The following is a 72,089-nucleotide window of genomic DNA, read 5'->3' as shown; positions in this document are numbered from 1 at the left end:
ATTGGACAACCAATTCTGTGGAAATTACCTGTAGGGCTTTTGAAGTCGAGTTCTCTACCTCCTTCAGGCAACTTAACTATTTTAATTGGTTTACAGTCCCATCCATTAGCTAGGGAACAAGACGGTAAGTGATTGGATGATCTCAGAAATGTCTCTGGGCGGTCTCATACACAAAAATGGTGACTGTGATGGGAAATATCTGATGAGAGGTACAATGTAAGTCGGGTAACAATACAGACCATTCTTTAGGCACATAACATAAGCTATGTTTCCATATGCATAAAAAAGTTCCAGCTGTGATGCTGTGCGTGGGAAGGATAGATGGTCTGTGGGAAATCAACTTGAGAAGTAGGATGAGTCCATTTAGGAATGTAACTTAAGTTCGTCAGAACACTCAATTTATTGTCGATATTCCAATTTTTCTTTTTAATGTTTGTGCATCTACTTCCCAATGTTTTGTCTGGAAACACTCTTTTAACAATGTTAACACGGAAGGGTGGTGGGTCCCGCCCTTTGTGGGTGTGAGCACATTTTCTATGACTTTGGTCATCTTTTCAAAATGTTCTCTTTAAATCAACAATTCCACACTTACTCAGGTTCTTTAAGGAGTATTATTTATTTCATAATTACTTCTTTATTCTTCTTTAGTCAATTATGTGATTTATTTTCATTTCATAATAACTTCACAAATGCCACATATTCCCTATGCATTTCGGGTCATATGGGACCCTTCTTCGGGTGTCTGTAAAGGGAGAGAAAAGGAAGTTTAGGCTAGCCTTATATATAATGTATGTTCTAGCAATTCGAATCAAAGTTAAACACATGAAAAAAGTTTATTGGTTACACAATCTATGATGGTCAGTATATATATATTGCCACTTTCTTTGTGGAAAGCTGTATATTCGTAATGCCTATAACTGCTGCCTGTGTTGTGCTGAATTCCCTGATGGGTGGGTTACTGCTATGTTATGAATCCATATAACAGGGTGCTTTGCAAAAGGGTTTTTATCGGTTTTCTAATTGTGCCTATATACTTTGTGGTAAGCCTTATAAATTGAATCTAATGCCATACTTTAAAGAGCCACTATAAATCATATGCACTTACATTTGTGGACGGTGAAGAGAGTCTCAGTGCGTTCGAAATCGGGCGTCGTCGCAATATCCAGTAGGAATCGATAATGGATTCTAACGTGTTGAGCTATATGAGCTATCTCAAGCCATTGGTTGCCACATTATCACATGATCGCGGCTACGAGGAGTCGCGTAAATTTGCAGTTTTATGATGTTTAATGCTTACTATAATCAGCATGTGTGTGAAATCAGACGATAGTCTGTTTTTACAATATTAAGAGATTATATATTATAAATAATGTATTCCAAATGTAAAACTATAAGATGGCTATTATGGATGGTATGGTGGTATTACTAGATGTTACGATTATGTTACAAACATCGACTGTGCTCTAACAACTGCGTAGATCTATTAGATTAAATCCTGACCCTATGTGTCAGCCATGTTGGGTGATGCTAACTGTCTACCTATTATTTAATGTTGCAACCGGTTATGTATTTTGACGTACATCAGATAAAAGTGTGTGCATAATCTCATTGTGTGTGGAGTGTAGTTTCCTTGTGGCTTACAGATACAGCTATGTTATGGCTAAGTGCAGGAACATAAAACAGTCTTAGGTATATATTTACAAGTCACGTGTTTCAATATATTTACAAAAAGCATGATTGTTCTGTCATTTAGTCCATGTGTGTAAAGACTTCCCATTTTGCGTATCCAGTAGTATTCTGATCTCAGTCTTTTTTTCGGTTGATCCATATCTTTTTGTGGTTTAATAACTTCCAGTATCGTGAACCTTAGTTGTGTAATGTTATGTCCAGCTTCAATCCACTGAGTGGCCACTGTAGATTTAAGATTTTTTTTTGGGCGGATGTTACTTTTATGCTCTGTAATTTTTATTTCCGTTTGTCCTACGTAAAGTTTTCCGCATGAACATTTTATTCCATATGACGTTCTTGGTGTTAGGCAGGTAAAGACATTGCTCGATTCATAAGAGAAACATGTAAGGCAGTTGTTTCATTCATTCATGAAAAGCCCATAGACATGCAAGTCATCCCATTGTTTGTTTTTTTCAATTATACGGGATGTGGATCATGGTAACTCTGCCGCTGGAGTCAGCATGCACATTAGTACACTTCCATCCAACCAAACATGCTTATAGTATAGAGTGCTGGTGTCGGAAAGTAGGATCTGTTTGTTATGGTCACCCCCACTTTTGCTTGATGTAATGCCGTTTTTGACTAGTCTGACTGGGATCCTGCTAATAAGGACCTCAGTCTATCTGCTTTCTCCCTACACTGTTATGACATGTACTCAGGTACACCCCAGATTGGATACTGGGGTACCCTTGTCAGTCCCTAGTATATGGTACCCATGTACCCAGGGCATGGGTATCCTAGAAGTCCTCTATGGGCTGCAGCACGTATTATGCCACCCATGAGGGACCATTCAAAATAGAACCACAGGCCTGCCATTGCAGCCTATATAAGTTGGTGTTTTTACCACTTACGAAAGATATATGTTGGCTACATCTAAGGATCATCGCACTTAAAACCTATAAGGCATCCCTATAGAAGGCCTTAATCCAAAAGGCAGGGTGCTTGGTTCCAAGTGAGGGGGTGACTGTTGGACCTAGTGTTACCAAGTCACATAGGGTAGCCTGGCCTAGGGTAAGACAGTCAGTTCCTGGAAGCACAAGTGTAAAGTTTGCACACCACCCAGCAGTAACTCAATGCGCTTCCACACAAAAACAACACTACACCAAATTTGTGGAAAAATATGGACTGGTTTATAAAAATATTTTGATTCACGTTATCTTTTTCACACCATTATTTCTCCTTATGTTTCTTTTCACTTTTAAAGTTTGATATCACATTTCAAAGACATATTTCATTCCCTTTTGTCAATTACATAAAAGTTCAGCACTAAACTTTATCCACCAGTTTTCTAACAATACTACACCGTCAATGAAGAATAGCAGTGGATTAAGGAAATCAGCCTATACGGTTCCCTCAGTAAAACATAGGCATTTTAAATAGACAGATTTAAGGTGATGACAGAAGTTTCCACAGTTGATTCCTTTGGTTATGAAACCTCACACAACTCAATGACAACTGAAGACAGGCAAGCTAAACCCAACTCCTACCAGTGGCTAGCGCACATTATGTCTGCCTTAGCTTTAAAGATAACACAACACTTCTCCTTTTATTCAGGAAAACTTGCACAAAGGTGACCCTTTTTAGGTTTCGGCTACCGTCCCACTGCGTGAGCAGTGGGTGGGCGGAGCCGAAATCTTATGTCTCTACATATGGGGCTTTGGTCCCGCCTTGTCTTCCATTGGCTAGCTCCATAAATGGAGGCTAGCCATTGGAAGAGATTGGCTGTCAATCACGCTTTCCCCTGAAAACGCGATTCGGGGGCGTTTCTGTGTCTTTTTTTAAGTCTCGCCCTCTCCTCTTCCCATTGGCTGGAATTTTACCTTCCAGCCAATGGGAAGGGGAGAGCGCGAAAAACACGCCCCCGAATCTGCCGGCCGGGACACCCCCATGACGTCATTCCCCGGGCCGCGCTGTGATTGGCTGCCGGCCCGGGACTGACTAAAAGAGATTTGGGAATATTCGTGTATCGATTGGGAAATCCAAGACCAATTGTATTTTATTAAAACACACCGGGAAACAATCACAGAGTGCAGCTTGCTTTATCCCTGTTCTAATACAACTACATCTGCAGCCCCCCTCCTCTCCATAAACGTAACTTGCTCGGGCTCTCCAGAATTGTAGTGGATTCGTCAAAAACGTGTCTCAAAAGCAGCATGGGTGCGTCGAAAGATCTACACACTCAGACGAGGTTTGTTCATTTGAAATGTTATCCGCATTCCTGAGCAAGGGATGCGGGTGCTTTCACACTCTGCAAGCTCAAGTAATGGAAACTTAAGAGACTGACTTCTGTATGTTGCTGCAAATCTGGGGTAAAAACTGCACGGAAGTCAAAATGTAAACACCATTCAAAATAATAAGTAAATGATGCCTTCGACTCGAGTACCGATGAGGGAGCCCCTGCAAATAGCAATACAAATGCATGTCTGTTGTCGGATCGATACAAGTAGAATCGCTACTAGCTAGGCCCTTTCTTTCTGAACTTGAATGCGAAAAAAGGTGTAGCTAAAAGACCATTTAGTAATGCAGGAAACTTTGAAAGAATTAGTATCCGTCAATGCCCATTTGAGTGCCTAATGGGCACGTTTGGGCTGGCGCTCACCCTCTCAGCTGATAATACACGAACCCCTGTTCCTCGGCACAAAGCAGACGGAGAATCCGTCTGAAATGGGGAATCCGTCGGAAAGGTAAGATATCCAATCCATCTGTTTGAAGTAAGCGCATCGATAATGTACTAATACGCGCTTCAGCAAATAAAATAATGAGAAATTTCAAATGGCTGGTCAAGCCGATACACTGCTTACGAGTATGTACAACATCTGTCGCATCACCCAAACTGTTCCCGCTGAACTCGAAGCGGAGGTTCGAGGTGGTACTTTACAATGGCTTCTGTCCCATCTTCTCTTTCTTTTCGCTTTGTAACCTGCGTGGTTCCACACCACTTTTTGGGACTCCTATTTTGTTTCATGTTTACATGGCCTCGTACAGTTCTAAAAACGTCTTAGGGCTTTCAGTTCAAATATTGTGCCAATAATACGCAAAGTATCTTGCATTGCACTGAATCCAACAATGGCTTTCCGTAGGATAGGGCTCTTCAGTCTTGTTTGTTTTTCTCCCCTTTTTTAGCACATCTTGGGTCTAATTTGAAGGGAACGGGTGGGAGCAGCAAGGGTGTGGCCATTAAACAGAAAACTTATTTTTTCCCAAGAATCTGTAGCGCAGTAGACGTACCAGTGGAGCAGCGTGTTGTGTCTGCAAGGGGATTTCCAAATATAGTCTAGTCCAGCCCTCTCTTATCAGTGCCACCCCCGAGTGCAAGTCATCACACTCTAGTTTGAGATGAAAACCGCAGGACTCGAGGCGCCCATCTCGAGTCCTGTCACAGTATATAATCGTTTTGTGCGGTGCAATTTGTATTTTATTAATTTTGTTTAGCACGCCGCCTTTCAGTCATATAACCTCGTGGTTCACTCGTGCATTTTTGTTTCCATTTCCCCTTTTGCTCGGTTGCAGACTTGCAGTGCAGGCTTCTCATTTGCAGTGGTTTGCTAAAGCAGCCCAGACCGCGGTTTCCTCGCAGGGGCCCTAGTGCAAGGAAAGGAATTGGCCCCCTGGCTGCTGTATGACGTATAAAATACGGCAATCCTCGGATTGGAGAGGTCCTTCAGCACCCGGTGCCACTGAACCCGCTGCACTAGTGGAAGTTACGTTCCTCCGCCTGACACGGCCTGACATTTCCTGCTGCTGCTGGAGGGGGCTGGACAACCAGTTACCATGGCAACACCCTGACTCTATCCTGGCCTGACTGGGAGCCATGGTGGTTGCAGCTCCCTGGAGCTCTCTCACAACGTTGACAGAATCCAGTCCTACGGGTTAAAACTTTACCAGACCCAGCCCTGCAAGAGAGACTAGAAAATATTTTCGTTCAATGCAAATGAACAACTCTTCAGAAAAGGTATGTGGTTGCTGGGGGACCGATTTTCAATATCTTAACTCTGACGCATGGAAAATACCGACCGGAAAGAAAGCCGGGTTTGGGGGAGGGGGAGGGGGGTGGAGGGTGCGGTGGGTGTAGGGGTTTTCCTACCAAACACTCTTCTATTTTGTATCTTTTATAGCTTTTCAAGGTCATCAGGTCAGTTATTAGAAACACAGTATTCCAAAACTGCATTTTAATAATCTACCCCTATAGTTTTAAATGGGATCTCCTTTTTCAGTCAATAAAACGTTATTTGTTTTTTTACAACCATAAAGGTATACAATATCAGCATATCATTCAAATAAAAATAAGCATCTCCTTGCTTCGCAGTCACTTGTTTGAGTTGAGAGCAGGAGAGAGCTGTGTGCAGTTGAGACGCCCTATCTGCGCGGTACTCACTAATAACTCTGTCATTAAATCTGACAACAAATGTAAAGAGAGCAAAACTCCGTATATTGTCATCAATATAGTCTGAAAGTGGCACATTATTTAGGACTCGTCACTCGTGCCCTAAATTACGCAATGAGCCAGTCGTGACTTTTCAAACATTAACACTAAATTGCCCCAATTGAGGTTTTGTCAACAAAGCACTTGCACGAAGGCATGATTGGCAATAAAACCAACACTGACTCATTGTATTGTTATGAGCGGGCCCATTTACATATTGACTTTGGCAGGGGTTGCGCAATGGAGAGATAAGGTCTGTTTGGTCGTGACCACATGCCTCAGTTCACTGTTTCCTTTTATTGGACATATGGAGCATATGTTTTCTGAACAAACCCGAGGTTCCCCACATCCCTTCCTGAACAATAAACAGCGCTGCCAATACAATTATTACATCCCTTGCCAATCGGGCAAACAAAAGCAAAATAAGCAATTCAACAGTGTTCCAGATAGGCATCTTTGTGCCAGGGGTCATAGCACACAGTCTGCACGAGGCAGTAAAGGGTGGTCTATAGTGGTACTAGGACCCCTCTCCAGGTTGCGTTGGCCCATTTTCCGAGCTGTTTCACTGGTCTTCTCATTGACTTGGTCAGGGATTGACGTCCACGTTGGTGAATTAGGTGAGGCTCTCTAAGCATGTTGAATTTCAGTTCATTAATTGCTGTAAGCACTAGTTTTTGTTAGGTCTCGCATTTGCGAAAGATTAAGCTATTGACATTGTAAATGACAATGCCATTATTTATCTGTTTTAAAAAGCAACACAAAAATAAACAATTTGTCATTTGCAATGCCAATAGCTCTAACTTTGTCAAAGGCGAAACCGTTGCATTGTAAATGCTTGTTCTTATTCTGCACACTTATTCAGAACCATTGTGCTCCTTCCTTCACTTGATCGGTGGGAGACTCCCCCCGTAATTCCCTGAAGTAGGTTGCACCTCCGGGAGTCACTTCCCCAGCAGGGAAATTCATCACAGGCAGCAGTCCGAGGCTCGGGAAACCTGTCAGGGGCGTTACTCAGAAACTTCCCGCCTCCCCCTGGATTGAAGAACAAACCCCCGGCCTGAGTTGGTAATGGCTACGCCAGGGGTAGGGATCTCCGTCAGCCTTCCCTCCCCTTCTGGCTTAAGCCCCACTTACTTCCTTTTTCTCCGGTGAGGTCCCTTCAACTGAGGCGTTTCTCCGGTGAGCACTGTGAGCGCTCAGTCTGTATTCCCTGATAGAATCCGCCCCGCCTCACCAAGCCGGCACCTCCGGGTTTCTCCTCACTTTCTGTGAACCTACGGGGGAGAACGCCTCCACTTGACGACGCGTCCAGCTCCTCCTCCGTCCCGAAACGCAGCGCTGCACTTCCTGGATGTCGGCTTTGCGTACCACCTCTTGCGCATCTGACACGCCTCCGCAACCTCTGACTCGGACGCTGTCAGTCGGGGATTAAGCGCCGCAGCTTCCTCCTCACTCGCTCGCTGCAGAGAGACGTCTAGACCCGGGGAACACCCCGATAGGCAGTTCTCCACCTCACAAAGGGGTTCTTGATTCACGAGGGGAGAAGAATCCACTCCAGGCAGGCCACGGTGATACAGGTAACCTGACGACGACGGTGGCAGCGTAGTTGCCTTAACGTTCAATTCCACGGGGGAAAAGGGGTTTGATTTCCGGTAGGACGCTGACAGTTCCACAGGCCCCCTTTTCTCACTGGTCCTGGTTAATAGCTCAGCCTTCTTCAAAGGCCACAATCCCTCCTTTCCTGAGGGTTCTGAAGAGACGCTACTCCTGTTGGGTCCGGTCAGCCAGGGAGGGGTAGCGTCAGCAGGCAGGAAGCAGCCCCACAAGACTGTCAAGTCCTTCACACTGCGCCAACCTCCTCTTCTTTCAGCCTACACTCCAACTAACTTCTCTTCACGCTGCCTCACACACTGCACAAAATAGCTGCCCTAATCTTGGCCTTTTATAGGCTGACCAGCAAGGTCCAGAAATTTCTAGAAGATCCTATTCTGATCTATAGGCCCTTCTCCTGGGGCGGCAGTTATGGCAGTTGATGACCACCATTTTGTGAGTTTCACAAATCTAGTCAGAAGTGGCACCTAGGCCTCAGGGAAAAGGACTTCGAGGGTCAAAGAGCATCTAACCCCTTGTCAACATCGCAAAGAAAATTCAGTGGACATAAAATTTAAGGGATGTGAGGGGCAAAAAGGGGACAAAAATAAATAATAAATAGGAGGGACAACCCAAAGGGCAGACAGGTCTAACACGCGTCCCCCCCAGCTGAAAGTGGGGAGAGAGCTACCCAACCCCTTGGGAGTCCTCATCACTAAGGCGGAAATACCTAGAGAGACCGTCTGCATTGGCGTGGTCCACTCCAGGCCGATGTTCCATTCGGAAGTCCATTCCCTGTAGGGAGAAAGACCATCTCAACAACTTGGGATTTTCCCCCTTCATTTGCATCAGCCAACGAAGGGGTCGGTGGTCAGTCTGAACTAGGAAGTGCAAGCCAAACAGGTATGGCCGCAACTTCTTCAGAGCCCACACCACCGCAAAAGCTTCCCGCACAATTGCACTCCACTTCTGTTCCCCGGGAAGTAGTCTCCTGGATAGGAAGACTACAGGCTGATCCAGACCCTCTTAATTGAGTTGCGATAACACTGCCCCAATGCCATGTTCTGATGCGTCTGTCTGGACAATGAACTCCTTGGAGAAGTCTGGGGCCCTCAGGACCGGTGCTGCACACATTGCCTGCTTCAATTTCTCAAAGGCTTCCTGACAAGCCTCTGTCCAGACTACCCGTCGAGGTTGTTTCTTGGATGTGAGCTCTGTGAGGGGCGCTACAATAGTGCCATACCCCTTCACAAAGCGACGGTAGTAACCTGTGAGGCCCAGGAAAGCTCGGACCTCAGTCTGGGTCTTGGGGGGTTTCCAGGCCATGATTGCCTCAATCTTTGCCTGGAGGGGCTGCACTGTTCCCCTACCCACCAAGTGACCTAGGTACACAACTGACCCCTGCCCAATCTGACATTTGCTGGCCTTGATTGTCAAGCCAGCTTGTTTCAGGGCCTGGAGAACTGCTTGCAAGTGATGCAAATGGTCCTCCCAACTGCTGCTGAAGACAGCAATGTCATCCACGTAAGCAGCAGAGAAACCCTCCATTCCGGAGAGGACCTGGTTCACCAGCCGCTGAAAAGTGGCAGGGGCGTTCTTGAGCCCAAAGGGCATCACACAGAACTGGAAGTGTCCCTCAGGCGTGGAGAAAGCTGACCTTTCCCTTGCTCCATCTGTAAGGGAGATCTGCCAGTACCCTGAAGTGAGGTCAAAGGTACTCAAGTATTGGGCAGCTCCCAGCCAGTCAATCAATTCATCCGCCCTAGGGATCGGATGAGCATCAGTTTTGGTAACTGAGTTCAGTCCCCGGTAATCCACACAGAACCTCAGTTCTGGAGTGGTGCCTGGTGGAGCTGCTTTTGGCACTAGAACCACCGGGCTGGACCAGGGGCTACTGGAAGGTTCAATAACTCCTAGCTCCAGCATCTTGGTAACCTCACCGTGGATGCTGGCCTTCACCTTGTCTGACAGCCGGTAGGTCTTTGACTTCACTGGTGGGCTGTCTCCTGTGTCCACATCATGGGTACACAGGTGGGTTCTTCCCGGGACAAGGGGGAACAACGAGGAGTACTGCTCCAATACTTGGCGGCAGTCCTCTCGCTGCTCAGGAGTTAGGGATGGGGAGAGAATCACTCCCTCCACGACCCATACTTCTCTTGTGACGAGAAGAGATCAGGGAGGGGCTCGCTTTCTGCTTCCTCGGCACCATCAGTCACCATCATCAAGATGACCTCAGGCCTCTCATGGTGGGGTTTGAGGCAATTGGCATGCAGCACCCGTAAGGGCTGTCGAGGGGTCTTAAGATCCACCAGGTAGGTGGCCTTACCCTTCTTTTCCAACACCTCAAAGGGGCCTGCCCAACGATCTTGAAGGGCACTTAGCTCTCCTGGTTCCATCACCCACACTTTCTGGCCAGGCTCCAACTCCACCGGGTGAGCATTGTGGTCGTACCATTCTTTCATTACTGCCTGACTGGCTTCCAAGTTGTCAGAAGTTGTTTTCCACAACTTTGCCATTTAGCTCCGGAAGGCCAGCATGTAGCTCACCACATCCTGTGGAGGCGTTCTGGGAGACTTTTCCCATCCTTGCTTCACCAGGCTGAGAGGTCCACGCACAGGGTGTCCGTACAACAGCTCAAAGGGGCTGAAACCCACTCCCTTCTGTGGCACTTCTCGGTAGGAGAATAGCAAACAGGGCAGGAGGACGTCCCATTACCTCCGTAGGCTCTCAGGCAGACTTCTTATCATGCCTTTCAAGGTCTTATTGAACCTCTCTACCAGTCCATTGGACTGGGGGTGGTATGGAGTGGTGAACCGGTAGGTCACTCCACACGCCTTCCACATTACCCACATATATGCGGACATGAAGTTGGTCCCCCTGTCGGACACAACTTCCTTGGGGAAACCCACTCGGGTAAAGATCCCCATCAGGGCCCTAGCCACAACAGGTGCAGTGACAGTCCTCAGAGGAATTGTCTCTGGGTACCGCGTGGCGTGATCCACCAGAACCAGGATAAACCTGTGACCAGCTGTAGTTGGTGGATCCAATGGCCCCACAATGTCGATGCCCACCCTTTCAAAGGGGATGCTAACGACAGGTAGTGGTTCCAGGGGAGCTTTCAGCTTCACCCCTGTTTTCCCACTGGCTTGACAGGATACACACGTCCGACAGTACGTGTCAGATGCCACTTTCATCTGAGGCCAGTAAAAGTCGGGGACAAGCCGGGCAAAGGTCTTGTCCTGACCTAAGTGTCCTGTCAAGGGTATTTCATGAGCCAATTCTAACAGAAAGACTCGGTATCGTTGAGGGACTACCAAGGCCCGTGATGAACCGGGCAAAGGTACCTTGGGTTCACTGTAGAGGAGTCCATCCTCCCAGTAAATGTGGTAGTGCCCTGCAACGTTCCCTGCTGCCTGGGCTTCGGCCTGTCGCCTCAGTCCCTCAAGGGTAGGGCACTCCTTCTGGCCCTTACAAAACTCCTCCCTAGTAGGCCCTCCCTCCACCTGCCACTCAGCAGGGATGGGTAGGTCCTCCAGGGAGACTACTTCCCCCTCCACAGACTCCTGGCTCACCACCGCAGGTGGCCGATCTGTCACATGGGGCGTGGAAGCTGAAGCAGGCTTCTCCTGTCTTCGGGTCTGTCCCTTTTTGGCAGCGGGCTGGGCCATTGTTCCAGGCTCCAACCCAGGCGAACTCCCTCTCTGGGCAGTCGCAGACCTTGTGCTTACACAGGCCCAGTCAGGTGTACCCAGCATCTCCGAATGAGTCCGGTATTCCACCTCTCTCCAAGCATTGTGCTCCATGTCATTCCCCAGCAGACAATCGACTGGCACGGCAGGGCTTACGGCAACTCGAAGTGAACCTGCAACCCCTTCCCACTCAAAGGGAACCTCGGCCACAGGGTAGTGGCCCATTCTGCCGTCAGCCATCGCGGCAGGGTGGAGTACATTGGGAATCACCTGCTCTGGAGACACCAGTTGACTCCTCACCATAGTCATACTGGCTCCTGTATCTCTGAGCCTCCCCTCTCTGGCCATTGATGGTGATCCATTGCCCATACTTGGTAGTATTTGGGGGCACCTGGATCTTAGGAACCATCTCCCGATCTCCCAGGGACACTAAGGTGACACCCGCCCACTCACCCCCCTTATCTAAGGGCAACTCCTCCCCGAGCGCTACACTAGCTACTCCCGGGGCTTTTCCTCCGGTGGGAGGGGGTGGTCTCTTTGGGCATTTAACATCTCCCTTATAATATCCAACACCACCACACTCGAAGCAGTGGACAACCTTTGGCTGCTGGCTCTGGCCAGGATGAGGGTTTCTGGGTGGGTTAGCCTTAGGGGTGAAACCGGTTCCCTTTCCCTGAAAACTGTTTTGGGGACCTTTAGAGAACTCCCTCTTTTTATCTCCCCCCTCCTCTTCTGAGGGGCGCCCTGTCCGGCCCTTTGGGAATCCCCTCCAGTCCCCTTTGAGGACACCCGGGTACTTGCCCAGATGTCCGCCTCCTCTGCAAGCTTCCGGGGGTTGGTCAGCTTGCTGTCCACCAGGTGTTGGCACAGCTCGGGAAAACATTTCTCGAGTAGATGCTCTTTAAGAAAAAGGTCATATAACCCCTCATAGTCCTTCACCTCACTGCCCTCTACCCAGCCCTCCAATGCCTTCCTCGCATAGTCCAGGAAATCCACCCAGTTTTGGGTCCTTAATTTGTGGCTCCCCCTTTACTTTTGGCGATACTTCTCCGGGGTTAGCCCAAACTTTTTGATTAACGCTACCTTCATGGTGGGGTAGTGGGTCTGCTCCTCCTGTTCCAGGGCTAACAAGGTGTCCCGACCAGTAGGAGGCATGTACTTGTATAACCCACCCCCCCCAGTGTTTCTCCTGGATCCCATGGGCTCTTAATGAGACCTCATAGGCAGCCAGCCACTTGGCAATGTCATCCCCTTGGCTATAGCTGGCAACTATGTCTTTAGGTAAGTAGGGTCTGGATTCCCTGGTTGGTTCTCTGGTTTCGCTGCCACCATTCGGAGAGTTGGAGGGTCCTAATTGTAGGGCCTTGAGTTAGAGCTCTCTTAGTTTAAGCTCATGAGCCATCCTCTGTTCCTCCTTCTCCTGTTCTAACCTGGCTAACTCCCACTTCAGCTTCCTTTTTTCCCCTCCTGTCTGTTAGCTCAGCTTTGGTCAAGCTTCCTCCGGAGACACTACTGCCCCACCTTGAGTAGGTCATTGGTCCTGGAAGTAGATTTCCAATCTCAGGATGGAACAATCCCTCTACCCCTATGACTGTGTCCCAGTCCATCCCCTCTTTCTCCTTCCCCCCCCCTTCTCCATGTGATGCCACCCAAGCCCTCAAACTGGTCTGGAGTTCCCCCTTCTTAGCACCACGCTTAAAGAACACTCCCATCTTTTGACAAAAGTCCCTAAGCTGGGCTGCAGAATAAGTTTCCAGTTCTTCCAGAGCAAATTCCATTTAGCTGAAGAGCAATGTAGGGACAAGCACACAAAAAGAATAGATTCACAAGGGGCAATTTGAAGCTACCTCCACCCACCACAGGAATGAATTTAGAAAAAGCAAAAGTAGTAATTGGGAAGTCCGCCAGGAGAAATCTCCTGGTGTAGGTCAGTGGAATACACTCAGTTACTGCAGAGTAGTCGCAACCACAGTTCTCATCCCACCGCTAGACACCAAACATGTTGGACCTAGTGTTACCAAGTCACATAGGGCAGCCTGGCCTAGGGTAAGACAGTCAGTTCCTGGAAGCACAAGTGTAAAGTTTGCACACCACCCAGCAGTAACTCAATGCACTTCCACACAAAAACAACACTACACCAAATTTGTGGAAAAATATGGACTGGTTTATAAAAATATTTTGATTCACTTCATCTTTTTCACACCATTATTTCTCCTTATGTTTCTTTCCACTTTTAAAGTTTGATATCACATTTCAAAGACATATTTCATTCCCTTTTGTCAATTACATAAAAGTTCAGCACTAAACTTTATCCACCAGTTTTCTAACAATAATACACCGTCAATGAAGAATAGCAGTGGATTAAGGAAATCAGCCTACACGGTTCCCTCAGTAAAACATAGGGATTTTAAATAGACAGATTTAAGGTGATAACAGAAGTTTCCACAGTTGATTCCTTTGGTTATGAAACCTCACACAGCTCAATGACAACTGAAGACAGGCAAGCTAAACCCAACTCCTACCAGTGGCTAGCTCACATTGTATGCCTTAGCTTTAAAGATAACACAACACTTCTCCTTTTATTCAGGAAAACTTGCACAAAGGTGACCCTTTTTCTTATTCTGCACACTTATTCAGAACCATTGTGCTCCTTCCTTCACCTGATCGGTGGGAGACTCCCCCCGTAATTCCCTAAAGTAGGTTGCACCTCCGGGAGTTACTTCCCCAGCAGGGAAATTCGTCACAGGCAGCAGTCCGAGGCTCGAGAAACCTCTCATGGGCGTTACTCAGAAACTTCCCGCCTCCCCCTGGATTGAAGAACAAACCCCCGGCCGGAGTTGGTAATGGCTACGCCATGGGTAGGGATCTCCGTCAGCCTTCCCTCCCCTTCTGGCTTAAGCCCCGCTTACTTCCTTTTTCTCCGGTGAGGTCCCTTCAACTGAGGCGTTTCTCCGGTGAGCACTGTGAGCGCACCGTCTGTATTCCCTGATAGAATCCGCCCCGCCTCACCAAGCCGGCACCTCCGGGTTTCTCCTCACTTTCTGTGAACCTACGGGGGGAGAACGCCTCCGCTTGACGACGCGTCCAGCTCCTCTTCCGTCCCGAAACGCCGCGCTGCACTTCCTGGATGTCGGCTTCGCGCTCCACCTCTTGCGCGTCTGACACGCCTCCGCAACCTCTGACACGGACGCTGTCAGTCGGGGATTAAGCGCCACAGCTTCCTCCTCACTCGCTCGCTGCAGAGAGACGTCTAGACCCGGGGAACACCCCGATAGGCAGTTCTCCACCTCACGAAGGGGTTCTTGTTTCACAAGGGGAGAAGAATCCACTCCAGGCAGGCCACGGTGATACAGGTAACCTGATGACGACAGTGAAAGCGTAGTTGCCTTAACGTTCAATTCCACGGGGGAAAAGGGGTTTGATTTCCAGTAGGAAGCTGACAGTTCCACAGGCCCCCTTTTCCTCACTGGTCCTGGTTAATAGCTCAGCCTTCGACCAAGGCCGCAATCCCTCCTTTCCTGAGGGTTCTGAAGAGACGCTACTCCTGTTGGGTCCGGTCAGCCAGGGAGGGGTAGCGTCAGCAGGCAGGAAGCAGCCCCACAAGACTGTCAAGTCCTTCACACTGCGCCAATCTCCTCTTCTTTCAGCCTACACTCCAACTAACTTCTCTTCACGCTGCCTCACACACTGCACAAAATGGCTGCCCTAATCTTGGCCTTTTATAGGCTGACCACCAAGGGTCCAGCAAGGTCCAGAAATTTCTAGAAGATCCTATTCTGATCTATAGGCCCTTCTCCTGGGGCGGCAGTTATGGCAGTTGATGACCACCATTTTGTGAGTTTCACAAATCTAGTCAGAAGTGGCACCTAGGCCTCAGGGAAAAGGACTTTGAGGGTCAAAGAGCATCTAACCCCTTGTCAACATCGCAAAGAAAATTCAGTGGACATAAAATTTAAGGGATGTGAGGGGCAAAAAGGGGACAAAAATAAATAGGATGGACAACCCAAAGGGCAGACCGGTCTAACAGTGACCCTGCATGAGCAGGACACCCCTGCAGGCTATGGAGTCCATTCTCCTGGGTTGTCGGTGAATCAGCCATATACCATATAGAGGGGCACAGCATAATTACACAATGACCATCTCAAAAACAGCTGAAACAAATCCTACCATGTTTGGTACCAAGCATGTTGGAAACATACCCCCACACCATAAACTGTATAGGAGGTATGACTCCAAGCACTGGAAGAGCCCTCCGTTATGCTTCTCGGTGCTCCTGGTACCAGCCTTGATACAGACAGCACAAAATGGTTGCTGTCGACCAGAGACACATTTCTGCCCTCCTGCCGCCGAGCCAAGCTCGAGCAGAGAAAGGCAGAACAATAGGTATTCTGTTACAGGGAGGTGTGACCACCGCCCAGACAGGATTTCATGTATTGGGCTGAGTGGTGTGCCTACCAGCACCAGAAAGTCTACATGACGGGCACATTTGGTATCCCTGTGCACAGTCCAGTTCAAATCAGTCCTGGGTGCCGGTGGCTCCCGCTCTGGCATGAAACTAGAGAAAGGACATTGAAGTAACCTCCCCCTGGGAGGGTACCCTGATTCTTCCCAATCTGTTCCCTAGGGTACTTAAGGGCTTACATTTGCGTAGGTCCCTAGATTTGTCTTGGGATGATGTTCAGATCAGAAACTACTGCACTTCTGGGCACTCTGGACTTTGTTTGGGCCGGACTCAAGTTCCCTTTCAGTCTGCTGCATCATATGTGCCTTTGCACGATGCAGGAACCTTCCAAGGCCTGTGCAGCATCAAGGACTACTGAAGTAATCTCGCTTGGAGTGGAGGAGTCATCTCCTACATTCTCACACACCATAACATTGCTGACTTGACTGCTGATTCCAAGCTCCCGCAGACTCCGAATGGTTCAACATCACAGGTGGTAGTTTTCTATGTCTCTTGACATCTGAGCTGTCCTATCGCAGAGTTTGAGGCCAGTATCCATTGTGGGGGCTGCAACAACCGAACCCCTATGCACCACAAACGGTTGCAAGTGCAAAGGCTTGTTGGCATCTTTGCAACAAGTGTATCAGGCTTCAAGTAGCCCCAACATCTGGCAATTTCATCCACCAAGATCTTCAGTCACACCGCATAGTGTGCAGAGTGGCCTGCTGCTTTGTTAAGCTGCCCGAGGTCCTCCTGCGACACATGTGCCTTCGGCTTGTGGGTCCTGTGGAGGGTCATCTTAGACTTTCTTGGGCTCCCCCGATTGCTCTAGGTCTGCTCTAACTCCGCTGCTTGTGGTGAGTCTCCTGGACCTTGCGGGTCCCAACGGTGCACTTTCTGGACATGCATAGACTTGTTGGTGCTCTTCCAAGAATCCAACCCCTCACTAAACATCCTTCGTGGGACAGCTTGTATCTGACTCCTGGTCATCCTCAGCATTGCCTGATCCCCACAGCTGCAGCGTTAAGATCATTGTCATCTCTTCTGAAGCATCCAACATCAGTGGGCATGCATCTACCAAGCCTTCTGGTCATTCCTGAGTGACAAACTCTGTCCCCCCTGCTTTCAGGTACTCTTCATCTAGAATCCACGTTTGGATTCCCATGGGCACTTTCTCCTATTCCAGCAGCACTTTCAAGAAGTTATCCATTGGGTTAGACAGCGGTTTCCAACACCCCTACGCACCTGGGTTAGTTAACGTGGGTACCCTGGTATCCACAGGTGGGGTGGCTCTCGAACATTCTGTCTTCCACAGGGTTTCTTCAGGGTCCACTGGGAAGGGTCCTTAGTCTCTAAAATTAAGCCACATCTTACACGTAGAGTTGGACTGAGCCCGCGGTCGTGTTCTCACACACTGCACAAGTCCTCCATGGGGTCCCCATCTGCTCACCTTGGGTGGTTCATTCAGGTCCCAGCTCTTCTACATCCTCACGACCCTGTCTTGACCAGAGTCGTGGATCTTATACCACTTTAGTATACAGTTAGGCCCACCCCTGTGTATTTGGTGCCACATACTGTTTTGCTTTGCTATATTATTGTGTGCATTGTGTTCATCTCTGTGTAGAAGATATTGTAACATACTAGTATTTTTTTTTTGATAATCAAATTTATAGAAGTTTTTAACACAAATAAGTTCATTGATAGTAGGTCACACAGTCCAATTAGAAACCCCTGTCTCTCCAAAATGACAACACAGATCGTATCAGTCATTTCAGAATAAAGAACTAGCACCCCCGTAGCACATTGAGTTAACAAGTTAGGTCCAATCAAGTTGGTAACAAGCCAAACCATTTGCCCCATACCTTCCCAAACATCTCCGGGCATTCCCGAGCCTCAAAGAGGGCCTCCTCCTGCACCCTGCACCAGTCCACCCCACTCCTCCATTTCCGTAGTGTCGGTGCCACTGCCAGTGCTGTTCCCAGGTAGCGCTTATCGGCCCAGGAGCCGTCCAGGCCATCGAACACTCCCAGTAACAAGTGTCATGGGGAACCACCCAACCCAAAGCCAGCATAAGCTCCAAATCCACCCCTCTCCAGAATGGATCTAGGGCCGGACAGAGCCACACCATGTGATAGAAGTCGGCTGGGGTGTCAGCAGACCGGGTACAGGCCGGGAAGGATCTCACACCAGCTCGAAAGAGGCAGGCCGGCGTGAGATACACCATCTGGAATAAAAAAGCTGGACCAGGCATAGTTTTGAAGCAGTGGTTAGTGATTTGGAGCCATCAGGGGATACTGCCAGTCAGCTTCGTCCAAAGGGCCCCTCCAACCCTCCCATCGCTCTCCAAGGCGATCTAAGGATGTGGGGCAGTTATTATCAGGACTTGGTATAGTCGGGACACCCCCCCCTCTCCCCTGGTTACTCAACATGACTTGAGCCTCGAGAGGACTAAATTCCAGAAGAGAGGCGGTTGCTGGGAGGTGTATGGGGAGGGCGTTGCGAAGTTGCAAGTATTTATAGAACTGTGAGTGTAGGAGGGCATGTCTTTGCTGTAGGTCAGAGAAGGAACGTATGTGGTCCACTACCCACATATCTCCCAGCAGGGAAATCCCCACCAGGTCCCAACGGTGGAAACCCTCCAGGGATGAGGTCTCCCCCAACCAGGGGGCGTTTGTCTAGTCAGTTTCCGATCCCAGTGCACCATGCGAAGGGCAGAGCACCAGGCCATAAGGACCGATCTGGTGATTGAGGGCATTGAGTGTTGCGCCGGGGAACCGTATAGGAAGCCCTGTATCTGCGCAAAGTCTAGGACAGTGAGCTCCACCCGGTAGGCTGGGTCGGATCAGCCGCCCGCAAACCAATCGTGAATTACAATGAGTTTTATGGCTGTGTAGTCAAAGTAGAGGTTGGTGACTCCCATACCACCGCCAAAGGAGGGGGCCCGGCAATGGGACAGGGACAGTCGTGATCGCCCACTCCCCCACAAACCAGATAAGCGTGCTATCCAGTTCCTTGAACCAGCTACTCGAGAGGTGAATCAATGTGGTCTGCAAAATATATAGAAAGCGTGGAAGGATCATCATTTTGAAAAGGGCGCTCAGGCCTAATGGGTTAAGGGGAAGGAACTACCAGTTCCTAAGATCAGTTTTCATCCGGGTGACTAGGGGAGCAACGTTGAGGGCCCACTCTAGCTCAGGCAGGAGGGTCACCCATACACCCAGAAACTCGAATGACTGCCTCCGGAGGGGGACCACCACCTGCCAATCGAAGCATGCCCGTGAGGGGTGAAGGAGGACCAGTGTGGATTTATCCAGGTTGAGACGGAGACCCGAGACTTGCTCAAAAGCAGAAAGGGCCCTCAGACACCTAGGGCCGGAGTGCTCCGGGTCGGCCAAATAAAGCAGAACATCGTCTGCATATAGAGCTATTTTGTACACCTGGCTCTGATCCCACTTTCAGCCCTGGATGAGGGGTCCTGCCGTATTAGCACCGCCAGGGGCTCCAGCGCGAATAGGAGTGGTAAGAGGGAGCAGCCCTGGCGGGTGCCTCTCCGAAATGGTTCGGAGGACGCGCCATTGACGAGGACACACGGGCTCTTGTAAAGAACTTGGACCAGGCGGCGGAAGGAAAGGCCGAAACCCATCCTCTCCAGAACATCTCCCAAGTATCCCCAATCCACTGTATCAAAGGCCTTCTCGAAGTCAACAAGGAGAAGGGCCAGGTATGGGGAGAGCCGATGTCGATGAGTGCGAGGTGGAGACGGTGGATACAGTGACGGGTACCCCTGGCTGGCATGAACCCGCATTGGTCGGGGTGGACCAGGAGGGGCCGGAGTTGTTGGGCTATTGCAGTGGCAAAGATTTTTATTTTGGTGCTTATCAGGGAGATAGGGTGGTAATTGGAGCAATCCAGGGAAGGTGGTTGTGTCTTCGGGATGACCACGATGGTCGCCACATCAGATTCAGACGGGAAGGACCCGTCGTCAACCACCTGACGGTTGAGCTCTGTCAGATGGGGGACCATATCGTCATGTAACACGGAGTAATATTCCTGGGGAAATCCATCAGACCCTGGTGTCTTGCCGGAATGTAGCAGGGAGATGGCTCTGAATTTCTTCCAGAGTGAGAGGGCCGCCTAGGGCATCCGCCGTCTCTCTGGGGAGACACAGAAGGCGTATTTCGGAGTCCACCATCAAGTCAGCGAGGGAGGCAGGCGGTATAGAGACCCTCATAATACTGTGCGAAGGTTTGCGCAATGGCCGAAGATGTCATATGGCGTGTCCCATGGACCATTCGGATCTCAGGGATGATGCGAAGGGCTCTAGGGTAGGATACCAGATTGTGGAGCAGTTTCCCGTTCTTGTCGCCCCAGCCATAGATGCGGGCCACAGAGGAGCGCCAGAGGATTTTGACCGACTCCAGGGAAAGCCGCCGAATCTCGTCCCGGACCAGCGCGAGCCGTCTGGAGGAGTCGGCAGCGTCTTTATTTAGCCAGTTGAGCTTGTTCCAAGCGAACGGCTCTGGACTCCAGCTGCGCCAGTTGGGTGGTCTGGGCCGCGCACTTGGCATGCACGAGACCCATGGCGACTCCGCAGAGCACTACAAATCCGAGCGTAGTTGGTCAATAGAAGATTTAATGTCCTGACCAAGCTCATTGCGCAGCTCAGACTTGAAGTCCTAAAACATGGATAGGAGATCTGCTTTGGAAAGGGCCATGGCTGTCTTCTCAGTATTGCCTCTGAGAGCCAGCTGGTTATCAGTGGCAGTAAAAAAGTCTGATACCTTACCAGTTCCCTTGTTTGTGCCTTTCTTCGGAGGCATAAGGAAGTGGACCCACACCGCTCGTCCGCCTCTTAACTCGGAGGGGCACCCCCCTCTACATTCAACATAGGCTCAGGAGGAGGCCTGTAGTGCAGCAGGGAACAGCGATGCGCAGACTCACACTGATAAGCACAACGTCAGGACTAACCTTCACTGGAGTCTGTATGCGCCTCTCCACATCGTTTCAGCCTTTGTAGCCCTCCCCAGCCTTCCCTCGTTGCCTGGCAAAGTTTCAGACATCTCCAACGGGATCTATCAGCCCTTTCGCTGTCTGCAGGTCACGTTTCTCATCGCCCACTGCTGGTACTCTGTTGGGGCAGCTCCAGGCCCGTAGGAGTGAGCCGGAGCTCCATGAGGTCTGCTGCCATCTTGGGGTGTCCCACCGGCCGCCATCTTGAGGTCAGGCAGCCAGTTTGTCTGCCTCCAGAGCGTTTTAGAGAAAGTGCAGGCCTGTGCAGACGACAGGGACTCTCTCTAGTCCTCCGCTGCTTCCGGGGCACCAGCGCTCCCCTCAGCCACCACAGAGACTGCCGATCGATGCCCCTGGCTGTCTCGCCGGATTACATGCTGGCTGCCATCTTGAGCCTGGGACCACTCGCCGCTCCCGTATCTAGCAATCCAGAGCTCCCGGGGCCTCAATAGTTACTCAAAGTGCCACTCTTTTATGCCTCAGGACTTCCACCATCCGGGGATAGTCTGCGGTAGCTATTCCATGCAGTTTCGCCGCCAGGAGAGCTTGATAAGCGATGCGCGGACCTGGAGCCGAAGCAGGTCACGTCTGCCCGGCCACACCCCCAGTGTATATCTTTAATGCAATTGCATTACATGATATTACAATAAGCCTAAGACACATTTCCTATTTGACCCTATGGCAATCTGGAATTTGTGTGTGTATGTGTGTGTGGGGTGGGGGGGGGGGGGGGGAGAAGGGAAAGAGAAGAGTAATGGGACCAGGTAGAGTGCTTCACACATGGATATTTAAGTGAATACTTTAATTCCAACTCAAAATGTATGCAGTTCTCACTTGGCAGTCCTTTGCAAACATTAATTCGAAAACTGAAGGGTACATAGTACATTCAAGGACCCCAAATATGTAGGTATTGCTCCATTTCCCACACTCATGCAGACTAGGAAAGCAGGAAACTCTTCTGGATATCGCCCCTTAACGATCAACCATGTGACACTCACTTGCCAAGACTGACATCTTACCAAAAAGAGGAATAAACTAACAAACTACCATATTTATTTTTTTATTAAACTGAGAAAAAAGGAGTTTAGATCAGGATTCACATTCCTCCATTAGCATACTCAGAGTTGCTAAAAATACAGCAAACTCTCTGAAGGAAACCTTCTGGTCGCCATCCAAGTCCATCAACTTCATCACCTCTTTTGCCATTTCCTCGTCTTTCCCAGAGGCCTGTAGAACGAAGAGGGAACAAACAAGAGAAGGTTTTATAAAATGAAGTAAATCATGATCTGAACATTCTACTTTCTTGGTGGGAAGGAAATTTGGAGAAGATTCCCTCACAACACCTTCCCCCATCCCTCAATATTTGCATTATTCTATACATAGATGAGTCACTCAGTACATTTGTTAAACTTTCCATAAGACCATTCTGCAGAAAACCAGTGTTTCCTAGACATTACTTTTGACCAGATGGGCTAGACAAAAATAGACATCCAGTAGTACGGGTTGCTCAAACCCTATATCATGGCAAACTGTGGTAAGTGAGGCGCACACACAGCCTTCGATTGGAAGTTCTACGATTTTAACAAATCCCTTCCCAGGGCAGTCCAGTTTCTGGTTTCCTACAATGCAGTGAAGCCGAAAGCTCCACCCTTGGGGTTGCTGAATCAGTCACCTGCTGCCTTAAGGAAGAACAGTCTCAGCTGAAAGACCGGGGAAGAGAGGGACTGGATTTACAAGGTCATTCTCTAGAGAGAAAGAGCTGCAGAATTAACATGCAGATCAGAAAATTCTGTAGTACAGAAACGGTCTAGTGTTTGCTTGTTCTGCAACACCTCATACAGCATCCATGGTGTCCAATGGCCTTCATCCAGCAAGGGCCTCAGCCTCAAGCATGGGACGAGTGTTACATTCCATGCAACTACACCTACCTTGAACTGCCAGAGCTAACAGTCCGTCCTTCGGCCCTGAATTTGTTAACATGAGGTTTGAACCAAAAGTTAAATTCGGGTTAGAATGTCATTCCTCCCTTTATAGAGGGAGACTAAATATGGACCTCCCTTTATAGAGGGAGACTAAATATGGACCTCCCTTTATAGAGGGAGACTAAATATGGACCTAGGGAAGTGTGGTGTTCTGGATGTTGCACGTAATCCAAGAGCTAAAAAGAACCAGATGGGGTCAGACTTTGAAACCAACCCTAGGGAAATTTGCTCATGCTTATCAAGCCTTCTAATATTCCATCAGAGCAACCAGACAACCACTGCCCTCCTCCAGACATGAACTAGAAGAAAAAGAAAACACATATGTTGAGGGCAGGGTAATAAAGGAGACTGTTCTATTTTTGGTATTTCAGATAGAACAGTCTACTAGCAACAACTACAAAGGGCTAAACATTGGCTCAGCCATCAGTCATTAGAGGAAAGTTGGTCAAGTACTAGACAAGTTCCTATACCTCAGTCATGGTAGTTTGTGCGTTGGGCATCTTTACCGATCAGCAATCCTAGTAGGTGGGTTCTTGCAAATAACTCAAATTAACCCATATTTTCCCCTTAATTTGGGATACAAAAGTGCTTTCATCCATGTGGGCTGAAGGCCCAATCCTGCCCATTGTTTCCAGCAAGGCTACTGGAAAGGTGTCATTTGGGTGACCGAGCTTCCAGTATCTGTAGAATTTTAAATTTAATGAACGTAAAGACCCTTCCTGACTTTCTCCCAGAAGAAATTATTTTCGTGGTCACAAGCTCTCCTTGGCAAATACATTGTTAATCCTAAAATGTGGTTAAAGTACACACAACCCTAGACAAACATTCAAACTATACCAAAGTGTTTGTCTGAAACAAGTATGGTACACTGGATGGTGTCCAAATACCATGGCAGAAGAAGTGCTCTGGCTTCAAGGCTCAAGTGATAGCATTCTGGATTTTTATTCTAAACATCTTCTCACCCCAAGCTTCAGGCTTTCTATTAAGGGAAGAGAGCACGAGTGCTTTCCAAACACTCCTGAGGTCATCTTGAAGACTGCCATTTAAGCAGCTGTGCATCCCTTCTGTAAGAGCTAAACAATAAAATATCACATCTAGAGGAGACACTCATTCTGCACAGCTAGGATGCAAACCTTTACTGTAGTGAAGCAACTAGAGATACTATGCATTAAATGAAAAAAAAAAAAAGCCTGGAATATTGCCAAATGTTGGAAGTTCGTGGTGAAAGAGAGGACTTCAGTGCTAGTGTCTCTATAATGATTATCCTGTACTTGGTTCTAAATCCATCAGCCCTTAAAGCTTTAAGTTTACATAGACAATCCATCTCGATAGATTAGAAATTACTGAGATGATAACGAACTGGCATGACATGGTCAAGCCAGCACTCAGACACAACAATAGGAACTCCGAAAGCACCTGCTAAGGTGCAAAGTGCAAACAATATTGTGAAGGTCCAGGTATACATTGGGCTAATAGGCCCTACAATATGAGAATACACAACGACTAACTGGCAATATAGGCCCATATTGCACATCAAGCACTTCAGGTGACATTTACCAAGCACAAGGCTGAAGGTAGAGTTTTATCAATGTAACCCGAACCCTCCTCCCCAGCCCCCTTTCCCCAATGGCTGTTGTGAGAAGAAACCTGGTATATGCTGTCGGCTAATTAAAGTGGGCATCCTGTACCAGTCCAAACCACCCTTACGGTGATTTAAGAGTTCAAAAGATAACCTTAGAAAGCGATTCAAGTGGTAGCTGTGGAGAGCAGCCTTTTGGCTTAAATCATGAAGGAATGTTAAGCATCTTTTTTTACCAGAATCATCCTTATAGTATTGGTTAAATGAAAGGAGAACCACATAGTAGTTATAAAAATGTAAATATTAATGTAACTCTAGTACGATAAAGTATCTTCTACACGAAGATTATCACAAAGCACACAATACTGTAGCACAGAAACAATAGTAAATAGCACTAATACAGTGGGCTCCAAGGGGAGACCAAACCACATACTAAAATAGTACAAGAACCACAACTTGAGTCAAGACATTGTCTAGAGCAGTGTTTCCCAAACTGTGGTCCGCGGACCCCCAGGGGTCCCTGACACATTTCCAGGGGGTCCGCAGGCAGCAGTTTTAATAGCACTGCAAAGTATCATGTTTAATTAGCAGTTTTCAAAGAACAATAAAAGTGTCAAGAAGATAACTGCAGTGATTAATGTATCTGCTGGAGAGAGATGAGAGGTCTGTCCAGTGGCAGCTTTGACTTATGTAATGTAGCAGGTGCAACACTGCAGAAGACGGATGTGCCCGGTCCTAAGAAAGCACTAGAGACAGACTTCATTTCTTAGCGCCACTAGGGCTTCTGTGGTAAACAAGATGAAGTTTATTTCAACCAGAAATGTTTTTTTTAGGGCGTTGTCTTGAAATTGTGCTTCTGATCAGATGTTTTATTTTTGGATCAACGTCTCCCCCTTATTAGCCCTGCTCCTGGTGCCAAGGAGAGAGGATGTGGGGTAAGGGCCAGAGATGCCAACATAAGAGCTGGGGAAAAGGTTCGAGCCTCCGCGTTGGCTGAACATCCTGTGATTCTGGGCAAATCACTTAACCTCCCAGTGCCTACCAAAAATGAATGTGTCATTGTGTAACATAAGTGGCGCTCATGTAAAGTGCTCCGATACCTTTGGGTCGAGGTTGCCTTTAAAAAACTGCAAAAAGTAAACGTGCAATTGGTACAAATCTGGCCTCGCTTTAGGCCCTTCCACGTGACTACGAAGGTTCTCAGAAAATTACAGTAGGGCTCACTCTCACCCTGGCACAGGCAGCTCAAGCTGTAATACTCATGGGCGCTGTTTTGGAGTGGGGGCCAGCAGAAGTGGACAGATCTACAAAATGCACCTGCACGATCCCGAGGAAGCAGACATGCCTAATCTGATGGTGCTCCCCTGCTAGGACTTCTGGATGAAACAATTTGGAGGTAATGTCAGTTACATAATGTTGATATTTGATGATCCTTGATTTGTGTTTAACAAGTGTTTCTGAGCATTTGGTACAGATTTAGGTCAACTTCACGCCCGAACCGTCGCCGTTACTGTGAGAGTGTCCCGAGAGGATCCGCCACGGAGTACCGCGAAAATCACATTGGAGGAAGATGCCGGCCGGCCTCTGAACATCGAATAATACAGAAGAGACTCTCGGGAAACGCTGTACTGCAGAAAATGAGGCGGGATGTGTTGTCCTGTCCGTTTCTGAAAAACGACGAGGAAATCTCAGTCTAACGACACCTGTGGGAAGCGTATGATCCCCTCAGTCACGTTTTATAAGGAAAATATCTAGAGTACACATTGCTGCGGATTCAGGTCGTCTGTCCCCGTGCCGTGGAGAATTATTGACCACGTTTATTGAGTTGTTCTGTACCCCCTTTTTCTTGCTCCTCCCTGCATACATGCCCTGACGAAGGTGCCGCCGCAGAAAGGGCAGGGCACTGAAACGCGCGTCGGCGTTGTTGACCACCTGTTCTATTAATAATCTCTTTAGAACTACCTCAGAGTATTTTTTGTGCGATGGGTGTTGAGGCTCGTGTATTATGTGCACTGAATGAGTGGTTTGAATGTTTGCTATGGTTGTGAAGTTGGATGAATGATGAGAGGGTGCTTTAGGGGGTATATATGCTGAATTGTTTACTTTTGATTTCATGAATGAATTGTATATATATGCTGAGCAAGATGTTTTTATATGTGTTTGATACCAGCTACATATGTTAAAAAATGAAAATAAAATTATATATTTATATTCAAACTGTGGTGAGAATCTAAATGTGTTGACCGTGGTCCAGTGAGCTCAAAACTGTGCACTTTTTTATGAAGTTGGGGACTCTAGAAGAGCCCACAAATTGAAATATATAGGGCAGACTTTCCTCTCCAGTGTGGTCCTTATTTCCTCCCCTGCAAATCTGCCCTACATCCTCTTCAGGGGCCCCTATTTGTTTTGGCAACTTCACTCCCTCCTCTTACTGCCCCCTCCAAGCGATGTAGTGTTTATTAGCCCTGGGGCACCACTTGGTAAACACGTGTCTTGGGTTCAAATTGCAGCTGTTTTGTACACAAATCCCTGACCCCAGCAGAGCGCAAGAACAGGATGTACCCAGGGAGGAAAATCCTGTGACTTTTCCCAGACTTGTCGCAATACTGTTCTGTGCTTTTGCTATAACTTTAAAAGTAAAATCCCTGGTGACAGGATGGGGCGGCATTTTTCAATTCTCGGCTAGGGCGGCAAAACACCTAGAAATGGCCCTGGCCAGAGGGTTAATATGACTACTGCAAAAAATGTGTACCATGGATTTTAAAACTAAGTATTTTATATGCATAGGTCCGTGGATTGCTGCTATGTCAGAGAGATTCTTTTGTTACTGTGCTGTTCATAAGTGACAATCGTAATCTAGCACAGTGACGTATAAACTGTCATCAAACAGCTTCTTGCAAACGGCAAGGTAAAAGTTAGTGACTTATGCTTTTTCCCAGTCTTTCATTATCCTGATGCTGCTAAAAAGGTTTATTTGGGTTGAAATACATTTTTATAGTTAAAGGCAATGCTAACCACTGTGTTATGTTCTGAATCCTGAGTTTGTGCTTCACCAGACCAAGCACTATTTAAAAATGCCTACCAGTATGGATGGCCTGTGAACCCTACACCTTGTAGTGCCCTTTGCCTTATGTAACATTTTCTATACACTGATGTACACGTATGATTCACTGTCTCAATATGTGTGTGATGTAAAGTGCTCTGACATCCTACAATGGTATGAGAGATGCTGTAAGACAAATGAAATACATGTGACAGAGGGCCTGTGGAGAGATGAGAGGCACTGTTGGAGGGTGATAGTGAGGGAATCATTGAAGAACCCTCAGAAAGATGGTCGTATTCTGGTGCATATCCAGGTCTTCATTTACTATTCTTTAAAAAGCTTATACAATTAAATATATATTGATAAATGTGTTATAGACTGCACCATTGTTTCCTAAATATTTTTGGGGGAGTACCTCCCAAAGCCTCCTGTGTAGTGGTCAAACTCACTCCCTGTAACTTGGTGTGCACCGTATGGGGACTGGACTGAAATCATTTGCCAGGGCTGCTTTGGGTTTCCAGTCTGGCCCTGGCAGGAGCAGGAGCCTCGTACTGCAAAATAAAACCAACCATTGAAAAGTTAGTCACGGAGATGCTGCACCAACCTTCCCATTAACTTTTTCGTTTTCTTGCAAATTCTTTCAATATAAAATACAGCATAAGTGGCAGAGAGTGTCGCTAGCCTCCGTGGCTTAACAGCACACTCCGCCACTTTAGAAACGCAGGGCTGCACCATATTTTCAAGAATATGGTGCAGTCCTGCGTTTCTCCTGCGCTTGCGCTACACTTAACATTAGAAGATTGTTTATGTACAGGAAGGCCCCCCTTCCTGCACAAACAATCTTGAAATGTCGTTTTGTCACTTCTATGTGTGCTGCTTAATGCAGTACACATGGAAGTTACAAAATGTCATTTTTTTTAAAGATTGTTGATGTGCAGGAAGAGTCACCTTCCTGAACATAAACAAACCAAGGCGTTTTGTAAAAATGAGGAGAAATAAAGCATTTCTCCTCATTTTGCCAAGTTAAGACCAGGTGTTCCCTGGTCTTAATTTTGGTGCATCCTCTTATTTATGCTGCCCTTGTAAATAGGGGACAGCGTCAAAATCGATGGGTGTTGCAGAGAAAACGGCCACCGCAACACCCACTGCTCACCCCTTTCATGCTAAGCATTGGGTGAAAGGGGGTCTTATTTACAAGGCACCGTTAAGCCATGTTAAGTGGCTTAACGCTGCCTTGTAAATAAGGCGCGGCCCCTATCACCATGGGACTGTCGCAAAAAGTGATGTTCCAATGGTGATATAAATATGCCCCTAAAATCATTAGTAATTCGAGTATTTGTTTTGGGTGCACACATGTGTTAATTGTTTTTCAAATTACTGTTTTAAACTTTGAAATTTAAATCCTACAAATTGCTTGGGGGTCCCCAGCTTCCAGTGGTGACTCAGTGGGGGTCCTCAGGAGTTAAAAGTTTGGGAACCACTGGTCTAGAGGATGTAGAAATCGCTGGGACCCCAAGAAACCACCCAAGGTGAGCAAGTAGGGACCCCACTGAGGACAGGGTGCAGTGTGGGAACACAACCGTGTGCTCTACAATTCTATGGGAGAGTCGTGGTTGGAGTTTTATAGTTTAAGAACCCATCCCAGTGTACTTCAAAGAAACCCCGGGAAGTTGGGATGTTGGAGAGCCACCCCACCCGTGGATACAGAAGTACCCAAGTTACCAAGCCCAGGGTAGCTGGGTGCATAGGTTTGCAGTGGTGTCGGAAACCACTGTCAAAGCCAATGGAGGACTTCGAAGGAGAGCTGCTGCTGGAGTCCGTAGGAGCTCAGGATCAGCTGACTAATCCATCATGATGTGGTGCCAGTGGTTGCAGAGGAGTGACTCCTTCATTCCAAGGGAGATATCCTCAGTTGTCCTGAATGTCCACAGGTCCTGCACGGGCACTAACAATGCTTCAGACTGAGGGGGAGGGGGGGGGGGGGGGGGGAGGCCAGGCCTAAATTAAGTCCAGACTTTCAAAGTGCAGTGGTTGCTGGTACAGGATCTTTTCCACATAGAATCCAAGGTCCTACAGCCAGGTAAGCCCATTTGTACCCAGAGGAGAGGGTCTGGACAGTGGGGAGGTTACTCCCATGTCATTTGTCCAGTTTCATGCATGAGCAGGAGCCTACGGCTCCCAGAACTGGTTTGAACGGACTATGCACAGGGACACCAAATGTGCCCCTCATGCAGACTTTGTCGCTGGCAAGTGCACCAACCCAGGCCTTAGACACTAAATCCTGTCTGGGAGATGGTCATACCTCCCTGTGACAGAATGCCTATTGTTCTGCTGCTGAGCCATGCTCGAGCAGGGGAAGGCAGAAATGTGCCTCTGGTCAGCAGCAACCATTTTGGGCTGCCCGGGACTAGACGGCTGGTACCATGAACACCTGGGACCTCACAAAGCTCTTTGAGGGGTGGAATCATACCTCCTACACCAATTACCGGAGTGAGGATATGATTCCCCAATATTGGACACCAAGCACAATAGGGTTACATGCAGCCGTTTTAGAGTTTGTCATCACGCGGTTGCATAATGCTGTAAATTGCTGAGGCACTGACAACTGGGGAGAATACACACCGTAGGCTGCAGGAGTGTCCTGCTAATGCAGTGGCACCTTCATTTAGAACCAAGCACCCTGCCTTCAGGATTGTTAAGGCCTGCTATAGGGGTGACTTCTAGGTTTAAGTGCAGTGGCCCTTAGATATAGTAAACCTAAATCTTAAGTGAGACATGCACCAACTTACACAGGCTGCAATGACAGGCCTGTAGGTGCCCTTTTGCATGGCCTCTCATGGGTGGCAGAATACATGATTCACCCCATGGGAGGCATGTGTGGTAAACATGTCCTGGGTGCATGTGTACAATATACTAGGGACTGACAAGGGTACCCTAGTATCCAATCTGGAGGGTACCAAAGCATCTAACGTTAAGGGTTAGGGAGAAAGCAGATAAACTGGGGTCTCGATTAGCAGGATCACAGGCAGACTAGTCAAAAAAAGTATCACATTTAGCAAAAAGTGGGGGATAACCATAAGAAGCAGATCCTACTTACAGCTATATTGGGACATATTACTCTGTGCACATTTGTTTACATTAGAATTGACTGAGTGTCGCTGTAGAAAATGTGAAACATGGCATCTTTTGGCGTGCTTCCCCTGATTTTTTGCTTTGACCTATCGATTTTGAATGTTTTTGCTGGCTTAGTGTCTCTGCGCACTCTCACTGCAGATCAGTGTTAAAGTGCTCCTGTTGCAAATTGTGTTATGGATTGGTGTTCCCGTGATTGGCATATTTGATTTGCTTGTCAGTTCCTAGTAAAGTGCACTGAGTGTGCCTGGGACTGTAAATCAAATTCTACTAGTGGGCTGCAGCACTGATTGTGCCACCCACGAGTAGCCCTGAAAAGGTATCTTGGACCTGCCACTGCAGAGTCTGCGCGCAGTTTGAAACTGCCATGTCGACTTGGCAAGTGCACCCACTTGCCAGGCCCAACCCTTACATGCAAGTCACCCCTAAGGTAGGTCCAAGGTACCCCTGTGGGCAGGGGGAAGTGTATGTGAAAGGTAGGACATGCCCGGATGTGTGGGGCATGTCCGGATAGTGAAATACTGCCAATTTCGTTTTTCACTATTGAAATGCTATATGGCCCATAGGAAGGCATGGGAGTTAATTTACAACATCTTATAAATATAACTTCCCATTGGGACCAGATAGAAAAATAAAGTAATAAAGTTTCATATGCCTGAACTCCAAATCTAAAGATGAATCTTTTAGTAAAGGTGATTTTTCCATTCTGTGTTTAAAAACACAGCTTTTAGAAAGTAGGTATTTTCTTGCTTAGCCATCCTGTGTGCCTCTGCTAGGATGTGTATAGACTGCCTGGCTTTGGAACGACAGGGGTTGGGTAGGTGCTTTCTCTCAAATGGCCACAGGGGAGTCGTAGGAGAGTAGGGTCTGCTTTCCTATGGTCACCCCAATTTTTGCTTTTTGCTTCACTGGTTTTCGACTTCATGTGGCTGTGGGCCTGCTAATCAGACCCACAGCCTGCTGTTCTCTCTAAATTCACAGACATGTACTATAGGTACATAAGCAATTTGGTACTTGACACCTTATCAGTCCTTGTACAGTGCACTATAGGTGCCCAGGGCATAGATGCATCCAAGGGGCTGCGGCATATCTTTCGCCACCCCTGACTGGCCATTTAAAATCGACACAACTGGCTGATCACTCAGCTGGGGCAAGGTGGTGTACTCACCCCTTGCTTAGATATAGTATACCTATGTCTAAACCTATATCTGGACACATATGCACCTATAAGTCACTCCTATGGCAGGCCTTTACAATCCTGGAGGCAGAGTGCTTGGTTTTATGTGAGATGGTGCTCTAGCATGAGATGAGCCTATCTGCAGTGTTCGGAACCATTTCCTTACTGCTGTTCCAGTGATACTGCCATACCATATAGTGCATTATAATCCTCGTGGTTAATGCTAACTTTGGTTCGGCTTTATCAAAACATATCGTGTTTGGTGTCATACACTTTGGAATACTACCCCCTCGCCAGTTCTGGTGACGGGGTAGCATTCCACCCTTCTAGAGGGAGAAGACATGCTACTTTACTTAAAACGCGGTTAATCCTAACCAGAGCCTCAGCATCACAAAATGGATGCTGCTGCCCCGACACAGGTCTGGCCTCCTGCTGCTGACCGAAACTTGGCAGGGGAGGCCTGGACAAAGGGTTTCCTGTCACAGGGAGGTTCCACACCACCCCAGACAGGAGATAGTGGATTGGAGCAGGGAGGGTTGAAAGAAACTAGACACTGCCTGGGGCCCAGAAGGTGTCCCATGCAAAAACCAGTCAAGCCTGTTCTGGGGCACTCCAGCCCCAGCGCGAAACTGGACAAAGGGAAAGGGGTGTAACCATCCCCTTCCTGGGTCCCACCCATAGGAGGGACCTAGCAGGTAATCCAGCCCCTTGATTTGGAATAAAGGTAGGAGCTATGCTGATGCACATCAGATTATCCTGACTGAAACTTATGAAACGAAACTCTGGACCCTTCGACATCCCACTCGACGTGGAAGACTGAAGAATCTCCCTTGTGGTCAAGGAGTGACCACCCTGTGCAAACAGGCACCATCCAGCTCGTCACTGTTTGCTTTGTTGCAGTTCCCGCCGGAACTCAAGAGATCAAGACCCAGCGTTCCTGCCTTCCAACAGCCCGATCCATAGTCCCTGCAAAGCTGAGACCCGTGGAGGCGACCTGAAGCGTGGGGCCGGCCATCTTGGAAAAACATCGAAGTGCTGACCGTGCAGCATCCAAGGCTCCCTCGAAGCTGTGCATTGGAGTTTGAGATGCTCCAGCCCCGAGCAGCTTTTGCACTGAAGCTAACCCCTCCACACTCATCGAGTGCTGCGTGGGGCCCCTTTTCCATTTTCCTGCTTGACGCGTTGGTCCGGTCGCTTGCCCGTTGACTAGTGGCCCCAGTACCAAGGAATCTTTGAATTTGCTCTGCTAGTCTGGTTGCTCCAGACTGGCCCTCGCTCCCTTAAAAAGGAGCACCCGCTCTGACCACGCTGGTCCGAGTAAGAATTGATCTCCGAATCCTGCGTGGGTTGCATTTGCCAAGGCCTGTTAACTCCGATCCAGGAGCCAACACCGCGAGCATTTGTGGGACAGCTCGTGATTCACTCCAGGTTATCCTCGGTGCCCCAGAGTCTACGTAGCAGCGGAGACAAGCTTCACGACAACCACCTGATTGCGCCCAACATTGCCTGGTTCCTTCCTGGTCACTGGCTAGTGACCCAGACTCCGTCCCCTCTTTCAGGTACTCTACATCTTCGATCCACCCTTGGATCCGTCCGTACTCTTCTCTACTGGCCGCCTGCAGCATCTTCATCTCCAGGCACCCTAGATCTACACGACAAAACCAGACACGCTTTTGCACCTGTGCACCCGCTTCCTGTGGGTGAGGTAACTCTTGAACGCCGGTGCTCCTGTAGTGGTTTACAGCTCTAGTGTCCAAGTCTAAAGTTTTGTCCTTCTAGTCCAGTCGGAAGACTCTTAAAACTGTAACTCGATAACTTTTACGCACCATTGACTTTGCATTGGTGCATGCGTGTGCTTTTAGCGCTGCACCCGATTACCGCGGGCTACTCCAGTCCTAACTGCTGTTAGTCCAGTGTAGTCCCAGCGATTCCCAAGGCCCTAGGCCTTACCCCTGATCGATTAGTGATACTTTACCACTTTTTTTATATATGGTTTTGAGTGGCCACCGGCCTCATCCATAATTGTGCAACCATATGTTATACTGTGCTTTTGTTTAAACGCTTGTGCTTCTATACTCCTAAAGAGTACAGGGGATTATTCGGAGAATAAATAGATATATTTTTATAATATAGAACTTGTGTGGTGTCCTTTCATTTGATATTACAGGATTGCATATGGTAAAACAGCTGGCTTCCCATGTCCTCTTGAGTTAAGCTTTTAGGCTGCTTAGTCCATGCTACCTCTAGGATAGCTGGTCTTTAAGGTTGACTTACAACCATCACCATAAGGGATGGTTTGGACTGCTATAAGGTGCCCCCAGAATTGTGGGCATCATACATCAGGCCAACTTCTCACAGGGTTAATGCGTCCTGCCTTTCCTGAATCTGTCAGGGCTGGGCTGACTAGACCCGGGCTGCATTCAGAGTAGTAGGAGGAGTTCACTAGCACCTGAATAGGCCTGATCCGCATTTAGAGTGGTGGGAGGAGATTTCCCTTGCACCTGAATAGGCCCCGCCTGCCTCTGACAATGGAGTCTCCATCTCTTGCCAGGAAGCTGAACCAGAGAGGACAGTACTGGTTCTGGCTGGGCACAGACAACCTCTGCTGAGAGGACAAAGGATTTGGGGTATAAAAAGTGGGTCCCAAACCCCTGAATTGGAGAAGACTTTTGGACCAATAAGATATCAAAGAAGAGCTGGAGAAGCTGTGAGGAGGATCTACCACTCTGCTGTGTTGGCCTGCAGTGGCTGCTTCTGTCTTGGGCAGTGAAAAGACTGGACTGAACTTTCTGCAACTTCTTTCTTGGAGTATCTCCAAGGGCTTTAGGTAGAGCTTGCCCCCTGTTCAAGAAGTCTCAGGAACAGCAAAGACGTCAGTCCTTCTGCCATCAGCACTGGGGACTGTGTTCTCTGCTGCAACAGAAGAGCAACCCGACGGCGTCTACGACACTGCTCACGACTCCATGTCCTAACGGCACCGCGACCCTGGTCTCACTGACAAAGCCATCTGACACCGCCACCGAGCCGCTGCTTGCAATGTGACCTGTGGACGCTGCACCACCTCACTTCACGCCGCCTTGGTATCCAAGACGCCGCTCCACACTGAAATAAACACCACTGCTTGCACTGTGGTTAGAGGGCACAGCTCGTAAGTTACAGGACACCATCCTCATCCCACACTGCAGCCATTACCTACTGGCACCATCGACTCCAGTTAGTCAGCTGACGACAGCACTTCAGCTGTGACGGCACCTACACCATGACCTGCCAGCACTGTGAATAGCACAGTTTCACTTTGCACCAACGACGCCATCTGATGCTGCCAACAAGCTGCTGCTTGCACCATGATCTGAGGGTATCGCATGCCGTACCACTGCACTTTGCACTGCAGCAACCGACGCCTGCCAACCCTAGCTCTCCTGACTTCAACCATGAGGAGTTCAATCTGCAATGAGTGTGACTTCAATGGCCCGATGACTACGGAACCGACGCCGTGCTTTCGTAGCTCAACGAGAGGCCGCCGACGCCCTGCATTTCTAAAAGGTACTGTTTTGAGGGGCTTTCCGACACTGTAGTTGGCCTGCGATGCTGTGGTCCGCTAGAACGGTTTGGATTTGTTTGTTCATGATGCTGTGATAGCCCGGGAGTAGCTATCGACTTCAAGGTACTGTATTTCTATGTTATTTTGATAACTGAACATTTCCAAGTACTGTATTGTGGATTTCTATTGTTTTTGGTCTTGTCTTAAGTATATAAAAATATTGGTTATTTTTCTAAACTGGTGTGGTGTCTTTGTAGTGCTTGTAATGCTTCACACACTGCCTCCAAGTGAAGCCTGACTGCTCGTGCCATGCTACCAAGGGGGTGAGCAGGGGTTATTTTAGGAATGCACCTCCCTTAGCCGAACTAGGAAGAAGGGCCCCTATTTGGACAAATGTACCTACCTCTGCCAACTAGAGACCCATTTTTAACAGAAACATTTAAAGCTTGTTTTTAAAAAAAAAAAAAATCATGTTTGACCGACACCCCAGGCAAGTCAATGTTTTGGGCATGTGAGTTTTGTTTGGGGAAAATATTATAAATATATCCAACAAATTATTATAAATTAGATTTTGAAATGCAAAGAACATTCAATAAGTAATTTAAAATGTGTTTTAGTACAGTCACATAAGTTTAACAAGGCATAAAAGAAAAGTGCAATGTGGGACAGTACATTTTTGCTGACAGGGACTTTTTTGGTTAACAGTTTCACACACAAGGGAGCATTCATTGGTAAATGTTTGCATCAAGGATGGGCCTACATGGGGAGGCGTGTCCGGTATGGTAATGAATGCTCTAAAACAGCACTAAGATTGTGAAAGCATGATAATAACTGCATTTAACATATGTTTTGTGAAGTTAAATATCCTGAAAATGAATTCAGCACTGAATTATGGTAAGTCATTCTCAGCAAGACCTTTTCTGTAAATTACACTCTTTGAAACCACGGGCAAACATTCAATAGGTGTATATTCAGAGATAAATATAGGTGTTAGGTTGTACTCACAGATAGACCTGGGAACTCTTCCTTCAGAAGCTTGGACAGCTCCTCCTGGTTCAGCTCTCCATCCTTACCATCAGCTCCAGAGTATTTCTTGAATGTCTGGATCATAGCCCCACACAGCTCTTCCAGATGCATCTTGACTGTTTCGATCTGTAAAGCAAGTACACAAACCCTCAGTCTTGTTCCAAAATATTACCAGCTTTAAAATGACAGCCGCTCACTCTAGCTTCTTGGCTTTGCCTAAGAGTCTGTGTGTGCACTTATGTTGCATTTAAATTCATGTTTCATGGAAGACATTTTATTTTGTGTGTTCACAATAAGAATGTCTGCGGGTACGACTGGGTATCCTGGGGCACTGCAAGGTAATCATTTATTGTTTTTTAAAAGCCAATGCAAGAGAATATATTATGAAAAGTGTTGTAAATGCACCATTTTCCCACACATTTTCTTGGGGGACCCCCCCAGGTAGTGGTCAGGCTTACTCTATGCATGGTTTGGGCCAGTGTGTAACAAACTTAAGGGGGGGCTGCAAAGAGCACAGATGGGACCCTCCCACCTGTCCCTACTCTTTTGCTGAGGGGACCCCATGAAGCTTGCCCCCCCCCACCCACCACCCCCACCATGGGGGCCTGAATTATGCCACTGATTTAGACTGCTCTGACAAAATGGGTCAGGTCTGCTTTAGGTTTACAGTCCAACCCTATCCACCAGCAGCTTTTATGGGGGACTAGGACTTATGTTTATTATCCGACTATGACCCAGAGCAAGAGAAAAAAAGCATTGGCAAAGCAAATGGGTCTCGCCTCTGGGCTTTGCCAATGGTTTTAAGTACGCTACAGATCTACTTGAAGAAATGTATAAATCTGAGACTACTCACAAGCCACATTATTTTGAGAAGACCGGTGATCTGCAGTATCATGGAACACACAAACGGATGGCTAAAATCTCATTTATACAAACAGCAGAGATCGTTCTTCGTGACAGAAATGAGCTCACACATCTACACACGGGACAGATTGTTCAACTTCAGATGGGAGGAGACCTCAGCCTGGAGTGAGAGTAGAAAAAATAGCAGGTTTCAAAGGATCATAAAGAGTCGGGGGGGGGAGAGAAGCCGCACCACGGAGGAAAATTATGGTTCAAAAGTACAGCATATTTGAGAAAGGTGCACAAAGGGACTTGCTTTTGTCTACCTGCCACAGAGACTGACGTTGTGAACTCTGAAAACAATTTTTATTTTATTTAATGCATTTTTATATAGTGCGGACTTTATCCGAAGGTGTCAAAAAGCTGTACAATAAAACCAGTTATGTTACATGAGCAAAACGTTACAAACAAACAGGAGACTAGAAGAGGTAGGGTAGCACCATAGAAGGCAACTGCAAACTCACTCCAGCAAACTCAGTCAAATCATTAGAGATCTCTCTAGACCCAAGCACCAACATGAGTTCCCACAGCAAAAGGCGCCCTCTACAACCTAAAACTCCTTAACAAAAATCAAACCTTTCATACCCCCCATACCCAACCCCCCCCCATGACCTAAAAACTGCAACCCAATCTCTAGGTCTGTCCAGACTTGACTATGGTAATGCCACTAACCGGGACAGCAAGAACACAAATAGCCCCCATCAGAGCCACCCTAAACGCAGCAGCAAGAATGGCCTCAGGTACCAGGAATTAGGACCACATCACCCCTACATTACAGGCCCTAAAATGGCTACCCATCAAAGCATGCTGAGCTTTCAAAACAGCCCGCCTCACACAAAGCCTTGCACACAGGCTAACAGGAATACCTCTCTGCCAAACTCACAAAAGCTGGACAATCAAGAAACATAAGAAGCTCCAACTCACTCCTCTTAATCCCCCCAAAAAGACAAACAAAAAGCCCCTCTCCTGCTCTCTGGGAATGCCCCAAAAATCTGGAACTCTCTCCCTACCCACATCAGGACTAATCCCTCCTTCACGATCTTCAAGAGACAACTAAAAGAACTTCTGCTCAACCGCCATCTCGAGACATCTGGCCAATGACCTCGCTCTTCTTGGTCCCCAATTTCCTTGATACCCACTGTACTATATTGCCTAGGTGTAGGAAGGTGGCTACCTGACTATGGTTACCCCAGATTTTTTGCCTTGTGTTTAGCTGGTTTTCGACTTAGTTGGCCTGGTTCCCTGCTAATCAGGGCCCCAGACCATCTGCTCTCTCTGTAAAATGGATTCCATGTACCCTAGGTACATACCACAATTGGAAATGGACTCCTTGTCAGCCCCTGTATAATGCACTATAGGTGCCCAGGGCATAGGTGCCACCAAGGCCTACCAGGGGCTGCAGCATATCTTTTGCCACCCCTGGCTGGTTCTTAAATTGACACAACTGGCTGATCACTCAGCTGGGGCAAGGTGGTGTAATCACCTCTTGCTTAGGTATAGTATACCTATATCTAAACCTATATCTGGACACATATAAACTTGTGAGCCACTCCTATGGAAGGCCTCATCAATCCTGGAGGCAGAGTGCGTGGTTTAATGTGAGATGGAGCTCTAGCATGAGCTGAGCCTGTCTGCAGCTGTCGGGAACAACTCCCTAAGCTGTTTCAGGATAATGCCATACCATATACTATTAAGTGCATTATAATCCTCGCGGTTATATAGCAACTTTGGTTTGGCTTTATCAAAACATGTTGTGTAAGGTGTCATACGATTTGGAATACTATCCCCTCGCCAGTTCTGGCGACGGGGATAGCATTCCACCCCTCTAGAGGGAGAAGACATGTTACTTTACTGAAATGCGGTTAATTTTAAAAGAGCCTCACATCCACAAATTGGATGCTTCTGCCACAGATACAGGTCTGACCCCCTGCAGCTGACCGAAACTCAGCCAAGGGGGCCTGGACAAAGGGTTTCCTGTCGCAGGGCGGTGTTACACCCGCTCAGACAGGAGATAGTGGATTGTAGCAGGGAGGTTTGAAAGAAACCAGACACTGCATGGGGAGCACAAGGCTGCCCCTTGCATAATCCGGCCAAACCGGTGCTGGGGCACTCCAGCCCCCGTCCCAGCGCGGCCAAGATCAAAGGAAGGGGGTGTATCCACCCACTTCCTGGGTCCCACCCATAGGAGGGGACCTAGCAGGTAATCCAGCCCCCTAGATTCGAATAAGAGTGGGAGCAGTGCCAATGCACTTCAGATTATCCTGATGAAACATAGGAAATGAAACTCTGGACCCTTCGACATCCTACTCAACGTAGAAGACTGAAGAATCTCCCTTGTGGTCAAGGAGTGACCACCCTGTGCAAACAGGCACCATCCAGCCTTCGACGTCTGCTTTGTTGCAGTTCCCGCCGGAAATCGAGCGACAGAGATCGACAAGATTAAGCTTGCCTGCCTTCCAACAGCCCGATCCACAGTCCCTGCAGAGCTGAGACCCGTGGAGGCGACCGGAAGGGTGGGGCACGCCATCTTGGAAAGACCACAAGATGCTGACCGTGCAGCCCACGAGTGACCCTCGAAGCTGTACACCAAGGTTTGAGAAGCCCCAACCCTGAGCCCCTCTTGCACCGAAGTTCAGCCCTCCACACTCAACGAGTGCTGCGTGGGGCGCTGCTGCTTCTTTTGGCTCAATGCGTTGGTCCGGTCACTTGCCAGCCAGCTTGTGGCCCCTGTACCGACGAAACTTGAAATTCGACCTGCGGTTCTGGTTGCTCCAGATTTGCACCAGCTCCCCTGAAAAGGAGCCCCCACTCTGACCCTCCTGGTTCAGAGTGAGACGCAATCTCCCGGTTTCGCGTGGATTGCTTTTGCCAAGTGTTGTTTGCTCCAATCTTGAAGCCGACAGCACCAACAGCGAGAGCCTGCGTGGGACAGATCGTGACCCGCTCCTGGACGTCGTAGATGCCCCAGAGCCCACGTGACAGCGGAGAGAAGCTCCTCGACAACCACCTGATTGCGCCCGACATTGCCTGGTTCCATCCTGGTTCCACCCTGGTCACTGCTGAGTGACCCAGACTCTGTGCCCTCTGCTTTCAGGTACTTTTCAACTTGAGTCCACTCTTGGACTCCACCGGACACTTCTTTCACCTCGCCTGCAGCCCTTTCAGCTCCAAGCACCAAGAGCCTGCGTGACGAAACCCGACTCAACTTCGACCCTGTGCACCCACTTCCTGTGGGTGAGGTAACATTGCAACGCCGGTGTTCCCACACTGGTACACACCTCTAGGGTCTGTGTCTTAAGTTTTGTTCCTCTAGGTTCAGCGGAAGTGTCCTTAAACTCTAACTTTGTAACTTTTACGCACCATTGACTTTACATTGGTGCAAGCCGCACTTTACGTGCTGCACCCGAATCCCGCGGGCTTTTCCCGACTTCAGCATTGCTAGTCCCGACTGCTCCCAGCGATTCCCTAGGCCCTAGCCACTGATCGATTGGTATCTCTTATACCATTTTTTTAGTATATGGTTTGAGTGGCCCCTAGGCCTCATCCAAAATTGTGCAACTTTGTATGTTATACTGTGCTTTTGATTTAACGCTTGTGCCCCTTTGTTCATAAAGAATACTGGGAATTGTTTTTAGTGATAAATACATATATTTTTATAATATATACTTGTGTGGTGTCCTTTCATTTGATATTACAGGATTGTATGTGGTAAAACAGCTCGCTTAACACAACCTCTTAAGTTAAGCCTTTAGGCTGCTTAGTCCATGCTACCCCTAGGATAGCTTGTCTAATAAGGTTGACTTACAACCAGACACCATAAGGGTTGTTTGGACTGATACAAGGTGGTTCCAGAATTGGAAACATCATATATCAGGCCAACTTCTCACATTGGTGAGCAGCGGTGCGGATTTGAGCTTGCTGTTGTTTTACCATTGCAATCTTTTTATCAAATTGAAAGATCACATCAAGTAACTCTAGGTACATATAAATCAAAAGCTTAGCATATTAAGTTCTACTGAACTTAGTAGTTGTAGATTAAAGGGATTAGCACACCCTGACTACAACTCACTAGTAAGGTACAGTAGGGAAACACTTAGTGTAGGTAGGTGCATCACTTACACCACACTAGAGTCATGTCTGACACAGGAAAAGCCTCAGGGTCTGTTTCTGTGACAGTTGACCTTACCAAGGCAACTTCCAGATATGACAAGCTAACCCACAAAGACTTGGTTGCCTTGTGCATCTCAAGAGGGTTAAAAAGGGGCAGAAGTCCCACCAGTCCTTCCCTGATAGCCATTCTAGAACAGGATGACTTAGAAAAGGCGAATGCAGTTCCCTTAGAGTCAGGAGATGGAGTGAACCCCCCTGTAACTGATACCACTCCAGAGGAGGAAGAAGAAGAAGAGGAGGAAGAGGAGGAGGAAGGTTCAGACTTAGAAGAACCTGAAGATCAGGATCAGAGGGGTAGCCAGGTTGTAGTTGCCAGGCTTAGCCAGGCCAACTTAAACCTACTTGGGAATGGAGAGGGCCAGCACCTCCCCAGACCCTATAACATTCTCCCACGCAACAGAAGAGTGAGATCTCCAGCAGGAGACTCATTTCTAGTGCCTCAAGAGAATCTCAGAGAGGAATGACTCCCTCTCAGAAAAAAAGAGCATGAGGCAAGAATGAGGGCTGTCAAACTCCAGATAGAGAGGGAGGAGGTAGCCCTGGCTCAAGCTAGACTTGCCTTGGCAAGAGAACAGAAAATGTGTTGCTTAGATGCCACTGGTGGCAGCAATTTTCCTAGAGAAAAACCCAGGTCCTATGATAGTAGAAACCTGACAAAGATTGTGCCCCCCTACAAGGAAGGGGATGACACCCACAAGTGGATAACTGCTCTTGAGAGAGCCTGCATGGTACAGCAGGTTCCTGAGGAACAGTGGGCAGCAATCTTATGGTCCTCCTTTTCAGAGAAAGGGAGAGATAAGCTCCTCACTGTTAGACATGAGGATGCAAACAATTACAAAGTCATGAAGAGTGTTCTGATAGATGGGTTTGGCTTAACCACCGAACAATACAGGTTAAGGTTCAGAGATACCCAGAAGACACAGACTCAGGACTGGACTGATTTTGTAGATTGTGCTACTAAGGCTCTGGAGGGTTGACTACATGGCAGCAAAGTGCATGACTTCACAGGATTGTATAATTTGATTATGAGGGAGCAGATCCTAAGTAATTGTCAGAACCAGCTCTTACACCAGCACCTGGTGGACTCAGATTTGACCTCTCCCCAAGAATTGGGAAAGAGGGCAGATAAATGGGTCAGAACCAGGATTAGGCCTAAGAATCAGGACAGTAACCAGAAGAAGGAGTCTACCAAGCCTCAAGAAAAGGGTGAGGATAAAAGTAAGGAAAAGACTTCCCCAGGGCCCCAAAACTCCAAGAATGGGGGTGGGTCCCAAGACACTTCTTCAACTCAGAGAAAGCCTTATTGTCATGTCTGTAAACAGGTTGGGCATTACAAAACAGACAGCTGATGTCCTAATAATGGCAATAAAGAAAATATACCTCCAAAGCCAGTTCCAACACCTCCTGTTACTGTCAGCAGTAATCCCCCAGGAAGTGGGAGCACACCCAGGAATCTGGGTGGGTTTACTTATGGAGCTCAGGTGGACCCTGGCCTATCCAGGTCCCCATCACCCAATAATCTTGTTTATGAGACTGGCATGGGGTTTGCCAACTTCTCTGATTGCCCAAATACTTTGAGCAAATATAGACAAGAACCCATCATCAATGGTTTGAAAGTTGAAGCCTTTAGAGACACAGGGGCTAGCATCACCATGGTGGCTGACTGTATAGTCCCCTCTAAGCAACGTTTACCAGGTGCCACATACCAGGTAACAAACATTGATGGAATCCAAACAAATCATCCCATGGCAGTAGTAAGTCTCAGCTAGGGAGGTGTCACTGGCCCAAAGAGAGTGGCAGTGTCATCAAACGTGCCTGTAGACTGCCTTCTTGGTAATGATTTGGAAATCTCAGCCTGGGCTGAGGTTGAACAATAAACCCATTCTAGAATGGTAAATTCCAATGGAAAGGTTAGTGGGGCTGTAATGGCTACAGCCCCAATTCCAGATGTCCTTCCTGAAAAGGTTGGTAGGGCTGAGCAACTCTCTGCCCCATCTTTAGCAAAAGCTCTTCCTGAACAGAATAGCAAAGCTGTTATGATAACAGCAGAAACCCAAACTGAGTCCCCTCCTGAAAAGGTTGGTGGGGCTGTGATGGCCACAGCCCAAACTCAAACTGATGTGTGTTGTGAAGCCTGAAATGATGGATAACTCCACACAAACTGAGAGCATGGAGGAGGAAGAGAAATCTTCCCCTCACCAGACATTAGGACAGGATCAGCCTCCTCAGGGAACTGATCCTACCCCTGATGAAGGAACTGCCCCAGAGGTTGTTAGGCCTGGCCTGACAGAGCCTCTGATGTCAGTGGACCCTTCTCAGGTGGGACCCAGTCTGGAGCAGGTAACCTGCCCCTCTCTACCTTGCCTTAGTCAGCCCAGGGCTGCAGAGGACAAGGACAGTGAGACCCAGAGGGCCCCCTGTCAAATAAAGCACCCCCATCAACAGATTAGGGACACCAAAACTAGTAGCCCTAGTGAGGTGAAAACTTTAAAAACTCCTGAGGGAGCCCCCTTAAAAGTAGTTAGGGACCTCCCACAGATGGATTCTGTTGGGCACAGCCAAACCTGGGACCCAAACCTGAACTGTCCCTCCAGCAAGCCAAACAGAGGGACCCAGCCTCCAGCTTTAGGTAGCCAGAGGTTGACCCTGAGAGCACAGTGCAACTCAGTTGAAGAAAAGAAAGGCACACATGGTGGAAGATACTTGGAGGAAGCTGAGCCCTAAATTAGTGGAGCCTCACTTCAATACTCCATATCCAAACCAGCCTTTGACTTTGCATAAACACACCCAAGGTAGTGATTCCCTATGGTGGAGACCCTCTAATACCCCAAGGGTGAGGGACTGCTTAGTGGACCATGAGACAGGGGGTACCCATGCTAGTGCAGGTACTTCCTTATATGGCCACTCAGGCAATATAGGCTTACCTGGCCAAGGATAGCCTTATCTCCTTTCGTTTGGGGGGGTGGGGTTATGTAGGAAGGTGGCTACCTGACTATGGTTACCCCAGATTTTTTGCCTTGTGTTTAGCTGGTTTTCGACTTAGTTGGCCTGGTTCCCTGCTAATCAGGGCCCCAGACCATCTGCTCTCGCTGTAAAATGGATTCCATGTACCCTAGGTACATACCACAATTGGAAATGGACTCCTTGTCAGCCCCTGTATAATGCACTATAGGTGCCCAGGGCATAGGTGCCACCAAGGCCTACCAGGGGCTGCAGCATATCTTTTGCCACCCCTGGCTGGTTCTTAAATTGACAACTGGCTGATCACTCAGCTGGGGCAAGGTGGTGTAATCACCTCTTGCTTAGGTATAGTATACCTATATCTAAACCTATATCTGGACACATATAAACCTGTGAGCCACTCCTATGGAAGGCCTCATCAATCCTGGAGGCAGAGTGCATGGTTTAATGTGAGATGGAGCTCTAGCATGAGCTGAGCCTGTCTGCAGCTGTCGGGAACAACTCCCTAAGCTGTTTCAGGATAATGCCATACCATATACTATTAAGTGCATTATAATCCTCGCGGTTATATAGCAACTTTGGTTTGGCTTTATCAAAACATGTTGTGTAAGGTGTCATACGATTTGGAATACTATCCCCTCGCCAGTTCTGGCGACGGGGATATCATTCCACCCCTCTAGAGGGAGAAGACAGGTTACTTTACTGAAATGCGGTTAATTTTAAAAGAGCCTCACATCCACAAAATGGATGCTTCTGCCACAGACACAGGTCTGACCCCCTGCAGCTGACCGAAACTCAGCCAAGGGGGCCTGGACAAGAGGTTTCCTGTCGCAGGGCGGTGTTACACCCCCTCAGACAGGAGATAGTGGATTGTAGCAGGGAGGTTTGAAAGAAACCAGACACTGCATGGGGAGCACAAGGCTGCCCCTTGCATAATCCGGCCAAACCGGTTCTGGGGCACTCCAGCCCCTGTCACAGCACGGCCAAGATCAAAGGAAGGGGGTGTATCCACCCACTTCCTGGGTCCCACCCATAGGAGGGGACCTAGCAGGTAATCCAGCCCCCTAGATTCGAATAAGAGTGGGAGCAGTGCCAATGCACTTCAGATTATCCTGATGAAACATAAGAAACGAAACTCTGGACCCTTCGACATCCTACTCAACGTAGAAGACTGAAGAATCTCCCTTGTGGTCAAGGAGTGACCACCCTGTGCAAACAGGCACCATCCAGCCTTCGACGTCTGCTTTGTTGCAGTTCCCGCCGGAACTGGAGCGACAGAGATCAACGAGATCAAGCTTGCCTGCCTTCCAACAGCCCGATCCACAGTCCCTGCAGAGCTGAGACCCGTGGAGGTGACCGGAAGCGTGGGGCACGCCATCTTGGAAAGACCACGAGACGCTGACCGTGCAGCCCACGAGTGACCCTCGAAGCTGTACACCGGGGTTTGAGAAGCCCCAACCCTGAGCCACTCTTGCACCGAAGGTCAGCCCTCCACACTCGACGAGTGCTGCGTGGGGCCCTTCTGCTTCTTTTGGCTCAACGCGTTGGTCCGGTCACTTGCCAGCCAGCTTGTGGCCCCTGTACCGACGAAACTTGAAATGCGACCTGCGATTCTGGTTGCTCCAGATTTGCACCAGCTCCCCTGAAAAGGAGCCCCCACTCTGACCCTCCTGGTTTGAGTGAGAAAGCAATCTCCCGGTTTTGCGTGGATTGCTTTTGCCAAGTGTTGTTTGCTCCAATCTTGAAGCTGACAGCGCCGACGGCGAGAGCCTGTGTGGCACAGATCGTGACCCGCTCCTGGACGTCGTAGATGCCCCAGAGCCCACGTGACAGCGGAGAGAAGCTCCTCGACAACCACCTGATTGCGCCCGACATTGCCTGGTTCCGTCCTGGTTCCACCCTGGTCACTGCTGAGTGACCCAGACTGTCCCCTCTGCTTTCAGGTACTTTTCGACTTGAGTCCACTCTTGGACTCCACCGGACACTTCTCTTTCACCTCGCCTACAGCCCTTTCAGCTCCAAGCACCAAGAGCCTGCGTGACGAAACCCGACTCAACTTCGACCCTGTGCACCCACTTCCTGTGGGTGAGGTAACATTGCAACGCCGGTGTTCCCACACTGGTACACACCTCTAGGGTCTGTGTCTTAAGTTTTGTTCCTCTAGGTTCAGCGGAAGTGTCCTTAAACTCTAACTTTGTAACTTTTACGCACCATTGACTTTACATTGGTGCAAGCCGCACTTTACGTGCTGCACCCGAATCCCGCGGGCTTTTCCCGACTTCAGCATTGCTAGTCCCGACTGCTCCCAGCGATTCCCTAGGCCCTAGGCCTAACCACTGATCGATTGGTATCTCTTATACCATTTTTTTTAGTATATGGTTTGAGTGGCCCCTAGGCCTCATCCAAAATTGTGCAACTTTGTATGTTATACTGTGCTTTTGATTTAACGCTTGTGCCCCTTTGTTCATAAAGAATACTGGGGATTGTTTTTAGTAATAAATACATATATTTTTATATTATATACTTGTGTGGTGTCCTTTCATTTGATATTACAGGATTGTATGTGGTAAAACAGCTCGCATAACACGACCTCTTAAGTTAAGCCTTTAGGCTGCTTAGTCCATGCTACCCCTAGGATAGCTTGTCTAATAAGGTTGACTTACAACCAGACACCATAAGGGTTGTTTGGACTGATAATAGGTGGTTCCAGAATTGGAATCATCATATATCAGGCCAACTTCTCACACTAGGTTTCCTTGTCATGTACATTGTAAAGCGCTCTGATAGCGCCAAGAAACCGCAGGTGTATGTGCGCTTTATAAGTAATTTTAAACTCAAACTCAAACTCTGATACCCCAGGGACTGTAAGCGCTATATAAAACTCCGAAAATGAAATAAAAATAAACAATATCAAACACATCAAGCAAGGGTGAGGAATGTACAAGAAAACATTACAAATTTACAATGATGAACAAACTTCCTTGAGGGGTCTGAGAATTAAAGTATTAGTTCTGAAAGTGTCTTTGAAAACAAGAGATTTGAGGTCAGCTTTGAAGATCCGGATAGAGGTGGTGGCACGGAGCAATGGAGGAAGCGAGTTCCAGATTCTCACTGCATTACCTGAGAACGATTGAGCCATCGATCTTTCCCTCTTGAAGGAGGGGTGGGCTCAAGCAGAAACTTTTCTGTATTCTGAGAAGGTCTCGAGCCTCCAGACATTTTCAGTTTATTCGCCAGGTAACGAGGGGAGGAAGTGTGCAAGGCTCTGGGGGCGATGCAAGCAGTTTTGTAAATAGATCTTGCCTCGATGGGAAGCCAACGTAGAGAAGACAGGATACGATAACCAATGAGAGGCGAATACCTTTTTAAACAAGCATTGACTATGTGGAGGGGGGGGGGGGGGAAGATGTTAGCAGAAGTGCTGAGTGGGAAGAGAAGAACACAAAATGGGGAGGACCTGAATCACAGCTTGAGCAGTAGAGCGAGACTAGGCACACGCTTCTCAATAGAAGAAAACAGGAAGTGGTGCTTGCCCGGGCTGTCCAATTAAGAGGCAGCAAACAAGAAGTGACACTGAAGACAACAAATGACAAGTTCTGGGCGGGCTCCAAGCCCTTATAAGCTATAGTGTCTGTCAAGTGAGATGCATGCGAGACCCTAAAAAGGAGAAAAGGAAGGTAAATACAGGGGGTAAAACTGAAAGTGAGAAAGAAGGGTTTAAAAGATCCATCTAGAGAGCTAAAGCAGTGCATGATTGTGGATACAAGAGGCACGAGGGGGAATCAAGACAGCCTTGGTATTTAGCAACCCTTCCATTAGACAGGGAGGTCCTGAGAGAAGCTTTTTGCCTCAGGTCTTATTCTTTTCAGAGTTGAGCAGCGTCACCCTCAAGCTCTACGAGATGCAGATACCACAAGAGAACATGTGGGTTGAAGACGTTCTGCTGTTCCGTTCTAGCCAAATACCACCGGAGCGAGTTACACCAAGTGACCTTCCAAGCGGTCCATGCGACAGTCCAAGTTTATTTAATTTTTATTCTGAGACTAGTCCTCTTGTTGATTCAGTCATTAAACCAACTTACAGTCGAAAATGCAAAATAAAAAAATAAAAACTTAATAGACTCCTGCACTGGAGCAGCTAGTCAAGCATGCACCTGTGGAATATAGCAATTATATGCTAAATTGGACGGCTGAATATATTCATTCTATCAAGTTATTGACCGATGAGGCCTTAAACTGCACCCATGCAAAGCTGCCAAGTGGTCAACTTTAATTTTATTGTAACCTACACTCAGTCATGGTCATTTCATAGCAGCCAGGCTTCTGATTCACGCATAATCAGCTGTCCCCACTCCTGCATTCTGGGACTTAAGTGTGTCACAGCCCATAAAATATGTACCCAAAGTATCAAAATGTGTAATAAATATGTGGACAGGACAGCATACGACACAGCTTGGACGTAGGAAATTCAAAAGCTCTCCATTCGGTCCATAATTACTTATACTGCGGTATAGTAAGTAAAAACTACAAGACCCAGAATGCTCTACACAACACCACAACGGGCTGATGCACTGGGCACAAGGCGGAACTTGCCAAGAATGGCCACACCCTCACTGGTGTCAATCAAGGGCCTGGTCTTTTCTTCTAGAATTGACTTCTCATTACTGGTCATTTAATTTTAAGACAAACTTTGACCTGCCCATCTTGAGACCGCCCTAGGCCTCTCAAGGAAAGCTGCCAGAAACCCAGGGGAGGACAAGGTCTCCCACTCCAGGCTCGAGGACGACAGCCACGTGCACCCCATACTAGGGGCCCCACCCCCAAAAGAGCAGAGAGACGAGGCCTGGACCGGAGCAGCTGATCACCCCTGGGCCTCGGCATCTAAGCGGTAGTCCAGCAGAACAGACCACAAACCCCGCACACCGCGGAGAATCACGCCTGTGTCACCCCGATCAGACCACACACCTGGGGGGTGTCACCCGGACCAAGCCGCACACCGCAGCTAACCCACCCCGAAACAGACCAAAGTGAATCCCGCTGTCATCACCCGGAACACGCCACAACCCCCGTCTCCGAGCCCCTTACCGTGAACACACGATCCTGGACGAGAGAAGCGAGCAGACGCCCCTCTCACCGGCCTCTTTAAAGGCCCCGGCCCCGCCCCTTTACTCCAGGTGAGGCCGCCATCAGGCTGCTTCACACAGGATCGGACTCACTTAAAGGGCGGTTATGGGCCGCCCTATAGAATGATCTAGTGGCTCCAATTTTAAAACACGCATTCTCTGCAGCGACATCAAATCCATGCAGTCTGCCCTACATTGCAAAACGCTAACACAGCGCGTCTTTTTTATACTCTGAAAACTGCCCAAGTTTGCAAATAATATGGTAAATTTTTTTAGCTACTTAATGCGCAAATGGGGCATTTTTATTTTACTGCTCGGGCCAATTTTATATCTCAGTCAGATCCAGTTTAAGTTCAACTGGTTTGAAGCGACCCATTAAAAAAAATATATAAAAACCACGAAGCCGATTCTTCGGCCTCCCAAGGCCTGGTTGACGCCTACTCAGAGCAAACGAAAGATTCTCAGATTTAGGTCTTTCCGGGAAAGTCCATAATTAATAACATTTTTCCCTCTAGATATTGAGACATATACAGAAACTACATCCCTGGAGGCCTCACTTTCATCGACGTTTCCTCCCTTTGTTTCAGGCCCGAGGACGAAGAGGCCTGTTCAGTTTATCATCACTCACCACCTTGACACAAGAGGAAGGATTTCCAGGGCTCCCCAGTTCCCGTTTCCATGCTTTACTCACCTCGTTCCTGTTTGTACTGTGCATTGTGGGATTGGTAGTCCCAGGGCCGGCTCTAGGCTCATGGTGGCCCTGTGCAGGGAGCGTAGGTGGGGGCCCCGGAAGAGGGGGTCCGGACGGGGCGGAGCTCAGGAAGGTGTTTTAATAATACGTCCAGAAAAGTCGTTAGATGATTGACCAGTACCTGGGGCTGCTCCTACCCTTCCGAATTCGTCTCAGAATGATACAATTTAGGAGGAGGAGGGCATTGTGACACACAACATGAGGGACAGGGCGCATCTGTGACCTGCATGGTGCATGCTTCACTTTGCAGCTGGGACCTCACATTAACTCTGTCTCTTTATACTTTGTATGAGTGACTGAGGCCGGACTGTAACTAATCTGCACACAGATCTCACCAGTCGCCAGCAAGTGTATTCACCACCAAAGTTATCTAACAGCTACAATGCTTTGGAATTTGTTGGGTAAACAAAGATCTAGGTGTCTACAGTCTAATCCCCTGCAATAAACTATTTTAAAGTGAAGCCTGCTCGAGAGAAAACAAAGTATAATTAGAGGAGGTATAATACAGCAATATATGGTAGATACTCGAGCACAAGAACAAACGTTACGTTCGTAGGCAAAGGCAATGGTGGCACTTGTGCAAGTATCAAAGCAAACAAAATGCCATTACCACGCAGTTCCCGGCAACACTCACTCGAAAGATCTGCCAAGGTGCACTTTTTGTCAACTGGAGAGCATCATTATATTCCCACCCAGCCAGGTAGATTTGTCCACACACGCCCACTGCATTAATCTGAAGAGGATCAAGTGCACAAAATTTGATAGTCTTCAGAGCATCACCCCCATTGGGCACACCATGCCATGCAAGGCGTAGATGGCAAGGGGTCATCTCTGAGGGGGGGGGACTCTATGCAGGCAGTAGAAGGCTTCTTTTCTGGGAAGTGCTGTGCCGAGAGTAGAAGGCAGACAGAGGTCATCTCTGGATGGCTGGACAATAATAGACCATGGAAAGGGTAAATAACAGGGCAATACATAAGGAAATCATACTACTTCGAACAGGGCAATAATACTGCCTCAGAGGGGGCATTAAGAGGGTATCAGGGGGCGTAACATGGCATCAGTAAAGACAATGATAGGGCCTCAGGTGTCAATAACAGAGCATCAGCGGCAGGAATAACAGCCAAGTACATAAAACAATAACGGGCGCCTGAGAGAATAAAAGTGGTGCTTCAGATTGGGTAGTAATAGCGCATCGAGAGGGCAGAGGAGCGAATCAGAGGGGCTATAATGTCATCACAGGGGCTAATAAGGCCTAAAAGAGAACAATGGCAAGGCGTCTGTGAGGGTAACCAGACACGACAATAATATGGCACCACCAGCGAGGGCAATAAACAGTTAATGGGCATCATAGTGGGCAATAATTGAGCATAAGGGAAATGGAGCACCTGGACCAGAAATATCGACATGATACCTACTTGGGCCACTGCCTGGTCGCAGATGAGTCCTAAGGTTTGTGTGTTCGGAGGCTGCAGATGGGTGGCACTTCTAGGCAGCACCCCACTCCGGCCTGCTAGGGCTGGCTGCAGCACTGCAGGCTGCGGCAGGCTGAGCTCAGGTGAGGCTGTGATTCCAGGACTAATTGCCGCCCGGCCCATGGCCCCCACACAGTGATTGGGCTGCCGCTGTCCTAAAGTTCAGTGAGGGGCCGCCCAGTGATACTCTCCTGGCGGGACCCATGGCCCTGAAATTCCCGGGTCATTTCTCCGAATAGGCTGCATTCAGTACTACGCAGGGATAAAATTAATAACAGCTGACGGGGATTCAGCAGAAGGTGTTTTTTTATTATTTGTGAAAACACATCACCTGTAAAACTAAAGTAATCGGTTCCAGCAATGGCTGCAACCACTTACAAATAGAAAGAAAGATCGAGCCTCTCCACTGACTGCAATAAAAGTGAAACCAAACTAACTGAACACTTACGGGACCCTGCACCACAACTTCAAGACAACAGCTTCAACAAGCAATACTCTATTATTAAAGAAAAACATGTTTCCTACCTTAGAACTCGAACCAGCTTAAAACTTTCGGAAAAGGAGGCCCCTGCACTTCGAGGAAAGCAAAGCTGAGAGTGTCACAACTCTGTGCTACACCATCCTGCTGCCGTGGCTGCCCTTAAGAGTCGAGGTCACTGGGAGGACAATCAAACTTCCACAGATCGGCAGCAGCTCCTGGGGCCCAGGAGCTGTCAATTGGCAGGAAATTAGGGGGGCTGGTACAGCAGAGGGACGAAATTAAGATGCGTGATACTTGGCAGTCCTGGCTCGTGGCGGCCCCTGGGGTTTGGCAGCCCTGTGCAGGTGCACACTTTGCACATGCCTAGGGCCGGCCCTGGTAGTCCCGTTTATCCCATTAGAATAGAGAGACTACAAATCTCAGAGTGCAGAGAATAGTCCTGGACTGGATGAGGCACAGACTATGGACCTGGAAACTCGGGAGCTCTGGGATTTCCTGTCTACGCCTTGAAACACACACAGGAGAATTGGTTGTCCTTCGGGACCTTTTATTGTTTTTCTAACAACTATATCTCACAGATGCTTGTTAAAGGATTGCATTACCTTATTTCATTGTGGGAGTAACTAAACCCTCTGTAATGCGCGTACGGACACTTTTGATGAAGCACATACTCTGGACTGAAGGGCTTCCTGGCACTTGAGAGAAAATTGTGTGTTTATAGATTTGGATTCTGTGTAAAGGCAGCACCGGATCCTGACGTCCTTGAAATAAAGACCAGCTTCTCACTCTGCCCAGCACAGACCACCGAGGTCTGCAGAAGTCCTGAAGTCCAGCCTTCCATGCCCATTCAGTTTTTGACCACTCTGCTGAAATGGCTGCAGGGGTGGAAGTTTTGAATCCATTGTTTTGTCAGAGATCCGAGATGGTGGCACGTCAGGTTGCAGATGAGCTGTCAGTTGCCAAAAAGAGGCCCCACTGTCCAGGCAGGAAGCCCATTTGAGGCATTAGCTGATAATCAGGGCGATGCCTCCGGTGACCAAGGAAGCCATAATCTCTTGTAGCAGTCAGCCTTTTCTTTAAATGCCAGTGTAAAATTCTAATCTTAGACGTCAGCCGGAGTCTTAATGGGTTTATTGAGAAAAAGAAAAATGAGTAATCTGTGAATCACAAGTCCAATCAGCCAGAATTTATCTGTGAGGTTTTAGAATGTACCTTGAGGTATAAACAGTCTGATAAGTTAGTTTTATTGTCAGGTTTATCGTTGTCTTGTTTTAAGTACAAAAAGGCTTTTCAGAATTCTGTCTCAGTTCTCCAAAACCTTTTTTTTCGTTTGGTAGTTCCTTTGGTAACTAAGGCTGGATGTTGTTCAATGGTTTCCACTGACCTTCAGGACTGATTTTTCTCATCAGTAGAACATACAAGAACAAGGTAGGTAGTCATATTTGTCGAAAGTCATATTCACCCCTTTTAAGGTTTCGCCTGCACAGGGCTTGCAAAATCTATTGTTTTTAATATAAATCTTAAAAGAGACTCACATCCGCCACCTCGCTTTCATGGCTTTTCATTAGTGTCCTTGCCACTTTCTTTTACTCCATTTCTTTTGGCTGTCGCATATTTTCCTGCATTTACCAATGCTTGTTCCTCACCTGCTTCTCCTATCATTTTACCATCGCCGAAATACTGTTAACATTTGGGCAGGTGAAACTATTTTTTCATAAAGTATTACCTCTCAATGCTTTTTCGTCTTGCTGCAGATTTATAACAATGTCTCACCAGGATAAATTAAATGGTTTGCCCAGAATCACAGGTTGTTGCGCTGTCGAGACTCGAATTGGGATCCCCAGCTCGCCAATCAGCAGCTTTGGCCATTTTGCCACATCCTCTTCACTCCCATGATACTTGCTTGCTGAGCGGTTGTTTGTTCTTTTACTTATCCAGCTGAGTTTAGTGTTCAGCTAAATGTGTAGGGTTTTACTAGGGAGCGAGCACATGCAGGCTTTGGCTGATAAAGGGGCAAGATGGGAAAGTTTGATGCACCGGTTGGTGTGAGCTGGATTCGTGCCCGCTATGCACTGCCCATGTGTTTATGCCAGCTCATCTTCCAGTTCCTGCGCCACTCTCTTTCCACCAACATGCTTCCGGCACGCTAAGCCTTTAACACTCCACTGCCAGCCACATCGCAGCCGAAAACAACAAAATACACTGCCATCCTCTCGCTACGCAGATACGTGTGCATGTGTATAATGCGGGGAGTTCAGAGGGGTATCGATTATTAGCCGGGAACAGCCCACTGGCATATCAAAAAGTGAGGGGGCCATCCCTGCAAGGCACATGGAGGGGCCCCTCTGGACTCAATTAGGAGCTCTCCAGCAGAGTACTGTGCCGAGGCGGCCACCTGGAGCTTAGGGGGGTTAACCCTCACCACGGGGGCTGCTGAAGGAAGTGACCGACTTAGGGCCACCCGGGTAACCTTGGACCAACTCTCAGCCTTCCATACCAAATGAAGAGTCGGAAGAAATGTGGGGAAAATACCAATAATTGTTTAATTCAGATGCACTCAGAGTGGAGTCCTGTCTGCACAGTCTCAAAAAGGGGTACAGAGGGAACAAATCAACAATCATAGAGATACATTATGTACGTTTCATAGAAGGGCAAAGGCATGCCCACAATTGAATTTTCCAGGCAGATGCAGCTGGACAATGAAATACTGAAAAAAAGGTTTTGGTTCTCGTATCTCACAGAACCTAGCACAGTCCAAGGTCGTTCCCCCCTGCACCCACCACCAGACAAGTGGGAGAGGGCCCCTATCTAGTGAATAAATGGTATGCATTAATATAAGTAGTCTATTCATTACTAAGGCAAGACATCAACATTTCAGAAACAAAACGTAACATAGGCTTCTTCTCGGAAACAGCAAAGGATTAGTTTCAATCATCATTCAAAATGTCGTCTGAACAGAAATGGAGCCGCAAATGGTAAGTTATGTAGGTCACTGTGTAAGCAATCTCAGATCTAGTCTAAAACTGCGGGGCCTATGTTACGCCACTGGAACAGCCATGGCCTGTGCCGCCGCTCCTCTTGCACGTACGCGGTGCTCTGTGTCTGCCTGCGTCTCACGGCTCATGCTGAACTTTATTAAAACTCTGTCTCCGTACTCTAGGCCTGTCGAGTGTTTCCGAAGCAGCCACATCTGATGCCCACATAGCTGAACCATGCTGAAGTTCTAGACAGCAAGGAAACCCTTTCCCCTTTCTTGTGAGACTCCGCCTCTCCAGATATTCTTTACAGGAAATGAAAGGCAGTGTCAGAATAGCCGTGGTTTACACTCCCACTGTCGCCCATTTTCCCCATTGCACGCCGCCTCTCTCTCACCGCCTCCGCCCGCACCTGTCAGCGTCTAAAGAAAGGATTGCAATACGGCACAAGCTGTGGGTCTTGTGGCGCCATTTTGCTCTCCGTTTCCAAGTTTAAAGTACAACTTCTCCCATCCAACGGCTTGCTGATAGTTTTAGAATCATATCAAGAGCTGTGAATGGTAACAGAGTATTTCCCAGTGCAGATGCTGCTTCAGGCAAGGAAGCAAGTGTCAACTTGGTGAGAATACTGTTTTGTTAATTCATGGGCCCATATGTTTCTTTGGAACCCACCGCACCGAATACCAATGCTTTGTTGTCTCATTTTCATTCTGTGCATTGTTCTTTCACCACACTGCACTACTCATCACTTTATCGCTCTATGTGTGATCTTGACCATGCAGAGCCCATTGGAGAGTTTAAGGAGAAACGTAATGCATTTACCAATGCTTGTTTTATTTGTTTTCTTTCTCCTTATTCCTAATACTTCTCTGAAAGAAATATGACTCTGCCTTTTCCTTATGGGCCTTCCGTTACTCTTGATCCTAAGGTTCTGAAAAAATAAAAATGATTGTCTCTTTCTATCGTTCCTCTTTTCCGCTTGTCAGGTTACTATGTAGTTATGGACTTTTTCAGGGGGAGGTTCCATGATTTATAAGAACTTGTCTCTTGGGCCCTCACAATGCAATTCAAACAATTTCCTTTGACTCATCCTCTCCCCACATCAGATTTCTCTTCATTTAATTCCCTTGTGCAGCCTTTCCTCAGACTGTGCAGTGGCACAACGGCATCCTCCTGACTCCTCAGAGACCCCAGGAATCCACATGTCACAACCATGTGCTGTCTGGCTCTGTGTCTCTAGGCTCCTCTGCTATCCTGGTTTTGACTCCTATCCCGGGTCCCACAGCATTGGGAGGGGCTGTTCTCTGTGGCTGCTCCCCGATATCTTTCTGACCTCCAGGCATTATCTCCTCTCTGCAAGAGCTTGGGATTCTCCTTTGCACCTTCTTTTCATTTGTGAGACCCACTCCCATCTTGCTTCTGCTCCTCACACCTTGTACCTTTTTTTCGTTTCCAGGTTGGCACCACCCTCTATTCCAGGTTCATGCTGTCTGGCGGGATCAGTTCTGGTGGTGAAGACAATATTTCCTGTTTAAGGTAAGTAACCCCCTTACATTACTCTTTAAATGGAGTTAGTGGGACACGCTAGTGAACAGAGGAAGTCAAGCAAATTCTTCTAGGATACTCACATTTTGATTTTGGTCACATATCTGTTTCTTACAAAAAACGTTATCAGATGCCTAGTCTGAGGTCATTGGAGTGAGAGGGCATGGTTTTAAAGGTACAAAAAGCAGCTCCATGTCAGAGATGAGCACTTCCAGTGGGCAATGGTAGCATTAGTAAGAAAAGTTGTTGGCAGTGCACTTAAAGATGGCACTCGAAAGGGTTATACTCTTGGTTGCTTAACTTTATGTGGTGCTCCAGGGTATCGTCCTCTGATTCTGGGTGTATTATGTATCTGTTGTGCCCTCCCACTCTGGGAACAGAGTCCCCAAAGTGCGCTCCTCTACATGAAGCTCCCTGGAACTCCTTCAAGTAAATTAAATAAAGATTCTTCAATGGCACGATGTTGTTCTCTTTGAACAATTATTTGTGATACATGAGTATTCATCCAAGGATGTATGACCAGTAACAGTGACATTCACATATTAGATATCATACCATTTAAGATTCTTTACTTAATTTACCTAAAGGAGTTAGAGGGAGTTCCCCATCTAAGAATACACTTTGGAGCATGAGTAAGAAAACATGGCTGATGAAGATTACGGTTATAATAATGCCTAAGAAGAGTAGAGTTCTACGCTGTCAAATTCCCCCCATCATGCTTTATTTCATCAATCAACTTAATACACTAAGGGATATATTCACAAGAAAGTGTGATAACTACAGCAAGAGTAGCGTAATGCAACTTTCAACATCGCAGTCTATCGTTGGAAAATAACCCTGTAACAACGTGGAATTCACAACAAGGCAGCAGCATCCAATAGTCTGCCGTAATACAACCACCTCGATGGAGACAAAAACACACACCACAACACCAAAAAACCTGCGATGGGCAAAAGTGCGAAGAGGAAATCAGCGATAAGCAGCGCCAGGCCAGCAACACACACCTGGCAAGCGGTAAAAATCACCATAAAAGTTGAAAAAACATAAACTGACCAACACCCAATCACCATGGAGGCAGCCAGAGCAGGCGCAGAAGACGAGCGCAACCCCACAAGCACCCCGGACGACCAGCCTGGGACCTTGGGACAGGGAAGGGCAAGGACAAGAAGAAAAGGAAGACAAAGCTCAGTCTGTAGGCGAACGGGATCATAATCACAGAGGTGATGGAACACCATCAGCAACTGTTCGTCACCTCCAACGTGTCATTGGGCACCAAAAATGGAATATGGCGGGACATCGTGGACAAGGTGAATGCCGTCGGAGAGCACAGGAGGACAATGGATGAGGTTGAGAGGCGATGGAATGACATCAAGTTGAGGACCAAGGAGAAACTCTCCGCCAACCAGAAGGCAGCAACGCAGACTGGAGGTCGGGGCCCAACACCACAGCTCGTGCTGGATGACATGGAGGAGCTAGTGTCGACAGTCATCAGTGTGGAGGCTGTGGCCAGAGTCGGGGGATCGGACACTGCTCGACAGGACACAACACAACTGCAACAGGGTGAGTGACCAGCAGGTACTGGAGGGACGGGTGGAGATGGGCACAATGGCACACATGCACAATCGGGAAACAACCGTTACAACGCAACTATTACAACGCACACCGTTAAAACGCACACCATTACAACGCAGGATCCTTTACAACGCATGCCTTTACAACGCATTACATTACATAGCAGATGCTATTACAACGCATGCCATTACAACGTAAGTATATTATTTTATTTAACCTTTTTTTTAATTACAATAATATTAAAAATAAATAAAATAAATTAATTAAAATAATTTTATATATATAGTTTGGGTTTTGGGGTTCAGAGGTATTTTTAGGGTTCAGGGCTAGGTTTGGATTTTGGGGTACAGGGGTATTTTTAGGGTTCAGAGCTGGGTTTGGGTTTTGGGGTACAGGGGTATTTTTAGGGTTCAGGGCTGGGTTTGGGTTTTGGGGTACAGGGGTATTTTTAGGGTTCAGGGCTGGGTTTGGGTTTTGGGGTACAGGGGTATTTTTAGGGTTCAGGGCAGGGTTTGGGTTTTGGGGTACAGGGGTATTTTTAGGGTTCAGGGTTGGGTTTGGGTTTTGGGGTACAGGGGTATTTTTAGGGATCAGGGCTGGGTTTGGGTTTTGGGGTACAGGGGTATTTTTAGGGTTCAGGGCAGGGTTTGGGTTTTGGGGTACAGGGGTATTTTTAGGGTTCAGGGCTGGGTTTGAGTTTTGGGGTACCGGGGTATTTTAGGGTTCAGGGTTGAGTTTGGGTTTTGGGGTACAGGGGTATTTTTAGGGTTCAGGGCTGTGTTTGGGTTTTGGGGTACAGGGGTATTTTTAGGGTTCAGGGCAGGGTTTGGGTTTTGGGGTACAGGGGTATTTTTAGGGTTCAGGGCTGGGTTTGGGTTTTGGGGTACAGGGGTATTTTAGGGTTCAGGGCTGGGTTTGGGTTTTGGAGTACAGGGGTATTTTTAGGGTTCAGGGCAGGGTTTGGGTTTTGGGGTACAGGGGTATTTTTAGGGTTCAGGGTTGGGTTTGGGTTTTGGGGTACATGGGTATTTTTAGGGTTCAGGGCTGGGTTTGGGTTTTTGGGGTATAGGGGTATTTTTAGGGTTAAGGGCAGGGTTTGGGTTTTGGGGTACAGGGTTATTTTTAGCGTTCAGGGTTACTGGGGTATTTTTAGGGTTCAGTTTTTAAATAAATAATTTAAAAAAATTAAAAAAATTACTTTTATTAATGTTTTTATTTATTAATAATAGTTCTTTAATAATAATAGTTCTTTTAAAAATAAACTATTTGTTAAATATATTTATATGTACAAATTAATTATTTAAAAATAATTTAATTTTTTTAATTAATTACATTTTAATAAATTACATTTTTAATAAAATAATATACTTACCTATACTTACGTTGTAATGGCATGCGTTGTAATAGCATCTGCTATGTAATGTCATGCGTTGTAAAGGCATTCGTTGTAAATGTATCTGCGTTGTAAAAATTGCGTTGTAACGGTGTGCGTTGTAAAAGTTTGCGATGTAACGTCATACATCCGCACAATCAAGCAGAGCACAGTGCACACCGACAATGACTTTGGGTCCTCGCCCATATCTACAGCCTGCCACAATGTACAATGCCACGGTGTGTGAATGTCAACGTGTACCATGCGGCTACATACATGTGGACACATTGTAAAACACCATCAACTCTTCACAGCGCAGGGGCACCGTAAACAACTCCTGCAGAGCAGTCCCAGCCACTCTTCACTGATGACGAGGAGGACAACACCAGCATCGACACCCAAACCATCCAAGACATTATTGCCCTCATCCGCCACTCACCTCCAGGATCAGGGCAGCCCAGCTGCATCGAGGAGATCCCACCCACTACCCAAACCACCCTGCAGGAGGCACCCACACCTCCAGTACTCTCCCAAGGCCCTCAGGAACAACACTTGGCCTTCCAACACCAGGTGTTGGAGTACCAAAGGGAGACGGCTGAGCAGGAGCGGTTGGGCTTCAGCATCATGGCAACCAAACTCGACGCCATCCTTGGGTGTGTAGGCCTGCTCCATGGTCTCCAATGAGCCCTGAGTGACATCGCTGGAGTCATGACGCGGAGAGAAGAACAACTGTACGCTCAGACTTGCTCCAGCGATAACAGCCGAGAGCTGGCACGCATGCCGAGGCTCATGGAGGACATGGTGCAGCTGGAGGCGGAAAGGATGGCAGCCACCGCTGCACATCAGCGGAATGTAGCTGGGATCTTCCATGCCCTGCAGATGCTCATCGTGGCATTGCTGTCACAAGGCGTGGCAATGATGAATGCTGCTGGCCCCACACCATCCACATTTCATCACCCTGGTGTGTCAGTTCCTCCCAGTGCAGAAGGGCTATCCACTCCGGCACCTGATGTGTCAGTGGGACACAGTGCGGCCGACAATCCTCCTCCGGCCCCTGATGTGTCAGTGGCACACAGTGCCTCAACCTTTACAGCAAAACCCCCAGGTGGGGCAGAGCACTCATCCGGGGACGAGGACATAGATGGGCCTGTGATCAGAAGGACTCATTAGTATTCATTTCCGCCACCTGGCCTGTTTCTGCTTGGTCCCGCACATGGCCTCATGACCTTGCACTGATCCCAATACACTCAACGAGGACAACGACATGGACTGCCACATCCTTTTTGATGACCAATAACAGGGCGACCAGACAGCGGAATGTACCCTTCCTCTCCTGCAGTACTGGTCATCCCTGGTTGGACTCTGGCTTGCCCTTCATGGGACCATATTGTTTAGTGTGCTCGGCATTGCCCTGTACTGCTCCAGCTGCAGAACTGCACTGGATGTGCAATAAACATCCAGTGACGCACTGCTGTGTCATGTCTTTCATCATTCATGTATGTATGTGTAGATGAATGTAGGGACAGTGATTTCCCTTGCATCAATGCTGCTCATCCTGTGGGATACCTGTCAGAGGGAGCTACATAGCAATTTGTGTAATGGGCCCCGTGGACACTACAACAGTGACACATGCATCAGCCACTTCCTTGTCCAGACATGGACTGAACCACACCTAGTGCCCATGAGTCATGTTTGCAAGCCCTGCGCTGTTCCAGCGTATGGTAGGCCAGACCACTCCGCTAATGCTCCTAGGAGAGCCTCAGTGCTACCCGTCGCAGGCGTACTCGCTGGTGCTGTGCAGGCCACTGGTCTAATTCTCAGCATGTCACAGCCACTCCCTGAGGGCAGGTTTGAATGCACACCACAACCATCCGGCACAGGCATCACAGGCCATGTGACCCTGCAAATATAACGGGCTGACTATGTCACATACCCCTCTGCCGATGGTGACTGGACCCGAGGCCAGCACGGGCGTACCAGCACGTGGCGCTGACTAGAGTTGAACAGGGTTTGTGGCTCAAGGTGCATTGCGGCCGGCACAGGCACCCCACCATGTGACGGTGACTTTGGGTGACCTGAGTCATTGCCACCTTAAGCTGCTGAGCAGGTGTACAGCCTGCGATGATGCCCCGTCCCAGCGGTCAGGACTGCTCAGGATTTTTGTGCCCTGCTGGACCGCAGTGTAGGCTGAGGCAGCGGGCAGCACGAGCCTACTGCCACATGGCCTCGCTTCCGGTTCATAGAGTTAGTGGCACCCATTGGGCTGAGCGGGTGTGCAGCCTGCGATGGTGCCGGGTGCCTTGGTATGTCCTATGCCATGGAGTAATCAAGACCCAGCATCAGACGTGAGACCTGGTGGCCTGCGCAGCATGGCTGCATGGTGTGGAGGGTGCCATGTGCACAGTGCCCGGGCTTGTGACTTGCTGCGGCACGTGGTGGGACCTCCTGTCTACACACCGGTGGCGGAAGAAGAGCAATGAGGTCCGGATGTGCATGGGCGGGAATGCTCCGATGGGCTGGAGTGCCTCTGTCTGGGTGTGCATGGGCAGGCAGGCGATGTTGTCTTGTGCAAGTATGTGTACTGTGCCAGTCATGTATCTGGACTCTGTTTCAGATGACGGCTCTAACTCTGATGTGTGACCTGGTGTACTGTTATACATAACGGCAAGTGGTTGGAGACACACCGGTGGAAGCATGTCAGCAGTGTGGCCCGGGTGCGCAGGGGCGGCACTCTCTCTCTCGCCCTCTATTCTTCTCTCTCTCCCCCTCTCTTCTCTTTCTCTTTCTCTCTCCTCTCTTCTCTTCTTCTCACTCTCTCCTACCCTCTCTCTCTGTCCTTTGTGTACTTATCGCCGATCTGGCTGGTCGTTGAGAATGTTGAGGTGTCGTGTTGTCGCGGCTTTTTGCACAGGAATGCCTACTCTGCATCTCATTAGTGATAGTTGCGGGGGTCCTCTGCGGCGGTGTTTTTTTGCAGTGCTATCGTGCGTAAACTGGTGCTGTGGGCTGTTAACACCAGCTTGTGAATGGGGAGGTAAATTTATCACGACTTTGGCTGCATTAAAGTGCTGTTAATTCCGTGATAGCTCCTTGTGAATATGCCCTTAGATTCTTCAGGATATTTGCTTCATATTCTACATTACTTTCGCAGCATTCTGAGGTTTCATAATCAAATTTCCCATCATTGTAATAATTCTGAATGGTGGCCTGATATGGCCACCTTTTAACCTGAGGTTTGAATCTCAAACCTCAGGTGAGGTTTGAGATTGAGGTATTATAAACTTGGACAAGGATGCAAATCAGTATAATTTAAAAATCATCAAGATTGCTTTGAGTACTTTAATTCCCCATCTTCCAAGAAAAAACTCTCTTAATCCTTACCAGAAGTTTCATCCTTCCATATCCATGTCATCATCAATGGTCTGTAAATTGCTGACACATCATGTATTTCATCTATCTGTTCAAGCATACTGACAAACATTTTCAGAATAAAGGTACAGCATTTATTACCAATCATGGCACAGACACCTCCCGTCATCCAGGCAATAAACAGGAGCCATTCTATTTTACAATATAACAGTTAATTGGACAACCAATTCTGTGGAAATTACCTGTAGGGCTTTTGAAGTGGAGTTCTCTACCTCCTTCAGGCAACTTAACTGATGTAATTGGTTTACAGTCCCATCCATTAGCTAGGGAACAAGACGGTAAGTGATTGAATGATCTCAGAAATGTCTCTGGGCAGTCTCATACACAAAAATGGTGACTGTGATGGGAAATATCTGATGAGAGGTACAATGTAAGCCGGGTAACAATACAGACCATTCTTTAGGCACATAACATAAGCTATGTTTCCATATGCATAAAAAAGTTCCAGCTGTGATGCTGGGCGTGCGAAGGATAGATGGTCTGTGGGAAATCAACTTGAGAAGTAGGATGAGTCCATTTAGGAATGTAACTTAAGTCCGTCGGAACACTCAAATTATTGTCGATACTCCAATTTTTCTTTTTAATGTTTGTGCATCTACTTCCCAGTGTTTTGTCTGGAAACACTCTTTTGCCAATGTTAACACGGAAGGGTGGTGGGTCCCTCCCTTTGTGGGTGTGAGCACATTTTCTATGACTTCGGTCATCTTTTCAAAATTGTCTCTTTAAATCAACAATTCCACACTTTCTCAGGTTCTTTAAGGAGTATTATTTATTTCATAATTACTTCTTTAGTCAATTACGTGATTTATTTTCAGTTCATAATCACTTCACAAATGCCACATATTCCCCACGCATTTCGGGTCACATGGGGCGCGTGTGTGTATATATATATATATAAAAAATTATTGCCACTTTCTTTGTGGCAAGCTGTATATTCGTAATGCCTATAACTGCTGCCCGTGTTGTGCTGAATTTCCCTGATGGGTGGGTTACTGCTAGGTTATGAATCCATATAACAAGGTGCTTTGCAAAAGGGTTTTTATCGGTTTTCTAATTGTGCCTATATACTTTGTGGTAAGCCTTAAAGATTGAATCTAATGCCATACTTTAAACAGCCACTATAAATCATATGCACTTACATTGGTGGACAGTGAAGAGAGTCTCAGTGCGTTCGAAATCAGGCGTCGTCGCAATAGGAATCAATAATGGATTCTAACGTGTTGAGCTACATGAGCTCTCTCAAGCCATTGGTTGCCACATTATCGCGGCTAGGAGGAGTCGCGTAAATTTGCAGTTTTATGATGTTTAATGCCTACTATAATCAGCATTTGTGTGAAATAGTCTGTTTTGACAATATTAAGAGATTATAATAAACTGTATTATAAATAATGTATTCGAAATGTAAAACTATAAGATGGCTATTATAGATGGTATGGTGGTATCACTGGATGTTACGATTATGTTACAAACATCGACTGTGCGCTTACAACTGTGTAGATCTATTAGATTAAATCCTGACCCTATGTGTCAGCCATGTTGGGTGATGCTAACTGTCTACCTATTATTTAATGTTGCAACCTGTTATGTATTTTGACGTACATCAGATAAAAGTGTTTGCATAATCTCATTGTATTATTTACGTAGTGAAATTTTAAAGCAGATTGACATTACGTAGACTCTGCTTTGTAACTGACCTGTAATCATAGCGCATTGAATCAGAGCGCCGCCCGCCCTGCTTTGTGCACTGTGCATTGTGCACGCGACTTTGTGTTTATTTTTACCAGCCTGCAAGTAGTTAGATAGCACTCTCGGTGCCACAGTCGATTTGCTGCCCCTGCCTCGCCTCCCCTTTGACCTCCATTTTGTTCTGTGTTGTTCTTCCCAGGCACGCCCCTCCTCCCCACCACCGCCTCCCTGCTGCTGACCCTCCCACGCTCCGCCCCCTCCACTCTCCCTTTATGGCCAATGCCCCCACGCGCAGCGTCCACGCGCTACAGCCGCGCCGAAGGTGCGCCAAAGGTAAGCCCGTCTACGCCCGTCCGCGCCTGGACCGCACCCAGCACCATACCCCCTGGTTCCCGTAATGTCCACCCCACGCGCTTCACTTACGATGCCACCACCCTCCTAGCCCTTAACCCCGGCCGCTCCCCCAACTGCGTCCAAGCCGCTCCTGGACACACCCATGGACCCTTCTCTTGCAACTCCTGCAAGTTTGACGGCACCAAAACCAGCTCCTCATCCACCAACACCATTCAGAGACCTGACACCAACCACCTAAAATGCATCCTGCTCAACACCCGCTCGGTTCACAGACACGCCATCGACCTCTGGAATCTACTAGACACCATCTCTCCGGACGTCACCTTCCTAACAGAAACATGGATGAACGCCACATCAGCCCCAGACATCACCATTGCCATCCCGGAAGGCTATAAGATCATTCGCAAGGACCGTACCGGCCACACAGGAGGAGGCATCGCTATCGTCCATAAGAATTCCATCCGCATCTCAACCAGCTCAGACGTCAATCTCGCCAACTCTGAACACCTTCACTTCCAGATCCACATCGACCCCAAGACCACACTCAGAGGCACCCTCCTTTACAGGCCACCAGGACCCCGCGCACAATTTAGTGAAGACATCACGGACTTCATCACTCCACACGCGCTCCCCTCCGAGGACTACATCCTTTTGGGAGACCTCAACTTTCACCTTGAAAAGAACAACGACCACAACACCACCACCCTCTTGGACAACCTCGCAAACCTCGGACTTAAACAACTAGTCACCTCCTCCACCCACATCGCAGGTCACACACTCGACCCCATCTTCACCTCCAGCAAACATGTCTCCTTCAGCCACACCACAGCTCTCCTTTGGACTGACCACAGCTGCGTTCACTTCACCTACAACAAGTCCACATCCAACAACCACCCCCAACCCACTCTGCAAAGAAACTGGAACAAAATCACCATCTACCAGATCTCCTCATCGCTTCTTCAAAACCCCCCCGCCCACTCCTCAAACCCAGATCAAGCAGCCACCAACCTCACCCAATGGTTATCCAACAGCGCCGACATCCTAGCACCACTGAAAAAACGACAAATCAAACTAGTCAGCAAGAAGGCCTCCTGGTTCAACGATGATCTTAAGAAATCCAAGAAACTTTGTCGCTCCCTCGAGAAGGCCTGGAAAAAAGACCCAACCACCAGCACCAAGGACGCCTTCAAAAACACCACCCGCATACACCATCAACTGATCCGGACTGCCAAGAAAGCCGCTTTCAAGGACCGACTAGATAACAACGCCCACAACAGCAAGGAATTATTCAACATCGTCAAGGAATTTACCAACCCCTCAGCCAACTCCAACGACATCACCCCCTCTCAAGCCCTCTGCGACTCCCTAGCCTCATTCTTCCACAACAAAATTGCGGACATCCACAACAGCTTCGACAACCAACCCGGAGACCAACCCACCCAATCCCCTGCTGGACCCCCACCCCCCCTGAACGTCCTCAATGACTGGAAGCCATTCTCCACTGAGGACACCATCCGTCTGATGAACTCTATCCACTCAGGATCCCCCACAGACCCTTGCCCTCACCACATCTTTAACAAAGCAGACTCCATTATTGCACCGCACCTCCGAGACGTCATCAACTGCTCCCTCAACTCCGCAACCTTCCCGGAAAACTGGAAACATGCCGAACTCAGCGCCCTCCTGAAGAAACCCACAGCTGACCCCACCGAACTCAAAAACTACCGCCCTATCTCACTCCTTCCCTTCCCGGCCAAAGTCATCGAGAAAGCGATCAACAACCAGTTGGCCGTTTTCCTCGAAACCAACAAATCCCTCGACTCCTCACAATCCGGCTTCCGAGCCAAACACAGCACTGAAACCGCCCTCATCGCAGCAACAGACGACATTCGAACTCTACTGGACAATGGAGACACAGTCGACCTCTCCGCAGCCTTCGACACGGTCTGTCATAGCACCCTTCTACAACGCCTCAGAAACGTCGGAATCCAAGGAAAAGCACTGGAATGGATCACCTCGTTCCTCTCCGGAAGAACCCAGAGAGTCCGCCTTCCACCATTCAAGTCAGAGGCCACTGAAGTCATCTGCGGCGTACAACAAGGATCCTCACTCAGCCCCACCCTCTTCAACGTATACATGAGCCCCCTTGCGGCCATCGCTCGCCAACACAATCTCAACATCATCTCCTACGCGGATGACACTCAACTGATCCTATCACTCACCAGAGACCCTAACACGGCCAAAACCAACCTGCACGAAGGAATGAAAGAAGTAGCCGATTGGATGAAGCACAGCCGTCTGAAACTGAACTCAGACAAAACAGAAGTCCTCATCCTAGGCACCTCCCCCTCCGCCTGGGATGACTCTTGGTGGCCAGAGGCCCTTGGAAAAGCACCCATCCCGACGGACCACGCACGGAACCTGGGCGTCATCCTGGATTCTTCACTCTCGATGAACAGACAAGTCAACGCCGTTTCTTCATCTTGCTTCAACATTCTTCGCATGCTCAAAAAAACATTTCGTTGGATCCCCACCGAAACTAGAAAAACGGTCACCCACACTCTGGTCACGAGCCGACTGGACTACGGAAACGCCCTCTACGCCGGTACCACCGCAAAACTCCAGAAAAAACTCCAACGCATCCAGAACGCTTCAGCCAGACTCATACTAAGACATCCCGCGTAAAGAACACATCTCTGGTCACCTGAAAAACCTCCACTGGCTCCCCGTCAATAAGAGGTTTACTTTCCGGCTCCTAACCCACGCACACAAAGCACTCTACGAAATCGGACCCGAATGCCTCAACACACGACTATCCTTCTACACCCCCCCCCCCTGCCAGCTACGATCCTCCAACCAAGCCCTTGCCACTGTACCTCGCATCAACAAAACCACCATGGGAGGTAGATCCTTCTCCTACCTAGCAGCTAAAACTTGGAACTCACTTCCCACTCACCTTCGCCTTACTCAGAACCACCTAGCATTCAGAAAGCAACTCAAAACGTGGATATTTGACAAGTAATTCCCCACCCCTCTTCAAGCGCCTTGAGACCCTCTGGGTATGTAGCGCGCTATATAAATCTATTGAATTGTGTGTGGAGTGTAGTTTCCTTGTGGCTTACAGATACAGCTATGTTACTGCTAAGTGCAGGAACATAAAACAGTCTTAGGTATATATTTACAAGTCACATGTTTCAATATATTTACAAAAAGCATGATAGTTCAGTTCTGTCATTTAGTCCATGTGGGTAAAAACTTCCCATTTTGCGTATCCAGTAGTATTCTGCTCAGTCTTTTTTTCTGTTGACCCATATCTTTTTGTCGTTTAATAACTTCCAGTATCATGAACCTTAGTTGTGTAATGTTATGTCCAGCTTCAATCCAATGAGTGGCCACTGTAGATTTAAGATTTTTTTTTGCGGATGTTACTTTAATGCTCCGTAATTCTTATTTTTATTTTTATTTCCGTTTGTCCTACGTAAAGTTTTCCGCAGGGACATTTTATTCCATATATGACGTTCTAGGTGTTAGGCAGGTAAAGGCATTGCTTGATTCACAAGAGAAACATGTAAGGCAGTTGTTTCATTCATGAAAAGCCCATGGACATGTAAGTCATCCCATTGTTTTTTTTTTTTCAATTATACGGGATGTGGATCATGGTAACTCTGCTGCTGGAGTCAGCATACACGTTAGTACACTTCCATCCAACCAAACATGCTTATAGTATAGAGTGCCGATGTAGGATCTGTTTGTTATGGTCACCCCCACTTTTGCTTGATGTAATGCCGTTTTTTGACTAGTCTGACTGGGATCCTGCTAATCAGGACCCCAGTCTATCTGCTATCTCCCTACACTGTTATGACATGTACTCAGGTACACCCCAGATTGGATACTGGGGTACCCTTGTCAGTCCCTTGTATATGGTACCCATGTACCCAGGGCAAAGGTATCCTAGTAGCCCCTATGGGCTAGAGCACCTATTATGCCACCCATGAGGGACCATTCAAAATAGAACCACAGGCCTGCCATTGCAGCCTATGTAAGTTGGTGTTTTTACCACTTACGAAAGATATAGGTTGGCTACATCTTAGGGTCATCGCACTTAAAACCTATAAGTCACCCCTATAGAAGGCCTTAATCCAGAAGGCAGGGTGCTTGGTTCCAAGTGAGGGGGGGGGACCCTGCGTGAGCAGGACACCCCTGCAGGCTATGGAGTCCATTCTCCTGGGTTGTCAGTGAATCAGCCATATAGAGGGGCACAGCATAATTACACAGTGACCATCTCAAAAACGGCTGAAACAAATCCTACCATGTTTAGTACCAAGCATGTTGGAAACATACCCCCACACCATAAACTGTGTAGGAGGTATGACTCCAAGCACTGGAAGAGCCCTCCATTAAGCTTCTTGGTGCTCCTGGTACCAGCCTTCTTGATACGGACAGCACAAAATGGTTGCTGTCGACCAGAGACACAATTCTGCCCTCCTGCTGCGGAGCCAAGCTCGAGCAGAGAAAGACAAAACAGTAAGTATCCGGTTACAGGGATGTTTGACCACCTCCCCGACATAATTTCATGTATTGGGGCTGGGTGGTGTGCCTACCAGCACCAGAAAGTCTACATGAGGGGCACATTTGGTATCCCTGTGCACAGTCCAGTTCAAATCAGTCCTGGGTGCCGGTGGCTCCCGCTCTGGCATGAAACTAGATAAAGGACATTGAAGTAACCTCCCACCTGGGAGGGTACCCTGATTCTTCCCAATCCGTTCCCTAGGGTACTTAAGGGCTTACATGTGCGTAGGTCCCTAGATTTGTCTTGGGATAATGTTCAGATCAGAAACTACTGCACTTCTGGGCACTCTGGACTTCGTTTGGGCCGGACTTAAGTTCCCTTTCAGTCTGCTGCATCAAATGTGCCTTTGCACAATGCAGGAACCTTCCAAGGCCTGTGCAGCATCAAGGACTACTGAAGTAATCTCGCTTGGAGTGAAGGAGTCCTCTTCTGCATTCGCACGCACCATAACATTGCTGACTTGACTGCTGATTCCAAGCTCCTGCGGATTCCGAATGGTTCAACATCACAGGTGGTAGTTTTCTATGTCTCTTGAGGCCTGAGCTGTCCTATCGCAGAGTTTGAGGCCAGTATGCCTTGTGGGGGCTGCAACAACCGAACCCCTATGCACCACAAACTGTTGCAAGTGCAAAGGCGTGTTGGCATCTTTGCAACAAGTGCATCAGGCTTCAAGTAGCCCCAACATCTGGCAATTTCATCCACCAAGATCTTCAGTCACACCGCATCGTGTGCAGAGTGGCCTGCTGCTTTGTTAAGCTGCCCAAGGTTCTCCTGCGACTCATGTGCCTTCGGCTTGTGGGTCCTGTGGAGTGTCATCTTAGACTTTCTTGGGCTCCCCTGATTGCTCTAGGTCTGCTCTAACTCTGCTGCTTGTGGTGAGTCTCCTGGACCTTGCTGGTCCCAACGCTGCACTTTCTGGACATGCAAAGACTTGTGGGTGCTCTTTCCAGAATCCAACCCCTCACTCAACATCCTTCGTGGGACAGCTTGTATCTGACTCCTGGTCCTCCTCAGCATTGCCTGATCACCACAGATTCTGGTTAAGATCATTGTCATGTCTTCTGAAGCACCCAACATCAGTGGGCATTCGTCTACCAAGCCTTCTGGTCATTCCAGAGTGACAAACTCTGTCCCCTCTGCTTTCAGGTACTCTTCATCTAGAATCCACATTTGGATTCCCATGGGCACTTTCTCCTATTCCAGCAGCAGCACTTTCCAGAAGTTATCCATTGGTTTCCAAAACCACTTCACCCCTACGCACCCGGCTTCCCTGGGTTGGTTAATGTGGGTACCCTGGTATCCACAGGTGGGATGGCTCTCCAACCTTCTGTCTTCCACAGGGTTTCTTCAGGGTCCACTGGGAAGGGTCCTTAGTCTCTAAAACTTCAACCGCATCTTACACGTAGAGTGTGACTGAGCCCGCGGTCGTGTTCTCACACACTGCACAAGTCCTCCATGGGGTCCCCATCTGCTCACCTTGTGTGGTTCATTCAGGTCCCAGCACTTCTACATCCTCACGACCCTGTCTTGACCAAAGTCGTGGTTCTTATACCACTTATTTAGTATACAGTTAAGCCCACCCCTGTATATTTGGTGCCACATACTGTTTTGCTATATTATTGTGTTTCTCTGAGTAGAAAAAATTGTAACATACTAGTATTTTTTTTTTGATAATCAAATTTTATCGAAGTTTTCAACACAAATAAGTTCATTGATAGTAGGTCACATAGTCCAATTAGAAACCCCTGTCCCTCACAAATGACAACACAGATTGTATCAGTCTTATCAGAATAAAAAACTAGCACCCCCATAGCACATTGAGTTAACAAGTTAGGTCCAATCAAGATGGTAACAAGCCAAACTATTTGCCCCATACCTTCCCAAACATCTCCTCCCCCTGCACCCCGCACCAGTCCACCCCCCTCCTCCATTTCCGTAGTATCGGTGCCACTGCCAGTGCTGTTCCCAGGTAGCGCTTATCGGCCCGGGAGCCGTCCAGGCCATCGAACACTCCCAGTAACAAGTGTCATGGGGAACCACCCAACCCAAAGCCCGCATAAGCTCCAATTCCACCCCTCTCCAGAATGGATCTAGGGCCGGACAAAGCCACACCATGTGATAGAAGTCAGCTGTGGTGTCAGCACACCGGGTACAGGCCGGGGAGGATCTCACACCAGCTCGAAAGAGGCAGGCTGGCGTGAGATACACCATCTGGAGGAAGTAAAGCTGGACCAGGCGTAGTTTTGAAGAAGTGGTTAGGGATTTGGAGCCATCAGGGCATCCCGCCAGTCTGCGTCATCCAAAGGGCCCTTCCAACCCTCCCATCGCTCTCTAAGGCAATCTAAGGATGTGGGGCAGTTATTAA

General features: G+C 48.0%; 1 protein-coding gene across 1 annotated transcript; it reads right to left on the bottom strand.

The window, feature by feature from the left end:
• Nucleotides 1–21,713: 21,713 nt before the first annotated feature.
• Nucleotides 21,714–49,611, bottom strand: LOC144798782 (protein S100-P-like). Its single transcript, XM_078669828.1, has 3 exons — nucleotides 49,480–49,611; nucleotides 36,341–36,487; nucleotides 21,714–22,108 (listed from the first exon to the last, which is right to left on the bottom strand). Exons 2-3 carry the CDS (start codon nucleotides 36,470–36,472, stop codon nucleotides 21,971–21,973), a joined length of 270 nt encoding a protein of 89 aa, XP_078525954.1. The 5' UTR covers nucleotides 36,473–36,487; nucleotides 49,480–49,611; the 3' UTR covers nucleotides 21,714–21,970.
• Between the last annotated feature and the right edge of the window lie 22,478 nt (nucleotides 49,612–72,089).

The sequence above is a fragment of the Lissotriton helveticus genome, chromosome 12 (genome assembly GCF_964261635.1).
Source record: "Lissotriton helveticus chromosome 12, aLisHel1.1, whole genome shotgun sequence".
NCBI classification, from domain to species: Eukaryota; Metazoa; Chordata; class Amphibia; order Caudata; family Salamandridae; genus Lissotriton; species Lissotriton helveticus.
This window is presented reverse-complemented; position numbering and strand designations above follow the sequence as displayed.

What these genes read in the sequence shown, in the direction of transcription:
- LOC144798782 (XM_078669828.1), bottom strand. Translation starts at nt 36,472, where the DNA reads ATGCATCTGGAAGAGCTGTGTGGGGCTATGATCCAGACATTCAAGAAA. An exon ending in AAGAGTTCCCAGGTCTATCT is followed by an intron (nt 22,109 to 36,340) that starts GTGAGTACAACC and finishes TTCGTTCTACAG; the next exon opens with GCCTCTGGGAAAGACGAGGA.